The following is a 72,089-nucleotide window of genomic DNA, read 5'->3' on the forward strand; positions in this document are numbered from 1 at the left end:
TAGAATTTTGAGTCATTATTCTGGGCGCATAGTTGGTCATTTAAATCTGGAAACTCATTGATGTTGAATTTTGTGAATCAGTTATATGATTATACACACTTTCCCCATTTCTTTGTAATATTTGCCTTTTTATGTACCCTTAGAGCAAATATTTTAGAATACTTGGTGCGTTTGCTGTGATGATTAAGCATTTTGAAAATCATCTCTTCTTATCACTATTCTGCCATCCAACTTGTACTTTCCTTTTCAGTGAAGGAGTTTTATTCATAATAGATATGATAGGTTCAAATTTCTTGACTATTTCTCTAACTGGAGTACTTTCAGTTCAGTTCAGTCACTCAATCGTGTCCGACTCCTTGTGATGCCATGGACTGCAGCATGCCAGGCCTCCCGGTTCATCACCAACTCCTGGAGTTTACTCAAACTCATGTCTATTGACCTGTGATGCCATCCAACCATCTCATCCTCTGTCATCCCCTTCTCCTCCCGCCTTCAATCTTTCCCAGCATCAGGGTATTTTACAATGAGTCAGCTCTTTGCATCAGGTGGCCAAAGTATTGGAGTTTCAGCTTCAACATCAGTCCTTGCAATGAACACCCAGGACTGATCTCCTTTAGGATGGACTGGTTGGATCTTCTTGCAGTCCAAGGGACTCTCAAGAGTCTTCTCCAACACCACAGTTCAAAAGCATCAATTCTTCGGCGCTCAGCTTTCTTTATAGTCCAACTCTCACATCCATACATGACCACTGGAAAAACCATAGCCTTGACTAGACAGACCTTTGTTGGCAAAGTAATGTCTCTGCTTTTTAATATGCAGTATAGGTTGGTCATAATTTTTCTTCCAAGGAGTAAGCATCTTTTAATTTCATGTCTGCAGTCACCATCTGCAGTGATTTTGGAACCCAAGAAAATAAAGTTAGCCACTGTTTCCACTGTTCCCCCATCTATTTTGCATAAAGTAATGGGACCAGATGACATGATCTTAGATTTCTGAATGTTCAGCTTTAGGCAAACTTTTTCACTCTCCTCTTTCAGTTTCATCAAGAGGCTCTTTAGTTCTTCTTCGATTTCTGCCATAAGGGTGGTGTCATCTGCATATCTGAGGTTAGTGACATTTCTCCCGGCAATCTTGATTCCACCTTGTGCTTTATCCAGCCAAGTGTTTCTCATGATGTATTCTGCATATAAGTTAAATAAGCATGGTGACAATATACAGCCTTGTCATACTCCTTTCCCATTTTGGAATCTGTTTGTTGTTCCATGTCCAGTTCTAACTGTTCCTTCCTGACCTGCATACAGATTTCTCAGGAGGCAGGTCAAGTGTTCTGGTATTCCCATCTCTAAGAATTTTCAACAGTTTGTTGTGATCCACACAGTCAAAGGCTTTGGCATAGTCAATAAAGCAGAAATGGATGTTTTTCTGGAACTCTCTTGCTTTTTTGATGATCCAGCAGATTTTGGCAATTAGATCTCTGGTTCCTCTGCCTTTTCTAAAACCAGCTTGAACATCTGGAAGTTCACAGTTCACGTATTGTTGAAGCCAGACTTGGAGAATTTTAAGCATTACTTTACTAGCGTGTGAGTGAGTGAAGTCGCTCAGTCATGCCCGACTCTTTGCGACCCCATGGACTGTAGTCTACCAGGCTCCTCCCTCCATGGGATTCTCCAGACAAGAATACTGGAGTGGGTTGCCATGTGAGATGAGTGCAATTATGTGGTAATTTGAGCATTCTTTGGCATTGCCTTTCTTTGGGATTGGAATGAAAACTGACCTTTTCCAGTCTTGTGGCCACTGCTGAGTTTTCCAAATTTGCTGACATATTGAGTGCAGCACTTTCACAGCATCATCTTTCAGGATTTGAAATAGCTCAACTGGAATTCCATCACCTCGACTAGCTTTGTTCGTAGTGATGCTTCCTAAGGCTTACTTGACTTCACATTCCAGGATGCCTAGCTCTAGGTGAGTGATCACACCATCATGACATTTTGGGTCATGAAGATCTTTTGTGTATAGTTCTGTGTATTCTTGCCACCTCTTCTTAATATCTTCTGCTTCTGTTAGGTCCATACCATTTCTGTCCTTTACTGAGCCCATCTTTGCATGAAATGTTCCCTTGGTTTCTCTAATTTTCTTGAAGAGATCCCTGGTTTTTCCCATTCTATTATTTCCTCTATTTCTTTCCATTGATCACTGAGGGAGGCTTTCTTATCTCTCCTTGCTGTTCTTTGGAACTCTGCATTCAAATGGGTATATCTTTCCTTTTTCCCTTTGCCTTTTGCTTCTTTTCTATACATAACTTCTCTTCTATACATAACTTGTATAGAACATAACATGTATAGAAGCTTCTCTTCTATACATAACTATAATCATATTATATATGAAAGTTGTACATTTCAACCCTAGAGTTTCAAACATAAAACCTAGTTACCCTTTTACTGGGCTTCCCTTGTGGCTCAGCTGGTAAAGAATCTGCCCACAATGCAGGAGACCTGGGTTTGATCCCTGGGTTGGCAAGATCCCCTGGAGAAAGGAAAGGCTACCCACTCCAGTATTCTGGTGTGGAAAATTCCATGGACTGTATAGTCCATAGAGTTGCAAAGAGTCAGAAAGACTGAGCGACTTTCACCTTCACCCTTTTACTGTTGTGGTTCCCAGACCTTTCCAAAGGAACGTTTTCCCGCTTAATCATTTCAGCACCTTGCTGCCTTGGTCTGTATTTAGTCTATTTCTTTCTTTATCTCTTGGGTAACAGGCTCTATTTATTTTGCTCTTTTGACAGGTGATAGATAATCTAATTATGCACTTGAATTTCTTATGGATCACACAAAGATAAATTGTTTGTGTCTCATTATGTATCGATTCATGTACCATTTGCAAAGTAGTTGGCCCGGAGAAATAGTTACTGCTGTTACAGTTCATTTAAAAGAGTTTTCAGCAGTGTAAAGATGTTATCATTTCAGAACTGATAGTCTTTTAGAGAGATAGACTCACACATACACACACACACACACACTTGCCAGGCCTAACAATACTAAAAAAATGAATCATACTTAACATAGTTTCCTATAAAATATTTTTAGCTTTTCTTGTTAAGACGAACAAATCTCATTAATTCTCATAGTTCACAGTTTGACAGTTTAGAAAATAAAATCTGTTTCTTTATATCACTGAGTTTTGTTGACTTCATATAAAGTTCAATAGATTATATAATATGAAGTGTACAAATAGGATCTGTTAAGTGATTTTTCCACTGTTATAATTTACTTTGAAAACTTCTACTCTGATTGTAGAAGGCCTCTGAAATAATTTATTCAAAACCACATAAAAAGATTAACCGTTGATACCAATGGCTAATGGAGATTTGATTTATATTTTTACCAATATATTGTTTACAAAACAATGGCAGAATTTTAGTTTCAATTTTTATATCTTGAGGGAACAAAATGGCAATTCTATGTGTAATATTTTAAACAAAGGTCCAACGTTACTCGTTTGTGTGTCTTTTACTTTTTATAAATTTTCTCATGGACATTACCATATTATTAACATTTTTTTCTTTTTTCATGAGTAAGTGTTAATTTTATTAAAGACTTAGATGACATAGACGTACTCGAAGTGTATACAATATTTGTTATATTCATTTCCAGGTGGAGCTAGTGGTAAAGAACCCACTTGCCAGTGCAGGAGAAATAAGAGACATGGATTCGATCCCTGGCTCAGGAAGATGCCCTGGAGAAGGGCATGGCAACCCACTCCAGTATTCTTGCCTGGAGAATCCCATGGTCAGAGGAGCCTGGTGGGCTACAGTCCACAGGATTGCAAAGAATCGGACATGACTGAAGCAACTTGGCGCTCAGCACGCACTTGAGAAAAGCTTCACGTATCTGTCTCAGCCAACTTCCCAAACTTTTTAGTCAACATTGAGTTTCCTCTTCCCTGAAAAAAGAACTTCAAACCACCTTTCTAAATGTTTCTCAACTAGTTTAGTACTTGATTATATACTGTAAGTTTTAAGCTCCTAGTTGTTATTTGAAGGAGATGGCAACCCACTCCAGTATTCTTGCCTGGAGAATTCCATGGACAGAGAAGCCTGGCAACCTACAGTGCATGGGGTCACAAAGAGTTGGACATGATTAGTGGCTAACACATACAAGGTCCCTGAGAGAAATAATTGCCAACTCCATCCAGTATATTTTCTGTAAGAGGGTTAGAGTGGTCAAATAGCAAACATGAATACGGGGGCCAGGTAAGTTCCTTTGACACAGACACAGTTGTTTGGCATTTTAGATAGAACTGCTGTAAGGAAATGCATACATTTCCATTTCTCAAAAATGTTCTTGACTTCATTGTTTGCTTTTTCATTGCTTTGGGTATAAGAAATACTTCATGGTCTGGCTTACTGCTAAAATGAGAATAATACAACTGATTCTTGGCTTCGGTGAAAGGGCAACACTAGGGAGCAGTAGAGACTGTGGCTGTGTGGAGAATACCACTTGAGAGTGAAGCTCAGTATGCCAAATGGGCAAATTATTTAAGCAAAGAAAGAAATATAGAATTATTTGGGAGTTCTCCCGAGTTTTATATCTTCACAAATAATTAAAAAAATAAAGATAGTGCAGGCCAAGACTGTGTGGTCCATATAAAATAGGCGTACCATCAATTTGCCACCTCTGGTCTATAGTACATAACAATGAAAAGTGGTCATCAGCACTGTTTACACAATATGTTCATGATGTGGAACCAACTTTTCTTTTATAGTTAGAGGCTAAGCTTGCTCTTCAGCTATAAAGAGCTGGCTAAGCAGGTTTCATTCATCAGAGCATTGTTAATTGCTTAGTTCCTAAGTCATGTCTGGCTCCTGTGACCCCAGGGACTATAGCCCCCACCCTGCCAGTTTCTCTGTCCATGAGATTTCCTAAGCAACAGTGCTGGAGAGGATTGCCATTTCCTTCTCCGTAGAATCTTCCCGACCCAAGTATCTAATCTGCGTATCCTGCATTGGCAGACAGATTCTTTACCACAGCACTACCAGGAAGCCCCTTATCAGAGTATATGTTAAATTAGTTGTTATCAGTGCAGTGGGACTTTGAAATGACCATGTGATAATTACTTTAAGTTGATTATAACTTTACCTGTAGTTTCTTAATTTAAATATCTCAGCTACATGAGATGTGTATGTTGAAAAAAATGTGTGTTATTCTTAATGAAAGATGACTAACAATGATGTTTCCAGGTTTCAGTTCAGTTGCTCAGTCATGTCCAACTCTTTGCGATTTCCAGGTTTAGTCCATCAATAAGCTATCTATAGCATAGAGTAGAAGCTTAGGGATTGACCACAGGTTGAGTTGTCAAGAAGAGTGTTTTGTTCTACATTTACCATACTTTTTTTTATTGAGATATAGTTTATATATAATCAATTCACACATTTAGATGTTTAGGTCAATGTCTGTGTTACCACCAAGGCACTTAATATGTAGGACAGTTCCGTTTTCCCCAGAAAATTTCGTGGGTCCTTTCAAAGTCAATATTCTCCATTTCCACTCACTTCAGGAAATCACTGACCTGAATTCTCTCACTGTATATTAATTTTGCATTTTCTATATTTTCATATAATTGAAATCCTTGCCTTGTACTTAAAATAATTCTTCACTTGGCTTTGTGTCTGTGAAATATCCATGTTGTTGCTTTTATTAGTAGCTCATTCCTTTTATTGCAGATTGATATTCATTGTGCAGATCTACCAGAATATATTAATTTTTGTTCCATTAGCATTTTTCCAATTACTGGGTATGATAAACAAGATTGCTATGAATATTTGTGTAGAAGTTTTTGTATGAACATATATTTTAATTCATTATGAGTAGATGTAGGCATACCTTGGAGATACTGAAGGTTTGGTTCCAGAACACTGCAGCTAAGGAATATGACAATAAAGCAAGTCACATGAATTTTTTGGTTTCCTAGTGCATTATAGAAGTTACATTTACAATATAGTCTATTAATTATGCATCCAGTTCAGTCGCTCAGTCGTGTCTGACTCTTTGTGACCCCATGAACTGGAGCACACCAGGCCTCCCTGTCCATCACCAACTCCTGGAGTCCACCCAGACCCATGTCCATTGAGTCGGTGATGCCATCCAACCAGCTCATCCTCTGCCTTCCCCTTCTCCTGCCTTCAATCTTTCCCAGCATCAGGGTCTTTTCAAATGAGTCAGCTCTTCCCATCAGGTGGCCAAAGTATTGGAGTTTCAGCTTCAACATCAGTCCTTGCAATGAACACCCAGGACTGATCTCCTTTAGGAGGACTGGTTGGTTCCCCCTGCAGTCCAAGGGACTCTCAAGAATCTTCTCCAACACCACAGTTCAAAAGCATCAATTCTTCAGCACTCAGCTTTCTTTATAGTCCAACTCTCACATCCATACATGACCACTGGAAAAACCATAGCCTTGACTAGACAGACCTTTGTTGGCAAAGTAATGTCTCTGCTTTTTAATATGCTGTCTAGGAAGGTCATAACTTTCCTTGCAAGGAGTAAGCATCTTTTAATTTCATGTCTGCAGTCACCATCTGCATTGATCTTGGAGCCCCCCAAAATAAAGTCAACCACTGTTTCCCCATCTATTTGCCATGAAGTGATGGGACCGGATGCCATGATCCTAGTTTTCTGAGTGTTGAGCTTTAAGCCAACTTTTTCACTCTCCTCTTTCACTTTCATCAAGAGGCTCTTTAGTTCTTCTTCACTTTATGCCATAAGGGTGATGTCATCTGTATATCTGAGGTTACTGGTATTTCTCCTGGCAATCTTGATTCTAGCTTGTGTATGCTTCCTCCAGCCCAGCGTTTCTCATGATGTACTCTGCATATAAGTTAAATAAGCAGGGTGACAATGTACAGTCTTGATATACTCGTTTTCCTATCTGGAACTAGTCCAGTTCTAACTGTTCCTTCCTGACCTGCATACAGGTTTCTCAAGAGGCATGTCAGGTTGTCTGGTATGCCCATCTCTTTCAGAATTTTCCACAGTTGATTGTGATCCACACAGTCAAAGGCTTTGGCATGGTCAATAAAGCAGAAATAGATGTTTTTCTGGAACTCTCTTGCCTTTTTGATGATCCAGCAGATGTTGGCAATTTGATCTCTGGTTCCTCTGCCTTTTCTAAAACCAGCTTGAACATCTGGAAGTTCATGATTCACGTATTGCTGAAGCCTGGCTTGGAGAATTTTAAGCATTACTTTACTAGCCTATGAGATGAGTGCAATTGTGTGGTAGTTTGAGCATTCTTTGGCATTGCCTTTCTTTGGGATTGGAATGAAAACTGACCTTTTCCAGTCCTATTGTTACTGCTGAGTTTTCCAAATTCGCTGACATATTGAGTGCAGCACTTTCACAGCATAGTTTTTCAGGATTTGAAATAGCTCAACTGGAATTCCATCACCTCCACTAGCTTTGTTCATAGTGATGCTTCCTAAGGCTCACTTGACTTCACATTCCAGGATGTCTGGCTCTAGGTGAGTGTGAGTGATCACACCATCATGATTATCTCGGTCGTGAAGATCTTTTTTGGATAGTTCTTCTGTGTATTCTTGCCACCTCTTAATATCTTCTGCATCTGTTAGGCTCATACCATTTCTGTCCTTTATTGAGCCCATCTTTGCATGAAATGTTCCCTTGGTATCTCTCATTTTCTTGAAGAGATCTCTAGTCTTTCCCATTCTATTGTTTTCCTCTATTTCTTTGCATTGTTCGCTGAGGAAGGCTTTCTTATCTCTCCCGGATATTCTTTGGAACTCTGCATTCAAATGGGTATATCTTCCCTTTTCTCCTTTGCTTTTACAGCTATTTGTAAGGCCTCCTCAGACAGCCATTTTGCTTTTTGCATTTCTTTTTCTTGGTGATGTTCTTGATCCCTGTCTCCTATACAATGTCACGAATCTCTGTCCGTAGTTCATCAGGCACTCTGTCTGTAAGATCGAGTCCCTTAACTATGTTTCTCACTTCCACTGTATAGTCAAAAGGGATTTGATTTAGGTCATACCTGGATGGTCTAGTGGTTTTCCCCAGTTTCTTCAATTTAAGTCTGAATTTGGCAATAAGGAGTTCATGATCTGAGCCACAGTCAGCTCCCGGTCTTGTTTTTGCTGACTGTATAGAGTTTCTCCATCTTTGACTGCAAAGAATATAATCAATCTGATTTTGATGTTGACCATCTGGTGATGTCCATGTGTAGAGTCTTGTATTGTTGGAAGAGGGTGTTTGCTATGACCAGTGCATTCTCTTGGCAGAACTCTGTTAGCCTTTGCCCTGTTTCATTCTGTACTCTAAAGCCAAATTTACCTGTTACTCCAGGTGTTTCTTGACTTCCTACTTTTGCATTCCAGTCCCCTATAATGACATCTTTTTTGGGTATTAGGTCTAGAAGGTCTTGTAGGTCTTCATAGAACTGTTCAGCTTCAGCTTCTTCAGCGTCACTGGTCGGGGAATAGAATTGGCATATCTTAAAAAACAATGTAATTACCTTAACTAAAAAATGTCTTATTGCAAAAAAAAAAAAACACTCACCATCATCTGAACCTTCAGAGAATAATAATTGTTTTTCAAGTGAAAGGTCTTACTTTGATGTTTGCTGACTGATCCGATTGGTGGTTGTTGAAATTTGGGGTGGTTGTGGAAATTTCTTAAAATAAAATAGCAATAAGGTTTTCTGCATCAATTGGCTTTTCCTTTCACTCTGCTTTCTTCATATTGTGCAGTGTTGTTTGATAGTGTCTTACCCATAATAGAACTTCTTTCAAAACTGGAGTCTTCTCAAACCCTGTGACTCCTTTATCAACTAAGATTATGTAATGCTCCTAATCCTTATCATTTCAACAGTCTTCACAGCACTTTCACCAGGAGTAGATTCCATTTCAAGAAACCATTTTTACTCACCCACAAGAAGCAATTCCTCATTACTTTAAATTTTATATCAGTTCAGTTCAGTCGCTCAGTTGTGTCCGACTCTTGGTGACCCCATGAACCGCAGCACACCAGGCTTTCCTGTCCATCACTGACTCCCGGAGTCCACCCAAACCCATATCCATTGAGTCAGTGATGCCATTGAACCATTTCATCCTCTGTCTTCCCCTTCTCCTGCCCTCAATCTTTCCCAGCATCAGGGTCTTTTCAAGTGAGTCAGCTCTTTGCATCAGGTGGCCAAAGTATTGGAGTTTCAGCTTCAATATTAGTCCTTGCAATGAACACCCAGGACTGATCTCCTTTAGGATGGACTGGTTGGATCTCCTTGCAGTCCAAGGGACTCTCAAGAATCTTCTCCAACACCACAGTCAAAAAGCATCAATTCTTTTGCACTCAGCTTTCTTTATAGTCCAACTCTTATATCCATACATGACCACTGGAAAAACCATAGCCTTAACTAGATGGACCTTTGTTGACAAAGTAATGTCTCTGCTTTTTAATATGCTAAGATGGTCATAACTTTCCTTGCAAAGAATAAGTGTCTTTTAATTTCAAGGCTGCAATCACCATCTGCAGTGATTTTGGAAACCAAAAAAATAAAGTCAGTGATTGTTTCCACTGTTTCCCCATTTATTTGCCATGAGGTGATGGGACTGGATGCCATGATCTTAATTTTCTGAATGTTGAGCTTTAAGCCAACTTTTTCACTCTCCTCTTTCACTTTCATCAAGAGATTCTTTAGTTCTTCTTCACTTTCTGCCATAAGGGTGGTGTCATCTGCATATCTAATGTTATTGATATTTCTCCTGGCCATCTTGATTCCAGCTTGTGCTTCCTCCACCCCAGCGTTTCTCATGATATACTTTGCATATAAGAATCAGTAACATCTTCCAGCTCGATTTCTAAAGTTTTATTGGAATTTGCACCACATCTGCAATTACTTTCTTCAGTGAAATATTTGAGCCTCCAAAGGTCATCCATGAGGGTTGGCAACTTCCTCCAAATTCCTGTTGATGTTGATATTTTGACCTCTTTCCCTTAGTCATGAATTTTTTTAATTGCATGTAGAGTGTGAATCCTCTTCAGAACACTTTCATTTGGCTCCACCTAGATCCATAAGAGGAATTAGTATCTATAGCAGCTATAGCCTTAAGAAATGTATTTCTTAAATAATATGACTTGAATTTTGAAATAACTCCTTGATCCATGAGCTGCAGAAAGGATGCTGCTTTGGCAGGTGTGAAAACATTAATCCTGTTGTATATCTCCATCAGAGCTCTTGGGTGACCAGGTCTACTATCGATGAGCAGTAACATTTTCAAAGGAATCTTTTCTCTAAGCAGCAAGTCTCAACAGTGGGCTTAAAATATTCAGTGATATTCAGTGAACTGTGTTATAAAGAAATGTGCTGTCATCCAGTCTTTATTGTTCCATTCATAGAGCACAGGCAGAGTAGATTTAGCATAATTCTAAAGGGCCCTAGGATTTTGCAAACAGTGAATGAACATTGACTTCAAGTCTCCAGCAACAGGAGCTGCTACAAAAAGAGTAAGACTATGCTTTGAAGCCTGGCATTGACTTCTCCCTAACTTTGAAAGTCCTAGATGGCTTTTTCTTCCAGTATAAAGCTGTTTTGTCTACATTGAAAATCTGTTGTTTAGCAAGTGTGTGTGCTAAGTCATTTCAGTCATGTCTAACTCTTTGCGAAGCTATGGACTATAGCCTGCCAGGCTTCTCTGTCCAGGGGATTCTCCAGGCAGAAATACTGGAGTGGGTAGCCATTCCCTTCTCCAAGGGATCTTCCCAACCCAGGGATCAAACTGATGTCTCTTAAGTCTCCTAGATTGGCAGGCAGGTTCTTTACCACTAGTGCCACCTGGAAAGCCATTGTTTAGCATATTCACCTTCATTAATTATCTTAGCTACAACTTTTCGATAACTTGCTACAGCTTCTGCGTCAGGACTTGCTGCTTCACCTTGCACTTTGATGTTATCGAGGCAGCTTCTTTCCTAAAACCTCATGAACCAACTTCTGCTAGCCTCAGACTTTTCTTCTGCAGCTTCCTTACCTTTCTCAACATTCACAGAACTGAGGAGTGTTAGGGCCTTGTTCTGGAATAGGCTTTGGCTTAAGAGAATTACTGTGACTGCTTTGATCTTTTATTCAAACCACTAACACATTTTCCATATCAGCTTAAGACTGTTTTGCATTCTTATCATGTGTGTATTCATGTATTCATTGGAGGAACACTCTTAATGTCCTTCAAGAACTTTAACTTTGCTTTCACAACTTGGCTAACTGTGCAGGAGTCCTCACTTTTGGCCTGTCACAGCTTTTACTATGCCTTTACCCTAGGCTTAATCATTTCTAGCTTTTGGTTTAAAGTGAGAGACATGTGGCTCTTCCTTTAACCTGAACAGTTAGAGGCCATTGTATGGTTATTAATTAGCTCAATTTTAATGTTGTTATGTCTCAGGGAATAGGGAGGCCTGTGGAGAGGTAGAGAGAAGGGGTAATGGCTGGTTAATGGAGCAGTCAGAACACACAACATTTATCTATTAAGCTTGCTGTTTGATAAGAGCACAGTTTGTGGTGCCCTGAAACAATTACAAGAGTAGCATCAAAGAGCACTGATCACAGATCACCATAAAAATATAATAATAATGAAAATGTTTAACATATTGCCAGAATTATCAGTATGACACAAGACATGAGATGAGTAAATGCTGTTGGAAAATGTTGCTGATAATCTTGCTCAAAACATGGTTGTCATAAACCTTCAGTTTATTAAACACACACACACACACACACACACACACACAAACACAGTATCTGTAAAGCATGACAAAGTGAAACACAGTAAAATGAGGTATGCCTATATCCAGAAGTGAAATTGCTAGATGATACAAAGCGTTGTCTTAACCTTATAGTTGAGAAACTGTTAAATTGTTTCACATCCACAATATGAGAGTCAGTTTCTCTACATCTCTCTACCAACACTTGTCAGTATCATCAGTCTTTTTAATTCCTGCCATTCGAAAAGATATGAAGTCCTGTCTCTTTGTACTTTTACTTCAATTTTCTTGAAAGTAATGATGTTCAGCATCTTTTCATGTACTTATTTGCAACTTTTGTGTGTTTGTGACTTGAATGTTAAAATCCTTTGCCTTATTTTTATTAAGTTGCTTATTTCCTCATTGTTGATCTCTTGATATATACTCTATTTAAAGTGAAAGTGAAAGTTGCCCAGTCGTGTACCACTCTTTGCGACCCTGTGGACTATATGGAATTCCAGTCCATGGAATTCTCTAGGCTAGAATACTGGAGTGGGTAGCCTTTTCCTTCTCCAGGGGATCTTCCCAACCCAGGGATTGAACCCAGGTTTCCCGCATTGCAGGTGGGTTCTTTACCAGTTGAGCCACAACTCTATATAAGCCTTTGTTAAATACATATGTTGAAGATTTCCTCCCAGTCTGTAGCTTAGCTTGTCTTTCCATTTCCTGATGTTATATATTGGAGAAGAGAAAGTTTTAATTGGTTTGTTTGGAAGAAGAGACAGTTTTCATTGTTATGCATCTCTGAAAATACTGAGTCTTCCAATCCATGGACATGGTAAGTCTCTTCATTTTTTCAGACCTTTACTTTTGCTCCTCATTTGCTCCTCATTGTTTAATATTTATTAGTTTAATAGTTTCAGGTAGAGGTATGGAACATATTCTGGTGGGGTACATATAAGGAAAAATTCTGAGTGAGTACATATCTTGTCAGATGTGACACAGATACAAAAAGTAATGTGTAAAGATAAAGACGTAAAAGACCAACTAGTAGTTGGTAAAGAAGTTTATGGCAGGAGTGTGAGAACTGTTCCTTAAAATAATAATGAGGGCAAATAATCCTTTTCTCATTTTTGCCTTGTAGCTGAGTATAGTGAAAAGCTGAGTGGTAAGAATTTAGTAGTTGGCAAAGAAAACCACTATTTTCTGAAAAAATAGTCCTGAGCAAGAGGGTGGCACCCATAATCATAGGCATTAAACAACTAATAATTGTTGTTGGGGAAAGGCTGGGGAAAGAGCTTGAGAACTGCTAACAGTGATAGCATGAATAATTTAGATAAGCAAGGCAGGCAAGATAAATACCTTTTCTCCCTTTGGGTTTAATCCAGTTAAGACATTTAAAGCCTGTTTCTATCTTTTCCATATCATAAGGAGTTATTTTCACCTCACTTGATCCAAGGCAGATTTGGTGTAGCTTTTTCTGGTTTCCTTATCTCATGTTCTTGGTAATAACATGATTAGAAGAGACCACCAGTGTAAGTGCCAGTGTGATGTGTGACAGTTCCCAGATGAGGCAGGAACATGTTCTTCATGGTACTTGAAATGTTTTCATAGAGTGATTGTATAAAGCAGTGAGTTCCTTTGAGAATCTTTTTATATATTGTGTTCTTGCCCACTGAAGTTACTAGAAGTGGTATGGACCTAACAGAAGCAGAAGATATTAAGAAGAGGTGGCAAGAATGCACAGAAGCACTGTACAAAAAAGAACTTCATGACCCAGATAATCATGATGGTGTGATCACTCACCCAGAGCCAGACATCCTGGAATGTGAAGTCAAGTGGGCCTTAGGAAGCATCACTATGAACAAAGCTAGTGAGGTGATGGAATTCCAGTTGAGCTATTTCAAATCCTGAAAGATGATGCTGTGAAAGTGCTGCACTCAGTATGCCAGCAAATTTGGAAATCTCAGCAGTAACCACAGGACTGGAAAAGGTGAGTTTTCATTCCAATCCCAAAGAATGCTCCAACTACCACACAATTGCACTCATCTCACAGGCTAGTAAAGTAATGCTCAAAATTCTCCAAGCCAGGCTTCAGCAATACGTGAACTGTGAACTTCCAGATGTTCAAGCTAGTTTTAGAAAAGGCAGAGGAACCAGAGATCAAATTGCCAACATCCACTGGATCATCGAAAAAGCAAGAGAGTTCCAGAAAAACATCTATTTCTGCTTTATTGACTATGCCAAAGCCTTCGACTGTGTGGATCACAATCAACTGTGGAAAATTCTGAAAGAGATGGGCATACCAGACCACCTGACCTGCCTCTTGAGAAACCTGTATGCAGGTCAGGAAGCAACAGTTAGAACTGAACATGGAACAACAGACTGGTTCCAGATAGGAAAAGGAGTACGTCAAGGCTGTATATTGTCACCCTGCTTATTTCACTTATACGCAGAATACATCATGAGAAACGCTGGGCTGGAAGAAGCACAAGCTGGAATCAAGATTGCTGGGAGAAATATTAGTAACCTCAGATATGCAGATGACATCACCCTTATGGCTGAAAGTGAAGAACTAAAGAGCCTCTTGATGAAAGTGAAAGAGGAGAGTGAAAAAGTTGGCTTAAAGCTCAACATTCAGAAAACTAGGAACATGGCATCCGATCACATCACTTCATGGCAAATAGATGGGGAAACAGTGGCTGACTTTATTTTTTTGGTTTCCAAAATCACTGCAGATGGTGATTGCACCCTTGAAATTAAAAGACTCTTACTCCTTGGAAAGACAGTTATGACCAACCTAGACAGCATATTAAAAAGCAGAGACATTACTTTGTCAACAAAGGTCCGTCTAGTCAAAGCTATGGTTTTACCAGTGGTCATGTGTGGATGTGAGAGTTGGACTATAAAGAAAGCTGAGAGCTGAAGAATGGATGCTTTTGAACTGTGGTGTTGGAGAAGACTCTTGAGAGTCCCTTGGACTGCAGGAAATCCAGCCAGTCCATCCTAAAGGAGCTCAGTCCTGGGTGTTCATCGGTGGGACTGATGTTGAAGCTGAGACTCAAATACTTTGGCCAACTGATGCGAAGAGTTGACTCATTTGAAAAGACCCTGATGCTGGGAAAGACTGAGAGCAGGAGAAGGGGAAGACAGAGGATGAGATGGTTGGACGGCATCACCAACTCAATGAACATGGGTGTGGGTGGACTCCGGGAATTGGTGATGGACAGAGAGGCCTGGTGTGCTGCGGTTCATGGGGTTGCAAAGAGTCGGACATGACTGAGCGCCTACACTGAACTGAAATTACTAGGTAGATTTGCATCTTCCTTTTGTTCTTTTATTTCATGTTTTCTTTCTGTCTTGGCACTCTAGCTATCCATGTGCAATCAGAGATACAGTGCTGAATCACAGAGATGAAAAAGCAGTGTATTTTTTTTAAAATAAATGACCAAAATAAATGAGAAACATGATATAAACTTGTTTTAAATCACTGTAATTATTTAAAGTAGAAATATTTAAATGTATAATAAGTCACAGCTACAGTAAGACTATTTGAGACCATATTAAATTATAAAATATTAATAGCATGTTATAAGGAAGTATATGATTCCACTTTAGATTGTTTAGTTTAACATATACTTTAAATCAAGCTTGAAAGTTAAAACACAAAGGAAATCCTAATGTAGATAATAGTGAAACTTTAGATTAAATGCTTTACAGAACAACACACATGTGAACAACTGTGATATCTAAATACTGTAGAATTGCTTTTGGATTATCTCTAATACTGGGTTTCCCTTGTGGCTCATCTGGTAAAGAATCTGCCTGCAATGTGGAGACCTGGGTTTGATCCCCTGGAGAAGGGAATGGCTACCCACTCCAGTATTCTGGCCCGGAGAATTCCATGGACTGTATAGTCCATGGGGTCGCAAAGAATCTGACACGACTGAGCGACTTTCACTAATATATTACTAACAGCCCACTTCAATTTTCTCTTGTCTACTCATATTTCAGTTTAAAGGTTAATAACAGCAGGTATCCAAAGAGAGGAAAATACATGATTGAGTGTTAAAGAGAAAGTGTGAAAGAGTGTAGCAGCAGTCATCTGTGGCCCTACTCGTATATTCTGACCTCAAGTAGGAGGTTTCTCAGGAAGGAATTTTTTTTCCTCAGGATGTTTGTGACTACAGTGTATAGAACACCTTCTTGGCTTCTCCAGGGACCTTATCTTTGACTGGTTCTCATAGAAGATGTCAAGGTTAAGCAGGGTCTCAAGTAATTTTCTGAAAAATGTGTTCCCTTAAGACGTGCTAAGGCATGAACCTCACTTCTGCCCTCTCAGACACAGTCCAGTCTTTTCCCGACTGGTCCTTCCTCTTTAAGACTAATACTTAGACCATGAGCTTATTTCAGTACCTTTTATTTGAAAGACTCAGTCAAAGTGTTTCATAAGCTTACAAATGAAATTGTTTCTCATATGAAGTCTCACAATTCTTTGTCTCACAATATCTTTGATTCATTGTTCATTTGCAGGTCCTAAGATGCTCAGTTTCAAAATCCTAAACACTATGTAATATTTTTGCTTGTTTTCTTCCAAGGGGCAAAAAAAGGTAACAATTCTCTACTATAAAAAATTTCTTTACCCAAAGGGAAAAAAAAAATTTCTTTACATGGTGCTTTATTTTTATACCAACTCCCCAAATTTAGAATTTTAAGAAATATGCTCTGTATCAGAAAAAAACGCAGACATATGAAAGCTTGATTTAGAAAGAAGCTTCCCTTGTGGCCCAGCTGGTAAAGAATCTGCCTGCAATGTGGGAGACCTGGGTTCAATCCCTGGGTTGGGAAGACCCCCTGAAGGGAAAGGCTACCCACTCTAGTATTCTGGTCTGGAGAATTCCATGGACTGTATAGTCTATGGGGTCGCAAAGAATTGGACACGACTGAGCAGGTTGCACTTGATAACTGAGCAAATTAAAGCATCTTAATTCTGGATTAGACTTACAAAATGTTACTACTCAAAGGAACCTTAGAAATCTGAGGTCCAGATTTTGAAATGATTTTCCCAAGATCAACTATTAAATATTTGTGTTGGAAGAGTGATGATATTGCTTATTTCATTTTTGTTAAGGTTTATTTGGGGTCATACATGTCAAGTACTTGACTCAGTGTCTGGCATATATGTACATAACATTAATTGTTAGTATCCTGTTGTAGTTCAGTAAATCACATTATTACCAGAAAGTCAGCATATGACAGTAATACTCTTGTACCTATATGTGTGCTGCTGCAGCTATTTAGTCACTCAGTCGTGTCTGACTCCTTGCGACCCCATGGACTGTATATAGACCACCAGGCTCCTCTGTCCATGGGATTGCCCAGGAAAAATACTGGAGTGGGTTGCCATTTCCCTCTCCAGTATGTATACTGACTTCCCATTAGTAATAACTAGAAATAAGTCAGGTTCTTATATCAGGGTAATTATCTGCTATTGCAAACAGCTTCCATATCTCAGTGTTGTAACACAATGCAATTTTACTTCTCATTCACTGGATTGTCTAGTGTAGGTCTACAGTGCATTTTCATTCACAGAGTCATGGAGGGACTGGGCTATTTTCATATAGTGTCTCCACCATCATTTAGGGCCTTGGAATTCTGCACTGGGTCCTCTGCATATGGCTGACCATGGAAGGTCATACAGGAAGTTTTAGAGGTGTGGCCTGAAAATGGCATATCACTTTGCTCGCAGTCCATTGAAGAGAGAAATTAAAAGTCAAATTAACTTCTACAGGTTATAGCTTAGAAATTTCTAAGTTCATTAATTAAAAGTATCACTAAATTAATCCATATAAAATATTCATTATTACCCTTTAGGAAATTCATGCTTATGGGTACAATATTTGCATGGTATTCACAGTTCAATTGGAAAAATTAAAACTTGGAAAATTAAAAATGTATGCAATGTGTTTTCTTAAAACCTATCAATTTGCAAAGCTTAAGCATAGAGTTGCAGTTTTTGGAATGCAAACCCATGGGCAAACTGGAGAATGTAGGCCCAGGAGGAAAAGGAAATGGCATTTGATGATCATATGGCATTGACTCTGCAACAGCCAAGGTACAGAGTACAACACACTGACTCACATGGGAGAAAATAATCATATGCTTTCCAAAGCATTACGTCATTTGCACCTATGACATCACAGTGAAATTGGTATATGCTATCACATAAAGAAACTAGATATAAGTGATTTTGTCTAGATGCTATGATTTCTCTTTCATTTGGTTTAAATACTTCATGAAAAATTCTAAGTTTTTCGTACTTGGAAAATGAAAAATTTAATTACACTCATGTTTTTTAGATGCATCTTAAGAGACTTCATAAATCCGGTATTTTGTAGAATATTCCTAACTGCCTTTGTAGATACTAATTCTTTTTTGCTTCCTGAATTAAATTTCAGTTTGGTTAGCATAGTGTCACATTTATCAAAATCTTATTACCTAAATGAAAGCTTAAAATGACTTAATGATTTTAAAATTCTGCCCTTAATTAATTTTCAATGTCTTCCTGGAGGAACCTTCCAAAAATGGCAATACTATGTTTCATCTTTTCTAGTTGATGGATTTTAGGCATATTCATTGCATAATTTTTAAATTTTCTAAATTTTAATTAAATAAAAATTATACTTTGAATAGCATGCAAATTTGGTACTCACAAATATGAATTTCCTAAATGACAGTCATGAATATCTTTATGTGGATTATTTCAGTGATTCTTTTAATAAACTTGAAAACTTCTGCACAGAAACCTGTAGAATTAAATTTAAACTTTATCTCTTTTTCTTTTATTTAAAGGAACTTGATTCTATCATATATTTGTTTGCTGAGCTTTCATGAAAAACAGATATGAACTGGCTAACACTCCAGGCTGACAAAGTTAACTTCTAATTAGAAATTTAAGTACACTTTTTATATCAGTAGGTACATATTTGTACATTAGAAATAGCACTTATTTCTAAAGCTAATTAAAACTGTATATTGAAATCTTACTGGAAATTTTCATTTCATATTAAACTTTTGTTTCTTTCTCCAGCCACCTGATGGTCTTTCCACATATGTTGTTCTGAGTTCCACAGTTTGGGAATGTACTTTACAATTATGTTCCTTAAAATTTTGTTGAGGATTTTTTGCCATGTATGTGACTTCTGTGGTTTTATGTTTCCCTGTAGGGTTGGGACTGGGCTTCCCTCATAGCTCAGTTAGTAAAAAATCTGCCTGCAATGCAGGAGACCCCGGTTCAACTCCTGGGTTGGGAAGACTTGCTGGAGAAGGGATAGGCTACCCACTCCAGTATTCTTGGGCTTCCCTTGTGGCTCAGCTGGTAGAGAATCTGCCTGCAGTGCAGGAGACCTGGGATCAATCCCTGGGTTGGAAAGATCCCCTGGAGAAGGGAAAGGCTAGCCACTCCAGTATTCTGGCCTGGAGAATTCCATGGACTGTATAGTCCATGGGGTCGCAAAGAACTGGACATGACTGGGTGACCTTCACTTTTACAAAGGATTGGGAAGAGAAAATACCTATAACAGTTAGGGATTATGGAAACACCTATCTACTACTTCCTGATCCTTTCAAAATCTAGATCTGAAAGTACATCAAGCTTGAAGAGACATCCACCACTTTATACAAATGGGTAAAACAGAACTACCAGATGTTAAGGTTTTAAATAATGGTGGAGAGTTTCACAAAGAAGATAGTTGGCCTCTTCACATGTGGCAGACGGGTCTCCTAAGGTGAGGGAGGGTAAAAATGTCTTATAAATGAGAACTGCATCAGCAGTTTAAATCTACGAGAATTTACATGTTACAACTTTAATCCTAGTTCCCAAAATCTGAAAGAGGGACTTATTCGCCTCAGTTGGGATTGATTCAAGATTGGGTGCCACCAGAGAGGGTCTTGGGGAGGAGAGAAATGGTTTTGTAAGGAGGAAAGGCGAGAAGACCAGAGCAGATGTATAGACAGGAGTTTATAGAACAGCAGAAATAGCCTTGGTGTGGTATTCTAAGTCCTGAGTTCTAGCTTGTGGCAGAGGCCTTATCCCACTCCTCAACTTGTGTTCTCTGAGGTAACCACCATCCTTATGATTAATATACTCTCTACTTAAGCTCCTTTAAGATGTATACATATTATTTGCAGCAAAAATCCTATATAATCTAGTACCTATCTCATTGTCAAAATCTGTAGAATAACTTTTTGCAACAGGATCTGCTTGATAACAAGAGTCAATATTTTATTTTTGCAGAAAACTGTGGAGTCTACCAAAGCTCTCACTACATTGTCACTTTTATCCTCATAGTGTTTTGGGAAAAAATCTTGACTCCAGGTAAATTTGCTAAAATATTTGCATCTGAAGGAAGATCTGATAGTTCTGTTTTACCTATTTGTCACTGATAGAGGATATGACTTCCCTTTAAGCCAGTTGAAGTGTAAGTCATATTTTTCTGACTACTATTGAAAGAAATACATCCAGACATAAAGAATATATTCTAAGTATATTTGGAAACCAATATCTTTTATAATATATTGCTTGGTGTCTATTGTCGTTGTAAATCAAGAGGTTTGTGATCTCACACTTTGTGATACCACTATCTGGAATGAATTTATTGTTTTGAGCCTTACCCAGTCTTGATAATGTAGAAATTTCTTAGATCTCTCTACAGGATAAATTGTTTCCCCCAGAAAGTCAGTAGCAGAAAATACATTTTCATGGCCTCTGATGGAGATTGTAATTTGCAATTATAGAAAGGAAGGAATTTGTCCAGGCAGTCCACTTCCTCTTAAAACTCAATTATTTGTAGTCACATGCCTCAAACATGCATACATTGTAATGCTGTTTCCATGAACAGAATATAGATACTGGGGTTTGTGTTAGTCATCATCCGTCTTATAAGCATAGAGAAAAGGGAATAATTAGAATCATTGACATAGACAAAGTGGTGTTACTTGTGTTTTATTAAGAACTAAGTCTCAGAAAGTGTGATTTTAAAATTTTCATCATGATAAAATGATTATATCTTTAAATACAGTCAGGGGGTATAAAATCAGTTATTTTAATTCAAGAGGGGAGTATCAGCTGTATACTTCTCTGGGTTTTTGCTGGCAGTGATGATTCACATGTGTACTCTCTTCCATTATGTAAGACACTGCCTCACAGTGCAGTGAAAAATGACTTTATCTGAGAGTCTCAAACTCCAAACAGATTGCCTTCAAATGAATAGGCCTATACTGTAGTAATCTACTTTTCTTAACTCTCTTCATACTCCTAAGAAAATGAAGAGTATAAGTTATTAATTAAAAGTTCTGAGTAGCTAAGCTGTTGGTCTTATCTTTTCCTTGCTGTTTTTAATGAGTCTTACACTTATGACCCAAAGTCATTGGCAAATCATAATTAGGGAGGGAACTATGCACTTCATAGTTCTTACTCGTATTTTCCTATGATTCTCTTAGTTTCCTTTAGATTCTTATACACTAAAAGAAAGGATTTTCACACTTGTTTCAAAACTTTTATTATTCTACTGATTATTCTGTTATTTTAGTGGGGTATAATTTATTAATCATACTCCCATAGATTTTACAATTTTTTGTAATTTAAAATCCAATAAGATATTAACATTTGAAGTGAAACTGAATTAAATACAACTAACTTTTTAAGAAATGATCCTGACAGCTCCTCTACAAAGCTGATCTTGGGATAAAACTTAAAGGTTCAAATCGAATGGATTTTGGCATTTCTCAGCTGTTGCTTCCTGCGAAAAATTGCTGACAATTTGAGACTCTAAATGTTAACTACACCAAATGATGATAAATGTCCTGGGTGCTAGCATTTTTTCCTTCAATCTTTCTCCTCAAATATTAGATGTTTATATCTCCTCTTTGCTACTCTCACATGTTCTGAGCACACAGGTCAAGGATATAATGGATGTGTGTGTGTGTGTATGTATATATTTACAAAAACCCTCCAATTAAAAAAATTATTTTAATTGGGGGATAATTCCTTTACAATATTGTGATGGTTTTTGCCATACATCAACATGACTCAACCACAGGTATACCTATGTTCCCCCCAACCATCCTGAAACCCCCTCCCTCTGCCCTTCCCACCCTATCCCTCTGGGTTGTCCAGAGCACAGACTTTGAGCGCTGTGCTTCAGGCATCAAACTTGCACTGGTCACCTATTTTACATATGGTAATGTACACGTTTCAATGCTATTCTCTCAAATCATTCCACCTTGCCTTCTCCCACTGAGTCCAATAGTCTGTTCTTTACATCTGTGTCTCCTTTGCTGCCCTGAATGTGGGATTGTTGGTATCATCTTTCTAAATTCCATATATGTGTGTTAATATACAGTATTTGTCTTTCTCTTTTTGACTTACTTCACTCTGTATAGTAGGCTTTAGGTTCATCCACCTTGTTAGAACTGAGTCAAATGCGTTCCTTTTTATAGCTGAGTAATATTCCATTGTGTATATGTACCAGAATCTCCTTATCCATTCACCTGTTGATGGATATTTAAGTTGCTTCCATGTCCTAGCTGTTGTAAATAGTGCTGCAATGAACATTGGGGTACATGTGTCTCTTTCAATTCTGGTTTCCTCAGGGTATACATCCAGCAGTGGGATTGCTGGATCACATGGCAGTTCTATTCCCAGTTTTTTAAGGAATCTCCACACTGTTCTCCATAGTGGCTGTACGAGTTTGCATTCCCAGCAACAGTGTAACAGGGTTCCCTTTTCTCTACACCCTCTCAGTATTTATTGTTTGTAAACTTTTTGTTGATGCCTCATTGTGGTTTTGATGTGCATTTCTCTAATATTGAGTGATTCTGAGTATCAATTCATGTGTTTATTATCCATGTATATGTCTTTTTTGGAGAAATGTTTGTTTAGCTCTTTTGCCCACTTTTGATTGGGTTGTTCATTTTTTTGGTATTGAGCTGCATGAACTGCTTGTGTATTTTGGAGATTAATTCTTTGTCAGTTGTTTTGTTTGTTATTTTCTCCCATTCTGAGGGCTCTCTTTTCACTTTGCTTATAGTTTACTTCATTGTGCAAAATTCCTTCGCTGTGCTTTTAAGTTTAATTAGGTCCCATTTGTTTATTTTTGTTTTTATTTCCATTACTGTTAGGTGGGTCATAGAGATTCTTGCTGTGATTTATGTCAGAGTGTTCTGCCTATGTTTTCCTCTAGGAAACATCTTCCATTTAGGTTTCTAATCCATTTTGAGTTTATTTTTGTGTATGGTGTTAGAAAGTGTTCTAGTTTCGTTATTTTGCATGTAGTTGATCAGTTTTCCCAGCACCACTTGTTGAAGAGACTATCTTTTCTCCATTGTATATATTTGCCTCCTTTGTCAAAGATAAGGTGTCCAGAGGTATGTGGATTTATCTCTGGACTTTCTATTTTGTTTCATTGATCTACATTTCTGTCTTTGTGCCAGTACTATACTGTCTTGATTACTGTAGTTTGTAGTACAGTCTGAAGTCAGGCAGGTTGATTCCTCCAGTTCCATTCTTCTTTCTCAAGGTTGCTTTGGCTATTCAGGGTCTTTTGTGTTTCCTTACAAATTGTGAAATTATTTGTTCTAGTTCTTTGAAAAATACTGTTGGTAGTTTGATAGAGATGGCATTGAATCTATAGATTGCTTTGGTAGTACACTCATTTTCACTATACTGATTGTACCAATCCAAGAACATGGTATATTTCTCCATCTATCTGTGTCATCTTTGGTTTCTTTCATCAGTGTTTTATAGTTTTCTGTATATAAGTCTTTTGTTTCTTCAGGTAAATTTATTCCTAAGTATTTTATTCTTTTTGTTTCAATGGTGAATGGGATTATTTCCTTAATTTTCTAATTTTCCATTTGAATTTGATTTGAATTTGAATTTGAATTTTCATTTTTCATATGAGTGCAAGGGATTTCTGTGTGTTAATTTTATCTTCTGCAACTTTACTATATTCATCTAGTAGTTTTCTGGTGGCATCTTTAGGGTTTTCTTTCTTTTTTTTTTGGCTCTTATGCTTTTAATGAATGGAGGGAGGTACAAAATGCATCAAATGCAAAAGAATGTTTTACATACTCATTAGCATAGTGATTAATGTTAATTTAGGGATACAAAATGTGTTAAACCTCAATTACAAAGTTTCCTGCAACCTAAGATAATGGAAAAGCTCCTTAAGTTTTTACCAACCACCTTTAAAGTTCTAAATGGTGTCTGGAAGAACTGAAAAATAATAGGCTCCTTTCAGCTGTGGTTAAGAACTCCAGTGAAGCTATATGGCAATGACACTGAGACTGAAGTTTCCTCAAAACGGCTTTCTAGATTACCACATCACAAACTTTAAAGATATTTCCAATAACATAGGCAAGTTGAGTGGCTAAATAGTTTAAAAGTGGAAAGCAGCTAAGATGTCTCATCTTAGTGAATTTTAAAACATGGTATAAATACCATCTCTCTCCTACGGAGAAACTTTTTAAAGCATGGACATAACTTTAAGGATACTAAGGAAACATCGCTTCAATTAACACCCCAAGGCACAAGTGTTCAAAACTTCCCATTCACTAAAATGTCACTGCATTATACTTTTCAAGGTATAGGTATGCTACGCTTGCAGTGAGCGGATGGTTAATTTATGCCTAGTTAAAAGCACCAGGTGTCAAGTTCAGCTTCCATTTACACCGGATGCACCAATAACACTTAGGATAGTGAATAGTTCAGGTACTACATTTCCAACATACTTTGCTTTTTGATTAGTCGGCACTGGGGCTCTTCTGCCTGTAGTTCTTCAGAGTATTTTGAAAGAGGATAGAACTACCCTGAATATAGTCTTCAAGCAATATGGAGCCCTTTTGAAAGAGCTGTCTTTTTTCATGATAACATTTAGAGAAGGGAATAAAGACAGAACTGCAAAAGCTGAGTTTCTTTCAAAAGAAAAAAAATAATGTATAATCTGAACCTAAGCTGAAATGTTTTGTGACAAGTGTCAAAAATTGCCAAGACTTTCATTACATGTTTTGGTAAGGAAAAACCACTGTATTGGCAAGGTTAATTGTGTAAAATACAATAGTATCTTAATTAAACAGAAGAATTCACCATTAATGGAAGAAAACGCATGATAAGGGAAGCATCCAAAGACTGGCAATCAAAAGGTTGGGTAATTTTACTGCTTTAGAATACATCAATACACTTTGATTATCAAACTATTTCATTTTTTAAAACTGCAGTGTTTTAATGTACTTCTAATAACAACCCAATCTAAGGAGCCATGGAGACTTATGAAAAAGACCTACCCACTAAGATGCATTTCTAGTGTAGGGGTGAATTAATACTTCTGTAAGAAGGAACCGAATCACCTAAGCATCAACAAATAGCCATTTTCCTTTACACAGTAACTCATAATTTGATGACTAATTTCTCTTTAGTTCGAAATTGGGCAGGAAAGGAACTACATCAGACCCAAAAACAATGATTTCACAAGCCGCAGTCATTCAGCTCATGGATTTGTGATAATCTGTAGAAAATTTGCTTGACTAGTGCTTGATTCCTTCACATCTGTAGAGGGGTTCGATATGATCACTTTAAAAAAAAAAATCAACTTTATGCTGCATACAGGCAAAGAGATCACAGACTGTTGGGAGGCTGTAATGGTCTAGGGGAAAGTTGTGTTCCTCCTGTAGGGGTGAATTAAGCAATACTTCCTTGGCCTTCTTTCAGAGTAGCCACTTGTCTTCTCCTGAGGATAATGGGCTAAAATTTCCTGTCATCTTTCCTGGCAAGACCCAGTCAGCTGTGTTAAAGGGACACCAGGCAGTGGCCAAGGGGCTTGTAAGCTTTTGTTTGCCATCCCTGTCCTCTATAAGAGGCACTTCCTTGTTGGGACATCCTTCTTTGTGTGAGGGGGTCATGAGCCACTCTGACAAGGGACTGTTCCTGATGACTTGGAAGGAATCAGCAATTCTAGAAGCCATTGCTTTTGGTGCCTTAGTTTGTTCTGCTGCCTCTCTTCTAGATGGGGAGAGCCACATGTTCAGGGAATCTTTATGTTTCTCAGGTTCAGGTTTTGGTTCCACAGGCATACCATTTTTATCCTTTCCTTCTTTCTTCAGAAGCCATTTACACAGAGCTTCCTTCTCACAATTTTCATCACATATGCACTCTGCAAAACTTGTATAGGGCTCATTGGCTTTGCAGACCACTTCCACTTTATATGGGTCTTGGTGGTTCTGGACAAGTGAATCCTCAGTAGTCAGGCTGGGAGTGGACAAGGGTTTCTTGGCCTCCATGTGGTCGTTCAGGCATTTCAGATTGCCCAGGTTCTCAATCTCCACACCTTTGGGCTGGTTACCCTGACAATTGGTACAGGAATCAGACTTGACAAGCCAATCATTCACATTGTAGGACTCCGGGAACACCTGGAACAAGAGCTTAAACTTCTCACTGGAGGTTTCACAGCTGCTGTTCCCAGGCTTCTCAAGCTTATGGGATTCCTAGGGGAGTTACCAACCAACCAGAAAGATCCATCTCATCTTGATCAAGAGGCTCTAGATAGCTAACCTTTTCAATTTCAGTGGAGTAAGAACTGGTAGTGGTATAGCTGTTAAGACTTTTTGATAACTTGGTTTTTCAGAAACTTCTTGTTGCTGACTCTTGTGGAGTCAGTTTTCCAAACCCTTTAGGTTGCCCCAGACATTATTCAAGAAACTGCAGGCTCTAGCAGATGTCTGACTGTTCTCCAAGGTCTGCTTTTGGTTGAGCCAGTCCTGAAGATTGGTGCTAGGTAGGTAAGGAGCCTGGTGACCAATGGCAGGTTTGCTTCCAAGGAGCCATTCACTGAGAGGGAGAGCTGTGGTGCTGGATGCTGACTTCTGCTCTGGCAATGGGATATAGCCTCTCTTCTCTAAGAAGGACCCAATATTTGATGAACTAGCATGAGCCATCAGGTGCTCAGGAATTTGAATAGTCTTGAGAGACCCAAACGTGGTGATTGCCTGGCATGGGGAAGTTATATCGGCTTCAGAGTAGGGCACTTGAATCTTTAGGTTTGAGGGTCAGACTGCCCAGCCTGTCCAGGCATGTTGAGACTTGATTGGCTAGGTCTTTGTTTTGGGTGTGCTCCAGTTGATGAATAAGACAATTGAACTGGCCCAGTAACCAGTAGAGCTATTGGGTCTGCTGCTGGAGCATCTTCTCTTTAAGCTGATAGATGAGATCTACTTGTTCATACAACCACACCTCACAGCTTCGAAGGCATTCCAGGTGGTGACTTATTCAGCAGTGAATCTGGGCTTTGACCTCTTGCAGGTTATCTTTAATTTGCTGCTCAGCTGGGAGAACTCCAATTGCAAGCTCCAAGTCCTTCCATGCATCACAGCACCTCAAAAGGGGTTTTCTGTTAGTGGAGCAGCCACTCTGGTCCTGTGAGTGCTGGTCCTCTGGTCCTCTCTGGCTGTTCTCTGGTCCAGAGAGCAGCTACTCTGGTCTTCTTCACCTTGTTCCTCCTCTCAAGCTAGGCCCCCATGAGTGAGCTGCCCAGCAAGCAGGACGCTGCTTTATCCAGGCCCGGGTAAAAAAAGTCCCAGGGCTCACAGAGAGCGCCCTGCCCCACCAGCACATCTGGCAGTACCCTAGGGTTTTCTGTGTAGAGAATCATATCATCTAAAACAGGGAGAGTTTTGCATTTTTCTTTTCCAATCTGAATTCCTTTTAATTCTTATCTTATTGCTATGGCTAGCACTTCCAAACTATGCTGAATAGTAGTGCTGAAAGTGGGCACGCTTGTCTTGTCCCTGATTTTGGACGAAATATTTTCAATTTTTTTCCATTGAGGATAATGTTTGCTGGGGGTTTGTCATATATCAGTTCAGTTCAGTTGCTCAGTCATTTCTGATGCTTTGCGACCCCATGGACTACAAAATGTCAGGCCTCCCTGTCCATCACCATCTCCTGGAGTTTACCCAGACTCATGTCCATTGAGTTGGTGATGCCATCCAACCATCTCATCCTCTTGTCATCCCCTTCTCCTCCTACCTTCAATCTTTCCCAGCAACAGTGTCTTTTAAGATGAGTCATTTCTTTACATCAGGTGGCCAAAGTATTGGAGTTTCAGCTTTAACATCAGTCCTTGCAGTGAATATTCAGGACAGATTTCCTATAGGATGGACTGATTGGATCTCCTTGCCATCCAAGGGACTCTCAAGAGTCTTCTCCAACACCACAGTTCAAAAGCATCAATTCTTCAGCACTCAGCTTTCTTTATAGTCCAACTCTCACATACATACATGACTACTGGAAAAGCCATAGCCTTGACTAGATGGACCTTTGTTGGCAAAATAATGTCTCTGTTTTTAATATGCTGTCTAGTTTGGTCATAACTTTCCTTCCAAGGAGCAAGAGTCTTTTAATTTCATGGCTGCAGTCACCATCTGCAGTGATTTTGGAGCCCCAAAATTAAAGTCTGTCACTGTTTCCACAGTTTCCCCATCTATTTGCCATGAGGTGATGGGACCAGATGTCATGATCTTAGTTTTCTGAATGTTGAGCTTTAAGCCAACTTTTTCACTCTCTTCTTTCACTTTCATCAAGAGGCTCTTTAGTTCTTCTTCACTTTCTGCCATAAGGGTGGTGCCATCTGCATATCTGAGGTTATTGGTGTTTCTCCTGGCCATCTTTATTCCATCTTGTGCTTCATCCAGCCCAGGTTTTGCATGATGTACTGTGCATATAAGTTGAATAAGCAGGGTGACAATATACAGCCTTGACATACCCCTTTTCCTATTTGGAGCCAGTCTGTTGTTCCATGTCCAGTTCTAACTGTAGCTTCCTGACCTGCATACAGGTTTCTCAAGAGGCAGGTCAGGTGGTCTGGTAGTCCCATCTCTTTCGGAATTTTCCACAGTTGATTGTGATCCACAGAGTCTCGAAGGCTTTGGCATAGTCAATAAAGCAGAAGTAGATGTTTTTCTGGAACTCTCTTGCTTTTTTGATGATCCAGAAGATGTTAGCAATTTGATCTGTGGTTCCTCTGCCTTTTCTAAAAGCAGATTGAACATCTGGAAGTTCACAGTTCATGTATTGTTGAAGCCTGGCTTGGAGAATTTTGAGTGTTACTTTAATGTGTGAGATGAGTGCAATTGTGTGGTAGTTTGAGCATTCTTTGGCATTGCCTGTGTTTGGGATTGGAATGAAAACTCACCTTTTCTAGTCCTGTGGCCACTGCTGAGTTTTCCAAATTTGCTGGCGTATTGAGTTCAACACTGTAACAGCATCATCTTTTAGGATTTGAAATAGCTCAACTGGAATTCCATCACCTCGACTAGCTTTGTTCATAGTGATGCTTCCTAACGCCCACTTGACTTCACATTCCAGGATGTCTGGCTCTAGGTGAGTGATTGCACCATCATGATTATCTGGGTCGTGAAGATGTTCTTTGTATAGTTCTTCTGCTTCTGTTGGGTCCATACCATTTCTCTCCTTTATTGAGCCCATCTTTGCATGGGTTCCCTTGGTATCTCTCATTTTCTTGAAGAGATCTCTAGTCTTTCCCATTCTGTTTTTTTTTTTTTGTCTGTATTTCTGCACTGATCCCTGAGGAAGCCTGTCTTATCTCTCCTTGCTATTCTTTAACACTCTGCATTCAAATGGGTGTATCTTTCCTTTTCTCCTTTGCTTTTCACTTCTCTTCTTTTCACAGCTATTTGTAAGCACTCCTCAGACAGTCATTTTGCTTTTTTTTTGCATTTCTTATTCTTGGGGATGATCTTGATCCCTGCCTCCTGTACAATGTCATGAACCTCCGTCCATAGTTCATCAGGCACTCTGTCTATCAGATCTAGTCCCTCAAATATGTTTCTCACTTCCACTATCTAATTGTAAGGGATTTGATTTAGGTCATACCTGAATGGTCTAGTCATTTTCCCTACTTTCTTCAATTTAAGTCTGAATTTGGCAATAAGGAGTTCATTATCTGAGCCACAGTCAGCTCCCGGTCTTGTTTTTGCTGACTGTATAGAGCTTCTCCATCTTTGACTGCAAAGAATATAATCAATCTGATTTTGGTGTTGACCATCTGGTGATCTCCATGTGTAGAGTCTTCTCTTGCGTTGTTGGAAGAGAGTGTTTCCTATGACCAGTGTGTTCTCTTGGCAAAACTCTATTAGCCTTTGTCCTGGTTCATTCTGTACTCCAAGGACAAATTTGCTTGTTACTCCAGGTGTTTCTTGACTTCCTACTTTTGCATTCCAGTCCCTTATAATGAAAAGGATATCTTTTTTGGGTGTTAGTTCTAAAAGGTGTTGTAGGTCTTCATAGTACTGTTCAACTTCAGCTTCTCCAGCATTGCTGGTCGGGGCATAGACTTGGATTACCGTAATATTGAATGGTTTGCCTTGGAAATGAACAGAGATCATTTTGTTGTTTTTGAGATTGCATCCAAGTACTGTATTTTGGACTCTTGTTGACCATGATGGCTACTCCATTTCTTCTAAAGGATTCTTGCCCACATTAGTAGATATAATGGTCATCTGAGTTAAATTCACCCATTCCAGTCCATTTTAGTTTGCTGATTCCTAAAATGTTGACATTCACTCTTGCCATCTCCTGTTTGACCACTTCCAATTTGCCTTGATTCCTGGGCCTTATATTCCAGGTTCCTACATAACATTGCTCGTTACAGCATCGGACTTTGCTTCCATCACCAGTCACATCCACAACTGGGTGTTGTTTTTGCTTTAGGTCTGTCTCTTCACTCTTTCTGTAGTTATTTCTCCACTGGTCTCCAGTAGGATATTGGGCACCTACTGACCTGGGGAGTTCATCTTTCAGTGTCCTGTCTTTCTGCCTTTTCATACTGTTCATGGGGTTCTCAAGGCAAGAATACTGAAATGGTTTGCCATTCCCTTCTCTAGTGGATCACATTTTGTCAGAACTCTCCATCATGACCCATCTGTCTTGGGTGGCCCTACATGGCATGGTTCATAGTTTCATTGTGTTAGACAATGCCATGGTCCATGTGATTAGATTGGTTAGGTTTCTGTGATTGTGCTTTTCAGTCTGTCTGCCCTCTGATGGAGAAGGATAAGAGGCTTTTGGAAGCTTCCTGATGGGAGAGACACAGAGGAGGGAACTGGGTCTTTTTTTGATGGGCGGGGCTATGTTCAGTAAATCTTTAGTCCAATTTTCTGTTGATGAGTGGGACTGTGCCCCCTCCCTGCTATTTACCGTGGGCCAAACTATGGTGGAGGTAATGAAGATAAGGTGACCTCCTTCAAAGATCCCATGCATGTATTGCTACACGCAGTGCCCCCATCCCTGCAGCAGGCCACCACCAACACACACCTCTGCTGGAGACTCCTGGACACTCACAGGCAAGTCTGGGTCAGTCTCTTGTGGGGTCACTGCTCCTTTCTCCTGGGCCCTTGTGCACAACATTCTGTTTGTGCCCTCCAAGAGCCTATTTCCCAGTCCTGTGTATGTTCTGGCAGCTCTTTGGTGGGGTTTATTGTCATATATGGCTTTTTATTATGTTGAGGTATATTCCCTCTATGCCTACTTTCTGGAGAGTTTTTATCATAAATAGATGCTGAATTTCATCAAAGGCTTTCTCTGCAACTATTGAAGTAATCATATGGTTTTTATCATTTTTAAAAACTAGTGGTTTTCAGTTTGTTAATATGGTATATCACATTGATTTATTTGCAAATATTGAAGAATCCTTCCGTTCAGTTGCTCAGCTGTGTCCAACTCTTTGCAACCCCATGGACTGCAGCATGCCAGGCTTCTCTGTCCATCACCAACTCCCAGAGCTTGTTCAAATTCATGTCCATCGAGTCGGTGATGCCATCCAACCATCTCATTCTCTGTAGTCCCCTTCTCCTGCCTTCAATTTTTCCCATCATCAAGGTCTTTTCTAAGAAATCAGTTCTTTGCATCAGGCAGCCAAACTATTGGAGCTTCAGCTTCAGCATCAGTCCTTCCGATCAGTATTCAGGACTGATTTCCTTTAGGATTGACTGGTTTGATCCCCTTGCGGTCTGAGGGACTCTCAAGAGTCTTCTCCGATACCACAATTTAAAAGCATCATTTCTTTGGCACTCAGCTTTCTTTATGGTCTAGCGCTCACATCCGTTCATGACTACTGGAAAAAGCATAGCTTTGACTAGATGGACCTTTGTTGGCAAAGTAATGTTTTTGCTTTTTAATATGCTGTCTAGGTTGGTCATAGCTTTTCTACCAAGGAGCAGGTGTCTTTTAATTTCATGGCTGGAGTCACCATTTGCCATGATTTTGGAGCCAAGAAAATAGTCTGTCACTCATTCCATTTTTTTCCCCATCTATTTGCCATGAAATGATGGAACCAGATGCCATGATTTTCGTTTTTTGAATATTGAATTTTAAACCAGGTTTTTCACTCTCCTCTTTCACCTTCATCAAGAGCCTCTTCAATTCCTCTTTGCTTTCTGCCATTAGGGTGGTGTCATCTGCATATCTGAGGTTATTCATATTTCTCCTGGAAATCTTGATTCCAGCTTGTGCTTCATCCAGCCTGGCATTTTGCATAATGTACTTTGCATATAAGTTAAATAAGCAGAGTGACAATACACACCCTTACATCCCTGGAATAAAGCCCATTTGGTTATGATATGATCTTTTTAATATGTTGCTGGATTCTGTTTGCTAGAATTTTGTTGAGGATTTTTGCATCTATGTTCATCTGTAATATTGGCCTGTATTTTTCTTTTTTTGTGGCATCTTTGTCTGGTTTTGGTATAAGGGTGATGGAGGCCTCGTAGGAGTTTGGGAGTTATTTTCCCTCTGGAATTTTCTGGAAGAGTTTGAATATAATAAGTTTTAGCTCTTCTCTAAATTTTTGGTGGAATTCACCTATGAAGCCACCTGGTTTTGGGCTTTTGTTTGTGGGAAGATTTTTGATTACAGTTTTGATTTCTGAGCTTGTTATTGGTCTGTTCAAATTTTCTTTTTTTTCCTGGTTCAGTTTTGGAAAAAAACCTTTAGTTTTAAATTGTGCTGTTTTAGAGTGGTGCTTCCTGTTTTCTGCCAAGAAGTTTTTTTTTTATAAAATGCATAGTTGCAGAATTATTTGAATCAAACATCATCACCTTGATTTTTAATTGATAGTGGGATCTATTGTTTTAAAACTTGAGAGATAAAGTGGATGACATAAAAACAGATTTTCATGGGTAAATAAGACTGAGTAAAAGGGAAGACCAGGGGTAAATGAACCATGAATTCATATTGCAGGATTCCTGTCACCTATTATTTTATTTTTCCTTATGTGTGGGTATTTAAGCAAATCTTTTTCCATTGAAGACATCAGGTAAGGCTTGTAAAGGTATGATTTGGGTTTTTTATTATATGGGGCTTATAACAGTTTCTATTTATGTGACTGAACATAGGTAAACATTGAATTAGATGGTGATATTTTCGAAACAAGAAAGCTAAGTTAAACCTAGCTATTCAAGGAACAAATTACTCTTGACTGGATAATCAGTCAGAACAAATGTCAGACTGCAATGAATTGACACAAAATTTGTTATTCTCATATGAACATGTTTTATAGCAGAGTAATTTTTTTATTTTAATGCCTATCTATTTAAAATAGTTGCACATGATTAAATGCCATACAGACAAAACTAGATTGTTCATGTCATATGGCTGAATTAGATATCAATCAAGTTTGGCCATTGTTATTAATGTTAAAATTAAGAAACTGAACATTAGTCACCATATTCAGCAAAATGAAACACAGTATTCTCTCAAACTAGAAGTCACTTCCTATTCAGAGAAAATTCAGCCAAAATCTATTTTTATTTATTGGTATGCTGTTATGATTTTTGGATTGTAATGCCATTTCAGTTTTCGAAACATGAGCAAAGAATATGAATAATATAAAGAGAAGGAAATAACCATTGTGAATGAAAATCTAGGTAAATTATGCTTGTAATCATTGTCTTTCCTTATCCTACTCAGTAGAGTGTCAACTTCCTAAAGACAGAGTCTTGTTCTTCAGTCAGAATCAGTACAGCCCAGAGCAGTAGCTGGCAAGTATAGATGCTCAAAGAAGATTAGATAAATGAAAGTCTGTTTAGAAAACTGATAATTATTCTTCATTTTCCAAAGGTAATAAAGTAGCCTGTATATTGAATTCCTGAATGGTTTCAACCACCAACATATTCTAAACCTAAATGCTATATTTTGTATAGATTAAGAACTCTTATAAAACATCAAAATCTTCTAGTTAAAATAATTATTAATAACTAAGAATTGTTAAAAGTGATTAAAAGTGAGTTTTGACTTACTTGAGGGAAGGCAGAAAATTAAACCTGAACCTTACAAATTGTTAAATCATGATCAATGTGCTCATTTTTATTTCTGAGTGAAAAATGTATATTCAAGGCAATATAGTGACTATCTGTGTCTAATATGAATTAATCATCTGCAAACTGGCACCTTCCAGCTTTATTGTTTAGTTTCTAAACCACCAAAAGTATAATTTAATCTTCATTGATGTTTCAATTAAATATATAGATAGCCAGTGGGAATTTGCTGTATGTCTCAGGGAACTCAGACAGGGGCTCTGGATCAACCTAGAGGAGTGGGATGGGGAGGGAGATGGGAGGGAAGCTTTAGAGTGTGGGGATACATGTATACCTATGGCTGATTCATGTTGAGGTTTGACAGAAAACAGCAAAACTGTGCAAAACAATTATCCCTCAATTAAAAAATAAATTAATTAAAAAGAACAAAAAATTTTAATGAGTCAGAAATTATTACTGTCAGATTTATAATTAAAGTGTCTAAAAACACGTCTTTAATGTTTACTTCTAGTGAGCATTAGCTAGTGAATGAACTTAGGTCTGATGTATTTGTTCATTACTTTAAACTTCATGGAATAATATTCTGTACCTGGTCCTGAGTGAGTGTATATAAATGTATATAAAATAATGCCAGTTAATGAGATGGGCAATGCTGAGTTTTAAAAATTTGCATTGGTTATAAACTTTTAAATTGGCTTTCTATATAGAATCCAAGATAGGCTTGATATGGGTACAACACTGTAGTTTAAAAAAAGAAAACCCAAACAAAAAACCCTCTGGTTATCAGCTGGCAATATTTCTCCAAGGGCATAGCTAGAGCTGTCATGTAATGAGGGCTGGGAAGGTATAGACAGTCTGGAAATAAACTGGGAGGGAAAGATGTGGGGACCTTGAGTTTGGGTTCATCAAGAAGCAGTGAGAAACCAGATGACCACGTCTGAATGATTTAGGAAAAAGATCTGCTGACTGTCATCCTTGGCAGTCACTATGTGGATGACAATTTCTTTCTCTGTGTTAATCAGTGTTCTGCAGGATTGTTGCAGGGCCAGAGCTCACAGTCTGCTTTGATGGGTCATTGCAAACTTTATATTCCCTAAACCCCATGTTCATTAGTGCTCCTGTTTGGAATCAGAATTTGCCAGATTATTCCTTGTGTGAAAAGATGGGGCCATATTTGTTAAAACAATGTACACAGATTCATGAGAGCATTTATTGCCAGATGGTAGAGCTGTGACAGAAGGGCAGGTGCTTCTGTGCATAGAAAAGGAACTCCAGTGAAATCTCCTCGGAATTTTCTTCATGTTCACAGGATTAACTGAGACAACAGCAAGCTCATATACTGCTTTGTGGGGACTGATGGAAGAGCGAACAGATGCTCACATTCAAAGCTATCTGGCATAAGTTCTGACTCTGGGAGTCGGGACAGGCCAAGAAAGAAAGAGCCAGTGTTGTGCAAGCCACAGAGAGTATTCTGGTTTTCCTTCTAACAGTCCCAGGAGGAATATGTATTATTTGTATTTTTGTTTGTATATATTTAGAATTGATTTATTGTCTCACATTTCTCTATCAGTGGACACGTTTTGGCAACAATGGTGGCAGTGATGGGAGGTTGGAAGCGTCACATTTTTCTAAGGCAATTTAAATGCATTATCTCTCTTAATCTGCAGAAATGTATTTTTTTTGAGAAGATATTAATTTAAAATTTAATAGGTGAGCAAAATGAAGCCTGGAGAGGTAACACAAATTGCTGAAGTCAGAAGGTGATATAGGAATCAGGAAATCATTAATGGTCACAAACCAAACACTCCTCAGTACCACTAAGGAGTAATTCTACTTGGTTTCACTCTGGAATCTGAGCTCTGATCTTATGTGGTCAGAAAGGTTATAAAGTTCTGATTTGATATTTAGTTTTAGAGAATAACTGAGAACATTGGCTTGAGGGCCAGATGATTGTGTGTTAACATTTTTGCTTTTAGATTTTAGCTCTCTGACCTTGGGCAAATTGCTTAATCTTTTTAAGCCTCAGTTTCCTCATCTGTAAAGTACTTACCTATAGTATTGTTGTAAACATGAAAGAGTAGTGGATTAAGTGTTGATATACAAGATATACAAAGAGTGAGGCCGGTTGGCAGCTTCTGCTGTTCCAGTCTGTGTCTCTGAAAGATCACTGCAATGCCTCAGAAATATGGCACATTAATTTGGATGGGGAAACAATGGAAACAGCAAGAGACTATTTTTTTGGGATCCAAAATCACTGCAGGTGGTGACTGAAGCCATGAAATTAAAAGACACTTGCTCCTTGGAAGAAGCTGTGACAAACCTAGACAGCATATTAAAAAGCAGAGACATTACTTTGCCAACAAAGGTTCGTCTAGTTAAATCTTTGGTTTTTCCAGTAGTCATGGATGGATGTGAGAGTTAGACTATGAAGAAAGCTGAGTGCCAAAGAATTGATGCTTTTGAACTGTGAGCTCTGGGAGTTGGTGATGGACAGGGAGGCCTGGCGTGCTGTGATGCATGGGGTTGCAAAGAGTCAGACACGACTGAGAGACTGAACTGAACTGTTGGAGAAAACTCTTGAGTCTCTTGGACTGCAAGGAGATCCAACCAGTCCATCCTAAAGGAAATCAGTCTTGAATATTCACTGCAAGGACTGATGTTGAAGCTGAAACTCCAATACTTTGGCTCCCTGATGTGAAGAAACGACTCACTGGAAAAGACCCTGATGCTGGGAAAGATTGAAGGTGGGAGGAGAAGGGGTGACAGAGGATGAGATGGTTGGATGGCATCACTGACTCAATGGACATGAGTTTGAGCAAGCTCCAGGAGTTGGTGATGGACAGGGAAGCCTGGCGTGCTGTGGTCTATGGGGTTGCAAAGAGTCGGATGCGACTGAGCGACTTCACTTTCACTTTTCACTTTCATGCATCGGAGAAGGAAATGGCAGCCCATTCCAGTATTCTTGCGTAGAGAATCCCAGGGACAGTGGAGCCTGGTGGACTGCCATCTATGGGGTCACGCAGAGTCGAACACTACTGAAGTGACTTAACAACAGTAGCAGCTATTGTTTAACTACCCACATGCAAGGAAATTCAAATGGCTGCCTAAAAACAAACCATTAACTCAGTTTAATGATGAGCACTCAGCCCTACCCTCCCTCTGCAATGGAAAGGGGCTGGGAGGGAATGGGTGTATAATAGTTGCATGTTTAGTTTTATATAAAACTGCCTGACTGCTTTCCAGAGTGGCTGTGCCATTTTACCTTCCTGTCAGCAATGTGTGAGTGATTCAGCTTCCCCATGCCACCATTTGGTGTTGTCACTGTTTAAGTTTTGGCTATTCTGATAATGTAGTGATAACTCTGAGATTTTAATTTGCATTTTTCTAATGACAGAAGATGTTGAACGTATTTGTATGAAATTATTTGCTATCCATATATCCATTTTGCTGAGATACCTGCTCATATCCTTTGCCCAGTTTTTAATTGGGTTTTTTATGTGTGTGGTTGAATTTTTTTGTTTTGTGTATAAACACTCTGGATAGAAGTCCTTTGTTGGATAAATGGCTTACAAATACTTTTTATTAGTCTGTGCCTTTTAATTCTCTTCACAGGGTCTCTGCAGAGCAAACATTTTAAATTTTGATGAGGTGAAATTCATCATTTTCCTTTTATGGATCCTATGTATGTTGTCAAGATGAACTCTTTTTTTTTTCCATTTATTTTTATTAGTTGGAGGCTAATTACTTTACAATATTGTAGTGGTTTTTGCTATACATTGACATGAATCAGCCATGGATTTACATGTGTTCCCCATCCTGAACCCCCCTCCCACCTCACTCCCCATCCCATCCCTCTGGGTCATCCCAGTGCACCAGCCCCGAGCACTTGTCTCATGCATCCAACCTGGACTGGCGATCTGTTTCACACTTGATAATATACAAGTTTCGATGCTGTTCTCTCAGATCATCCCACCCTCGCCTTGTCCTATAGAGTCCAAAAGTCTGCTCTATACACCTGTGTCTCTTTTTCTGTCTTGCATATAGGGTTATTGTTACCATTTTTCTAAGTTCCATATATATGCGTTAGTATACTGTATTGGTGTTTATCTTTCTGGCTTCCTTCACTCTGTATAATGGGCTCCAGTTTCATCCATCTCATTAGAACTGATTCAAATGCATTCTTTTTAATGGCTGAGTAATATAAGCAACAGTTAGAACTGGACATGGAACAACAGACTGGTTCCAAACAGGAAAAGGAGTACGTCAAGGCTGTATATTGTCAGGCTGCTTATTTAACTTATATGCAGAGTACATCATGAGAAACGCTGGTCTGGAAGAAGCACAAGCTGGAATCAAGATTGCCAGGAGAAATATCAATAACCTCAGATATGCAGATGAGACCACCCTTATGGCAGAAAGTGAAGACTAACTAAAAAGCCTCTTGATGAAAGTGAAAGAGGAGAGTGAAAAAGTTGGTTTAAAGCTTAACATTCAGAAACTAAGATCATGGTATCTGGTCCCATCACCTCATGGCAAATAGATGGGGAGACAGTGGAAACAGTGTCAGACTTTATTTTTTTGGACTCCAAAATCCCTGCAGATGGTGACCGCAGCCATGAAATTAAAAGACACTTACTCCTTGGAAGGAAAGTTATGACCAACCTAGATAGCATATTAAAAAACAGAGACATTACTTTGCCAGCAAAGGTCCATCTGGTCAAGGCTATGGTTTTTCCAGTGGTCATGTATGGATGTGAGAGTTGGACTATAAAGAAAGCTGAGCGCCGAAGAATTGATGCTTTTGAACTGTGGTGTTGGAGAAGACTCTTGAGAGTCCCTTGGACTGCAAGGAGATCCAGCCAGTCCATCCTAAAGGAGATCAGTCCTGGGTGTTCATTGGAAGGACTGATGCTGAAGCTGAAACTTCAATACTTTGGCCACCTCATCCGAAGAGTTGACTCGTTGGAAAAGACCCTGATGCTGGGAGGGATTGGGGGCAGGAGGAGAAGGGGACAACAGAGGATGAGATGGCTGGATGGCATCACTGACTCGATGGGCATGAGTTTGAGCAAACTCCAGGAGTTTGTGATGGACAGGGAGGCCTGGTGTGCTGCAATTCATGGGGTCGCAAAGAGTTGGACATGACTGAGCAACTGAACTGAACTGAATATTCCTTTGTGTATATGTACCACAGCTTCCTTATCCATTCGTCTGCTGATGGGCATCTAGGTTGCTTCCATGTCCTGGCTATTATAAACAGTGCTGTGATGAACATTGGGGTGCACGTGTCTCTTTCAGATCTGGTTTTCTCGGTGTGTATGCCAAGGTTGGGATTGCTGGGTCATATGGCAGTTCTATTTCCAGTTTTTTAAGGAATCTCCACACTGTTCTCCATAGTGGCTGTACTAGTTTGCATTCCCACCAACAGTGTAAGAGGGTTCCCTTTTCTCCACCTCCACATCCTCTCCAGCATTTATTGCTTGTAGACTTTTGGATAGCAGTCATTCTGAGTGGCGTGTAATGGTACCTCACTGAGGTTTTGATTTGCATTTCTCTGATAATGAGTGATGTTGAGCATCTTTTCATGTGTTTGTTAGTCATCTGTATGTCTTCTTTGGAGAAATGTCTGTTTAGATCTTTGGCCCATTTTTTGATTGGGTCATTTATTTTTCTGGAATTGAGCTGCAGGAGTTGCTTGTATATTTTTGAGATTAATCCTTTGTCTGTTTCTTCATTAGCTATTATTTTCTCCCATTCTGAAGGCTGTCTTTTCACCTTGCTTATAGTTTCCTTTGTTGTGCAAAAGCTTTTAAGTTTAAGTAGGTCCCATTTGTTTATTTTTGCTTTTATTTCCAATATTCTGGGAGTTGGGTCATTGAGGATCATGCTGTGATTTATGTTGGAGAGAGTTTTGCTTATGTTCTCCTCTAGGAGTTTTATAGTTTCTGGTCTTACATTTAGATCTTTAATCCATTTTGAGTTTATTTTTGTGTATGGTGTTAGAAAGTGTTCTAGTTTCATTCTTTTACAAGTGGTTGACCAGAAGATGAACTCTTTACCTTTCTCTAGGCCCCCAAATTTTCCCTTTCAGTATTTCCCAAATGTTCCACTGTTTTCTGTTTTACATCTAAGTCCATAATCCATTTGAGTTAATTTTTATATGTGGTATGAGAGTCAGGCTGTGATTTATTTAATTCATTTATGCCTCTGGAAGTCTGATTTCTCCAGCACCAGTTTTTGAATAGGTTATCCTCTTTCTGTTGAATTGCTTTTGCTCTTTTTTCAAAGAGCCATTAAGCATATTTGTGTGGGTCTGTTTCTGGGTTCTGTATTCTGTTCTTTTGACCTATGTGTCTCTGCTGATGCCACACATTCTTGGTTACTGTCACTATATAGCAAAACTTAATATTAGTTAGAGTGTTACCTCCTACTCTTTTTTCCCTTCAAGATTGTTTTAGCTAAGCCTAGCTCATTTCCATTTAAATTTTAAAACTTACTCATCTAGATTATTTGGCAAATGAATTTTGATGAAATTGCATTAAAGCTGAGCAGTTTGGAGAGAATTGGCAACTTTATATTGAGTTATGGACCTAATATATCTCACTGTTTATTTTGGTCTACTTTGATATTTTTTCATCAGCTTTTTGTGTACTATACACGTTTTGTTTGGTTTAAACATAAGCATTTTATTTTTTGGGGTCAATAGAAAGTGAAAGTTGCTCAGTCATGTCCTACTCTTTGCGACCCCATGGACTATACAGGCCATGGGATTCTCCAGGCCAGAATACTAGAGTGGGTAGCCTTTCCCTTTTCCAGGGGATTTTCCCAACCCAGGGATCGAACCCAGGTCTCCCTCATTGCAGGCAGGTTCTTTACTATCTGAGCCACCAGGGAAGCCCAGGAATACTGAAGTGGGTAGCCTATCCCTTCTCCAGTGGATCTTTCCAACCCAGGGATTGAATCGGGGTCTCCTGCATTGCAGGTGGGTTCTTTCCCAGCCGAGCTACCAGGGAAGACTATTTTGGATCAATAGTAGATGGTTCAGTTCAGTTCAGTCGCTCAGTCATGTCCGACTCTTTGCAACCCCATGGACTGCAGCATAGTAGATGGTATTGTGTTCTTAATTTTCAGTTTCCACATGTTCATTTTTAATATATAGAAAAGCAATTGATTTTAATTGATTTTATTTTTGAAATTTTTATTGGAGTATAGTTGATTTACAATGTTGTGTTATTTTCAGATATATAGCAAAGTGAATCAGATACATGTATATGTATATCCACTTTTTTAAGACTTTTTCTCCTGTATTGAGGAGAAAATATATTTTCTACTATATTTCTCAATATAGAGTATTGAGTAGAGTTCCCTCTATTTACAGTAGGTTCTTATTAGTTATCTCTTTTATACATAGTAGGGTGTATATGTCAATCCCAGTCTCCCAGTGATCCCTCCTCTCCTTATCCCCTGGTAATCATAGGTTTGTTTTCTACATTTGTGACTCTACTTCTGTTTTGCAAATAAGTTCATTTGTGCCCTTTTTTGGATTCCACATACAAGTGATGTGATATTTGTCTTTCTGTGTCTAACTTAGCAATTCATTCTTTTTTGTGTGTATGTTTCTTGTATCTTCAACTTGCTGAACTCACTTATTAGTCCTAGAGGTCTTTTTGTAGATTACTTGAGATTGTCTGCATAGACAATCATGTTGTCTGCAAATACAGTTGCATTTCTTCTTTCCAATGTGTCTTTTATTTCTTGCTTCATTGCACTGGCTAAAATTTCTAGTACCATGTTGAAAAGAGTGATGATGTATGCATTTGTTACTGTGAGAAAACCAGTTTCTTTGTGTAGCAAAAAAATAATAGTGAACAAGACCCAAGTTATTAGCTTAGCTATCATCATCCTTATGTATTTCTTGTCTGTAATTTTATTTTTTATTGTAATTAAAAAATTAAAAAAATTTTTGGCTGCTCCAGACAGCATGTGGAATCCTAGTTCCATGATGAGGCATCGAACCCATGCCCCCTGCATTGTAAGCATGGAGTCTTAACCACCAAACTAGAAGCAAAGTCCCTTGTTTCTGTGATTTTAAAAATGACTAATAATTTAAAAGGTATTTTATCATCAAGTTGTTGTTACATCATGTTTTGGACAGCACGAATCCCTGCTTACTTTGTTTTGGACTCATTCGTAGTAGGTTATTTGTATGTTTTAATAATACTGTATTATGAACTCATTTTTAAGTTCCCAAAATGTTCTCCCCTTGAAGAGAGTAAATATGGCAAGTTTTAGGGAAACAGTTTTCTGGAATGGTTTTGAATTTGCTTTTTTCAGGTGCTGTAGATGTGTTTCTTTCTTTTCCCCATTTTCAAAATAACTTTGTGACTTGATATTTTTTTGGTACCTCTTGTGCATAGTAAAATCGAACTCCAAATCAGTGGAATGCAGTTCTCACAGGAGAATTGTTTTTTCCTTTCATATCTAAGACAGACCCAACCTGTCTTAGTCTGGGTTTCTCCTGAAGGAGACCCCAAGGTAAGGATTCAAATGCAAGTAGTTTATTTGGGCCGTTATCCCAGATAACAGCAGTAGGAGACTTGCCAAAGTGAGACAAAGAGGGAAAGAAAACCAACAAAGATTGACAATTGTAAATGAGACAGTACTTTTGTTTTCAGTTCCCACATTCTCACTTTTAGCATGTAGGATGAGGATACCACTGTGGTTAACTAGAGAACAATTCTGCAAGAGATAATGTAGCACCTACCTCAGAGTTACCTCTGCAAAGGAGGGAAAATGGTGAGATGTTTACATACCCACATGTCGGCTGTCACTGGTTAGAAGACTTCTGAGAGACGTTCTCTCCAGCAGTTCATTTGCCTTGTCTACATGCACAAAGCAAAAAAACCCCACAAAGTTTCCTCAGGTGATTACCTTTTATTGGATACTTAGGTACTTGCTGTCCACATTGAGAGACAAGGACAGGGTGCTGAAGACCTCTATCAAAACTCTTCTGTCATTTCCCTGGCTGAGTGAGCTGATTAAATGGAGAGTTTGCACTGGACTCACAGCCCTTTCAGGGTCCAGCTATGTACAGAGTGCTGAGTTCTAGTCCCTTCCTCATGTAGACCTGTGGCCTGTTCTGTTCTGTGGGGATGTTAAACCCTAAACCTCTAGCCATTGCCAGCTCCAGTATTTCCCCTGGGAGCTGCACTGCTGGCAAATGTGTGCGCTGCCGTGGTTTTCAGCATTCTCCTTGCTTTTAGCACTTCTTTTTTGCTGACAGGTTCATCATTTTGCTGGAATTTGAGGACATCTGACTCTTTTAAATAGCTATATAGTATAATAAGCGATGAACTCACATTTATTCAAACTATTTACTTGGCTGTGGACATTTATTTTATTGTTTCTAGGTTTTTGTTGTTTGTTTTTTTTGCACTGTAAACAGGTAGCTGATACAAGCTCCCCTTTACATGGATCTTTTGTTGTAGCGCTTTTATGTATGGGATAATGCCCCAGAAGTGATATAACATTTCAGATATTTTAATAGATTAATTATTTACTGCATTCCAGGAAAGCTACAACGATTTATATTTCTACCAGCAATGCATTCTGCTGGTAAGATTGATCAGTCTTATAAACATCGATCAGAAATTAAAATCTTTTCCTTGGAATGTTAATACTTTAATTCCCTAGCTCCTCAAAGAAAATAATTTGCCCTTCACTTAAACAGAAAAACTGTATAGTAACAATAAAACCAAACCACAAGGATTGAACAATAAATCTGCAATCTTTGTGGCTGGCAAACCCTGAAAGTTGAGACTATACGAACTATCATTTATACCTGGACCAGAGAAAAAGAAATAATAAATCCTCACTTCCAAGTAAAACTAACTCCATCTAAGGAAAATTATTACTTCTTAGCTCCTTGGATAATGAGGGGTCATTCAGGTGCTTGATATGAGTCCTTAGGGGGCTATAACCTGAGATAATGGCTGCCTGGAGACATCAGTATAGTAATTAGAACATGGTCATGAAATCAGATGAAATAACTACTTCCTTGGAATTTAAAAAACATTGCCTTTTAAAATGTGTAGTCTCAAAGTTATCTTGGGGATGCTTGAATTCAAAGGTTTCTGGCTCTGTTTACTAGACAGGCTTCTCTAAAGTCAACTTGGTTTATCTCTGTTAAAATGAGTGTCTTATTTCTGACACATTCCAGCTGATAAAGATCTCCCAAGCTCTGTGTGGCCCTGGCTTCTGCATTTGCAATATTTTTATGTGAACTGAGAAACTTCTAGAAGAAAAAGATCAACACTGAATGCAATACTATTTCATTCCATTAAAATACAATTCTCATAAAATTAATTCTACCTATAAAGATGAAAACACTGAATTTTTTTTTTAAAATTTATTTTCGGAGCACGGGCTTTAAGCATACAGGCTTCAGTAGCTGTGGCACATAGGCTTGGTTACTCTGTAGTATGTGAATTCTTCCCACACCAGGGATTGAACCCATGTCCCCTGCATTGGCAGGTGGATTCTTAGCCACTTTGTGACCAGGGAAGTCCTGATTGAAATTTAACTACTACGTTATCACTATTCAAATCTTAAATTCAGAATTTATAATTTTAAAATCAGTAGTTACACTGAGATTTATTTTTGTATTATTTTGGGTAAAATCTCAACAATATAAAGACTATAAAGGAAGAATTAAAAACTACCGGATAGTAATTTTTAAGCACTACAAGGACAATATTTAATATAACTTATGCCCCAGTGAAAAACACTAACATAATTGTATATCTTTTTCTACATAATACTTGGTAAGTCTTTTTCTAGTTTTTGTGAGCACATGAAAGTCTCAGAAAAAGGTTTTTTCAAAATATAAATTCCATTTTATTAGCTGAAAATAACTTCATTAATCAGTTCTACTTATTTCTATTTGTTTACTCATTGTGAAATTGTTAGAAATGAGTTTTGGCTTTCAGAATAATATATTATGTATGTCCAGAAAGTTAAAAATAATTGTCGTCGTCTTTTTTTTTTTGGTGCAGGGGAGAAAAGGAGTTTTAGTTAGGAGAGGCTATCTTAAGTCTTCAAATGGTGTAACTTCTCTTGAAGAGGCTATGTGATTCACCTGTTTATTTATCTGATTGATTGTGGGAGACAGGTGCTCTGAAGAAAGGTTAATGATGCCTTAAGAATGTATGAGAGACCTTGATTTAATTTCAAAGGGTAGTCTAAGAGTGTTCCCTTGAGGAAACAGTGTTTGAGCCAAGATCTGAAGGACAGTGGGGTATAGAGGTTTGCAGAGAGGGTGGGGCACGTGGGTAGGGCACAGGGGTGAAGTGTGTTACAGGTGAAAGAACGTCATGGGGAAAGAGACCGCTGGGACTGACCTAAGACGGGGGTGGGGAGTAACTGAGAGAAGGTGGCAGGTGTGTGGAGTCCAGAGGTAAAGGGGTACAAAGTGAGACCCATGAGCAGTGGCTGAGGCCAAGGCAAGGCAGACTCACTGTCTTCATTGCTTCTGGTGTTGGCATCTTTAAATCACATTCATACCTGTTTTCTTATTTTGTTTTCACTTTACCCCTGTGATGTAGGTGGGCAGAATGCCTACAATTGACAGAGGGAAGGAATCTGAGATTCAGGTGATATTCTGAGGCCTCACTGTCAGTTAATGAAGTTGTTGAAAACAACTGTAGATAATCTGAGTTCTGGTCCCAGAGATTTCCTCCCAGGCCGTAGTGATATAGGTGGCTCAGATGGTGAAGAATCTGCCTGCAATACAGGAGACCTAGGTTCAGTCCCTGGGTCAGGAGGAGCCCCTGGAGAAGGGAATGGCTACCTACTCCAGTGTTTTTGCCTGGAGAATCCCATGGGCAGAGGAGTGTGATGGATTACAGTCCATGGGATTGCAAAGAGTCGAACACGACTGAGAACTAACACTTTAACTTCCACAGTGAATATTGAATTTGCTTTCAGTGATTATTCCTTCTTTCCTTGTTTAGGATATGATAGTTTATTTTGCATCTAAAACACTTAGCAAATATGTGAAGTTGGAATAGTTTTGAACTGTCAGAGGATTTAAAATTCTGGTCTTTTTTTGGTCTGGTGCTTCTGGCTTAATGTTAAAATCATTAAGAGAGGATATTGTACCATGTTGCATGTTTATATATTCAAAATGCTTTGCGAAATCAGTTTTTATAGTACTCCATTTAAAGTTGTGATGCTATTTTTAATACAATTGTTAAAACTCATCAATGTAAATATCAGGAACTTTGTTTCTTATATTCTTTATGGCAGAATCATTCCCTTTATATTGATTTATGCAAATATATCAGTGACATTGTCTTCGATGTGTACTGCAAATTTGTAGAAATGCAAAATGTTTTCAAGAACTCATAGAAAAACATCAGAAAACAGTCTACAAAAGGATTCAACAAAACCAATTTGTGTTGATCCTGTAATCTCATTTTGCAGATAAAACTTTCTACGAATCTAGTTCCCTGAAATAATTTCATATTAGATTGTCAATTCCACCTTAACATAGGCATTATTTTTTGTTGTTGTTCATTTGCTAAGTCATGTCTGACTCTTTGGGACCCCATGGACTGCAGCAGGCCAGGCTTTCCTGTCTTTCACTATCTTCCGGCATTTGCTCCATCTCATGTCCATTGAGTCGGTGATGCTGTCCAACTATCTCATCCTCTGTTGTCCCCTTCTCCTCCTGTAGTCTTTCCCAGCATCGGGGTCTCTTCTAATGAGTTGGCTATTCCCATCCGGTGGCCAAAGTATTGGAATTATCTTTATGTGGCTTGTTTAGAGGAATTTTTTTACTCCCTTAATAGCAACTAGCTATTCTGTTCAACATTGTTGAAAAATTGTGTCTTATTATATAACACAAGTACAATTGTGCCTATATTGAATTTACAATCTCTTTTTCAAAATTTAATTAAATAATTTTTGACCACACCGTCTTCATTGCTGAGCGCAGGCTTTCTCTCTGCTTACAATGTGTTTCTCTGTGTTTACAATGAATTTTTTCAGTAACACATTTTGTAAACATTGTATGAAAAAATAATCTGACATATTTTGTTTTATAATGATTTCAAAATCATATCAATTTCTCCTTTATTACAGGTGCTGTATAAATATTTTGTATTCTCTTTTACTTTTGAATTGTACATTTGTTCTACCACTACTGAATGGCCCTTTAATTTGATTTCTTAAACTCTGATATATAGCTCCACCACTTCTCCCAAGTGAACTCTGCCAATATTCTATAAATGTAGCTCTGTTGCTCCCAACCTCTTGGAATATCTGTCATTATCTATACTCTAGTTACAAATGAGTCTGTAACAAGCCTTAAGCCCAAGGAAATAAATGACTGTACACCATAAAAAAGGATCTAAGAGGATAAAAGAAAATCCTAACAGGTGAAGACAAGAATGCAGGCCCCTGAATATTTAAAGTTCCTTTGTTCCTTAAGGAAGCTGACAAGGATAGTGGGCTGCAATTGTTTCAGTATTAGCAGAGAAATTTAGGTGATATAAAGATAATTAAAACTTAAAGCAGCTGAAAGGAAAGTTGCAATCACATATCCTTTCGTAGAACTGAAGAAACGTGTTATGGGGAAAAAAGAAAGAAAAGACCAGCGTTAAATGCTGGTTTCTAAAAAGACCAATATGGAACAGTATTTAGTGAATGACCGCAGCCCTCTCCAGGATCTTATTAGTTTAGTTCAGTCACTCAGTTGTGTCCGACTCTTTGTGACCCCATGAACTGCAGCACGCCAGGCCTCCCTGTCTATCACCGACTCCCGGAGTTTACCCAAACCCATGTCCATCGAGCCGGTGATGCCATCCAACCATCTCATCCTCTGTCATCCCCTTCACCTCCTGCCCTCAATCTTTCCCAGCATCAGCATCTTTTCAAATGAGTCAGCTCTTCGCATCAGGTGGCCAAAGTGTTGGAGTTTCAGCTTCAACATCAGTCCTTCCAATGAACACCCACGACTGATCTCCTTTAGGATGGACTGGTTGGATCTCCTTGCAGTCCAAGGGACTCTCAAGAGCCTTCTCCAACACCACAGTTCAAAAGCATCAATTCTTCGGCTCTCAGCTTTCTTTATAGTCCAACTCTCACATACATACATGACCACTAGAAAAACCATAGCCTTGACCAGATGGACCTTTGCTGGCAAAGTAATGTCTCTGCTTTTTAGTATGCTATCTAGGTTGGTCATAACTTTCCTTCCAAGGAGTAAGTGTCTTTTAATTTCATGGCTGCAGTCACCATCTGCAGTGATTTTGGAGCCCAGAAAAATAAAGTCAGCCACTGTTTCCCCATCTATTTGCCATGAAGTGATGGGACTGGATGCCATGATCTTAGTTTTCTGAATGTTGAGCTTTAAGCCAACTTTTTCACTCTCCTCTTTCACTTTCATCAAGACGCTCTTTAGTTCTTCTTCACTTTCTGCCATAAGGGTGGTGTTATCTGCAGGGTCTTATAGCATTGCCTATAACCTGAAAAACTTGTATTCAGTATTTGTATTTGTCTAACATTGCATCTCCTTGTTTTATGATGTCATTCTCAAAAGAGATAAGAGAACCCAGCATTTCCTATAAGATGTTCATGTATGTCATCTGGATATGAAAAATACTTCAACTATTCTAGAGAGGCTGTCATGAGACCATGTAGAAATGAGGTGGCATTCTTCTTTATTCCAGATTACAGAAATCAAATATTACCCATTTAGCATATCTGTCCACCTAGATATTGAATCCTGTCACAGTGCACAAGTTGTAACCAAAATAAAGGCAATATTTTCCTTTAGGGCTCTCATCCAATATCCTTATCTTCTGACCAAAAAAAAAAAAAAAATCTGCAGAGAAGAAATAACTTTGTTGTATGATACTGTGGTTTAAAAATTGTGTTTATCAGGAAATTCAACACACTTAAGGTATGTAATTATTATATTGTGAAACTGGAAAGCAATTCAGAGAAAGACAGGTATGAACCCATGGTCAAGATGCTAAGGGCAAAGTAGAATGAATTTATGGTTGTTGAGGGGAAGTTTGGAGGGAAGGGATAGTTAGGGAGTTTGGAACTGACATGTACACACTGCCATATTTAAAATGGATAAGCAACAGGAACCTGCTATATAGCACAGGGAATTCTGCTCAGTGTTATGTGGCAGCCTGGATGGGAGGGGAGTTTAGGGGAGAATGGATACATGTATATGTATGGCTGAGTCCCTTCACCGTTCACCTGAAACTATCACCACATTGTTAATCAGCTATAAACCTCAATCCAAACTAAAGAGTTTTTTTTTGTTGTTGTTGTTTTTTAAATGCTAAGGACAAAGTAAATTCAGGAATCATAGATAACTACAGAACCATAATAGCAAGTTTTTAATCATCAATAATGAGTGCTATTGATGTTCTTTCTTCAGATGTGTAATTGAATGCCTATGTGTTATTCTTAGGGCTCAAGAATACAGAATGAACAAAGAATTGGGCTTAGAAAATGTCTCTGAGTATACACTCAAGGAAAGTAGTGTTACAGGTGGTTCTCTGGACATAGTGCCTGAGACAGAGATTTCTTTGCTAGCGCTATAAAGCAGTGCTTTCAAAAGAAACCTGAAAAGGAGTGAGGAAGCCAGAGAGAGAAGCTAGGCAGGTGTCTTCAGGTGAAATCTAACCTCAGTCTGATCCTATGGAAAGTTCTCAGCTGTAAAGAGAGTTGGGCTTTTGTACCTCTCAAGCCAGTCTCTGGCCACTGGATGTAACGGAGGGTGGTCACAACCTTACATGTGTTTTCAGGCAAGACAGCCTTCATTTTCCAAAGGTACTCCTTCAGAGAAGGTGGCAAGAGAAAGCTGTTAGTGGCGACAGAAGTATTAACTGAGTAAAAGGAATTCTAAGAACCTGCATGGCACTGACAATGCTTGCTATTGTAAGTGACAAAGGATGGAAAAGACATTGTGGATGCATGTAAGGAAGTTGATTGTTTTGGATTTGAGAAAAGACATGGGAAATACACTTCATCTCATTAGTGCTAAGGATCCCAAGGGTGAGTGAGGAGTTGAGTCTAATAATGCATCTACCAGAGTACCCCCTCACCAGTGCATGCACCAGTGCATGTCTTTGGACATGCTTGCCGGGAAAGGGGGTATACCGGCTGATCTATAAGGTCATTTTCAACACTTGGGTTTTATCATCTTGCAGAGACGTAGTCCTATGTGTTCCTGCATACCATTTAGCAAAATTTTTATATGGCAACATTTCTAGGATATTCAGTGTCCTAGAACTAATATTTAAGTATTCTAGTGAAATGAAATTCTAGTGAAATGAAAATGCTGTGTCACTGCTAGTTATTGTGAATTTTTGTGGGATCTTGAGTCAACAAATTGTCCTATAACTTTGCTGGTCTCCAGTGGGAGGTAAATACTTTTAGGAACAAGCTGAGAACCATACACAGAGAGGGTATTATTAAATACAGTGGATATTGAATGAGTTTCTCAGGGTGAGTTAACTTCTTTTTGCTGTCACCAGGTACCTGTAGAAGCTATGGAATCTCTATCTTGTGCCAACATTTTTATTTAGAAAGGAAATAACAATTTCTGATTTCTCCTATAGTATGGTTACGTTTTGGACTGGTAGCTTCCCAAGTGGAGGTGGTTGTTTTGAAATCAGCAGCTTGTGACTTTTTAATTTGGTAAGGGACCCATTCTGGTCTTGTGAGGAGTAGCAGCCCTTCAGTGGTTCAGCACTGTAATTTCTGTTGAAAAATCATCCAGAATGCATTTTATTTTCAGTGGTTGAACCCTGACAGATCAACTTTTAAATTGAAATTTAGTGATTCCTAGATGTAGAATGTAGAGGTGGTTTAGTTCTTCTAACTCATAGAGTCGAGAAACATTTTTCTTCTCTTTGACAGCTAAACATGTATATATTTACATGTATATATTAGGTTTTAGACTTCAGGTAAAAATGTTTTATTAAAAAGTTTACTGGCTAAAGTGTGATTTGGACAATTTCCCACATTATGCAAAAGCCGAAAATGATTTGCTAAGTGACTTGCTCACTTAAAATATTTATGGTTTTATCTGAATTTAAAAATAAAACTCACATGGAAGAGTCTTTGGAAAGCTAGTTGCACTTTAAGTCTGTTTTTGATGCTCTAGCCAGCCCCCTTCTTGCCCTTACAAACCCCTTTACTTTGGAAAGATAAACTATAAATTATCCTGCTCCTGAAATGCATAATAAGCATAAGCAACAAGTGTAAAAAGTGACTTTTCACACAAGTGTACAATTATCTTTTGCTGGCTGCTTTATCAGTGACTTGGTAAATTTAAATTCTGCATAGATTCTTAATGTTTAGATTTTTTTTCTTCATGAAAATTAACTCCTATGCTAAGGTTTTTCCCTCCCCTATAGTAGTATGCAATATCACTGCCTCTATGATTAATTCAGAAAAAGACATGTAACTTGCTAGTGAATTATTTATTTCCACTGGGTCACCCATAACATTATAGTCTCAGTAATACGATGAAAATAATTCCAGAGAGAATACTTTTAATATGTTATAAATTTCAGTGTTGCTTTACACTGGATAATTTGATTTCCAAACAGAGCAAAGCTTTAAGCAAAAGCTTTTTGTTTTTAATGATGTAGGGCAATGGGTAGGGGGAACATTCTTCAGCTTTCTTGATTAAAGTTAAGGAATTATTTGCAGTCTTGAAATGTGACATGTACTGCATGTCCTTAGAGAATGCCACATAAAATTACAATAACAAAAATGTGTCAGTGTGTTTGGTGCAATATTGCCAGTGACTTGATTTCATTTCAGTAGCGTAAGGTTTCTTATCTCTTGGGGCAATGATATGCCTATTTTTATACTGCAAATCTTCAAAACTTGACTTTCTTCCTGCTTCTGAAGGGTTGTCAACAGTCATTCACCCAACTAAGAAACCACAGAGTTGCCACTGTTCTCTGATAAATGGAAACAACTTGCCCAAGGGCAAAAGTATTGTTACATAGTTAATATTATCTTGAAAATAAACATGGTGATTGAAGAGCCAAGCCATAGACCAAATCTCTAGGGGTTACTGATTTAATGATTGATGTTGTGTATCACACAGGTGGCTCAGTTCCAGTGTTTGAAGATAGCTCATGAAAATGCACTGAATGGCTTGGTTATTTTATGATCAAAGTCAGGGCAATTAATAAATAGCAATTTTTTCACATTATTTATCATATTTATTTGCATATCAATTTAATGTTGGCTGGTAAAGGACTTAGAAAAGAGACTATTCTTATTCTCTTTGGCTCCCTTAATAGGATTGATTTGTATTGACAGTGACTTAGTGAAAAAATGAACTTTAAATATTAAGTATTACTTGCTTGATAGTATTGAGGGTAATACTTATACTGGAGGAAATGCTATTTTAATTAAGTAGAGTATTTTATACTTTTACAAGTGCATTTGTTTTTCTTTCTTTGCTCTCTATAATACTTCTGAGATAGGCAAGGTATTATTGCCTCAATAGAGATGATAAGAAAACTGAAATTTAGAAAGATTTATTAGACATTATGAAGTCTTGTGACAGAAAAATGGGAAGGAGAAATAATGTCAATGTATAAAGTTTTAAAGACTACATCTCTATCTGCCACTTATTAATGTTTAACTTACTGAATTTCACTCTGATACAGAAATTTAGATTGACTGAGAAAAACAAGGTAATACATATTAAAAATTATGATATTTTATATGTACAGGTAACCTCATTATTTGATAGGCATGTGTTAGGGATATTTATATGCATGAGTGATTACCAGAGTTAAAATATGGGAAATATGATAATTCTATGGTTATCTTTTAAAATATACTCATGTTCTGAGATCATGTATACCTGGAGCATGCCTTAGTCAGCTCTGGCTGCCTTAAAGAATATCATTGTCTGGGTGACTTAAACAACATGCCTTTATTTCTTGTAGTTCCAGAGGCTGGGAAATCCAAGATCAAGATGCTTACAGATTCAGTATCCGGGGTTGGGGTGGGGAGCCCTCTTCATGTTTGTAGATGGCAGCCTCCTTGTTGCATCTGCAAATGACAGAAGGAGAGAGGGTTCTGGCCTCCTCTTCTTTTTATAAGAGCATCAATTCATCATGTGGGCCCCATCTCGTGACCTTATCCAAACCTAATAATCTCTCAAAAGCACTCCTCCTCCAAATACCATCACATTAGGGATTATGGCTGCGACACATGCATTTTGGGGGGATTAGAGCTTCAAGTCAAGCATTTAGTTCATGGCAGGGTATATTTCAGCCATTGTGTCATTGTTGCTGAATGGAGCACATTCTTAGGTTCAGGTAACTGAGAACCAAATAAATGTTGGGCATCAGGGATATGCATCAACCAGTGAATCCTTATGGCTTCCACACCTGGCAGGTCAGCAGGAACAGGTGATTCTACAGGCCAGATAAATCTGGGAATACACATATGGCTGATTATCGGTGCTTAGGTAATACTGTTACTGCAACATTTCAGTTAGAATGTGGTTTAAATGAGAAGACCCCCTACAGACTTCTCAAAGAAGGATCAGTAGTTAAAATATCTGTAGTGGTTCAAGAATACTTCTTGAGTTTGAGTGGCCTTAGGTTTCCAACATTGAGCCTTTTTGCTCTTTGAAAACTTTGGTTCTGATTCATCCTCTGGCTCTTAATATTTTTATTCAGCTTTGATTGGACATGCCATTCTACCAGCTCAGGCCCCAGAACCAAGCCCCAGGTCTCTTTGACTTGACTGGACTATTCTCAGCTTCATCATGGATGGGATTAATGATTTCAGGGGCATCCTCAAGTTGTATAGGCATGGGATGGTACACACTTTCAGGTCTAGGACTTGGAACTTTCATTTGCCCACTCATGGAAAGTGGTGTCAGCCAGCGATGCAGGTATAACACATATGTTAATGGCAAGGGGCAGCAGTTCAACACAGTCATTGACATCAGGTTTGGCCATTACAGTGGAATAAAGATATATCAATATGGGCTTGGAGCATGAATAAGAGGACTGATTTAGAGAAGCCTCTCAGCAGATCATCAAGCCTTAGTCAATCCTTAGGATAAGAACAGATAGGAGGGTACCAGGGTTCAAGTCCTAAGGCCATTAGTATATAGAGGTATGCCAAAAAAGAGGAAATGATAGAAGTTAATTGAAAAGCTTTGTTTTGAACTCTAGACTGGAAATGAACATGGTCTGCAGTCTACTGCACATACCAGTCTGTCTGTACTATTGGCATCTCAAGCTTAACATGTCATGTACCTGAGCATGTCGGCTTCCCTTGTGGCTCAGCTTGTAAAGAATCCGCCTGCAATGTGGGAGACCTGGGTTCGATCCCTGGGTTGGGAAGACCCCCTGGAGAAGGGAAAGGCTACCCACTCCAGTATTCTGGCCTAGAGAATTCCATGGACTGCATACTCTATGGGGTTGCATAGTCAGACACTACTGAGCAGCTTTCACTTTCACCTGAGCATGCCACTCTCATTCCTGAGGTCCTCTGCTGCAGGGGAAAAGCAGAAGCTTCTGTCCAAGTGCCAGAATTATGGGTGAAGCAGCCTTCTTAGATTTTTATACCAGCAATGACAAGCCCGCTTCATGTTTACTCATCTCTGATGAACTTCCTTTCCCCATAGTGAACCCAGAGAAGGCTGCTCTAATGATGACTTACCTAGTGCTTACCATGTGTCAGGAACTGTTCTAAGGGATTTACACATGGGACCTCATTTGATCGCCTACAACAATTTTAGGAAGCAGTGATTTTTTTTTTTAATTGTCATTCCCATTTTGTAGATGAGGAAAGGAAGACACAGGAAGGTTAAGTAACTGGCCTGAGGTCAGCCAGAATTACAGCCCAGGTACTCCATCTCCATAGTCTACTATGCTATTCACCACTATACCATGCTGCTGCTGCTAAGTCACTTCAGTCGTGTCTGACTCTGTGCGACCCCATAGACAGCAGCTCAGCGGGCTCCTCCATCCCTGGGATTCTGCAGGCAAGAACACTGGAGTGGGTTGCCATTTCCTTCTCCCATGCATGCATGCATGCTAAGTTGTTTCAGTTGTGTCTGACTGTATGCGAGCCTATGGACAGCAGCCCACCAGGCTCCTCTGGCTACAGGATTCTCCAGGCAAGAATACTGGAGTGGGTTGCCATTTCCTTCTCCACCACTATACCACATTGCATCCTAGTTTTATTATACTGTTAAGATGTTAATAGCTATTGCCTATTAGCCTAAAAGGGTTTTGTGGGGAAGTAAATTTAGAAGTGTTGACTTTATTATACAGATTTGTGGACTGTTAATCCATGATCAGAGTTGGGTGAATTTGGTGGAGTATCACCAGGAGCCAGGCTTCTGCAAAACACATTTCAAAAAAAATTGATACTGGTTATTAAAGAGCCAGCTTTTGTATCCTGGTATATTCTTGCCAGAGAGAAGTTTCTTAGTAGGCTGAAATGTTACTCTTTTGGGCAGAAAGTAGTCATTAAATTTAACCAATTGCTTATGCTAATGATTCAGTAAGATTCTGTGGGAATCAGAGCTAGAATTGCATTCACTCAACTAGAAATTCTCTCATTTCCAACATTATCTGTGAAGATTACTTCCATCTTTCAAGAACCAACTTGAAGGCTTTCTGTCCTTAAAGCATTCCTCCATCTGAAGTCTTCACTTGTTCACATTGGAAATATAATGATTTTAGTTTAGCAGTTCACATTAAAGGCTTGTCATGTGCTACCTGACAGAGTAGTAATTTTTGTACGTTTTTCAACTCCTCTATTATATCGTAAGCTCTGCAGATCAGAAACCATGTTTATGCCTCACAGTAAATTCCCGCGTTTGTGACAGTTGAAGGTCCGTATTTTGTTCTGTGAATGAAAAAAAAGTTTTTCATGATTGGAAAATTACTTTACATGATCATTTACTTTATTTCAGGTACAAATATAATTTTATTATACTTTATTATTATTAATGATAAAGTTAAGAAATAAAGATCTCTGAGTCCATCAATCACATGCATCAAACTGTTGGCCATTTTCTCTGATGGTGCTTGCCATTTTTGCCTATTTCACATGCATGTATAATTTTTTGTAGATTTGGTAACTATAGAGATTTGATTTTTCATACTTTTAGGTTTAATTTTTTAGAGCAGTTTAAGTTCACATCAAAGTTTAGAGGAAAATGCAGAGATTTCTCACAGACTCCCTGCTCTGACACATGCATAGCCTTTTTCATTATCAGCCTCACTCATTAGAGAGGTACATTTGTTACCATTGAGAAACCTGCATTGGCACATCATAATCATATTTATTAAGCTGTGTGGGGTTTCATTCAAGAAATGTTCCATAACTAAGTCTTCCCCTAATATTAGACACCCAAGTTGTGCTCTTTTTCCTATTTGACACAAAAATTAAATCTATGTGATTATAACATATACTTAAAAGATTGGAACATTTATGATGTGGGGGCAGTGTGGTCAATGCTATATTAAATTATGGGAGCTCTTTTTCTAAAACTCTTTTTTGTTTAACTGGATAAAAATATGGTAAAGAATGTTAACAGAAGAAATTCCATAATGGTAAAACATGCTGACTGAAATATGAAAAAAAATCATTTTGTAAGTGATTATTATTTTTTCTGCTCAAAGTTTGAATAAAAAAATGGAAAGTTTTTAAAATAAAATTTTGTTTTATGTAGAGACCTACAGATTGAGAAAAGGTCATGGGATCTAACTGAGAGGAGCAATAAGTGAAAGGGCTGAAAATATACTGTACCCAGCCAGCAGTCAATAAATTGTTGAATAGAATAGGATGTAGACACACACACAGACGCACAGAGTGTGAACTCAGAAGCAGAGAAAATAGCTGCTCTAACAGACTGATTTTGCCTGTGGTACAGTACAGGAGACCTTCCTAGGAGAACAGCCTTGTGTTTAAAACCTAAATTGGCTCTTTCTACCCGCGAGAGCAGACAGAGAAAGGAAGGGCTCTTGGAAGCTGATGTGGCTCTGGCAATTCCGGAAGAGACTGGACTCACCTCATCCACTCTCTATTGGTTTTTCTTCCTTCTTTCTCTTGGCTTCTTCTCCTTTGTCTCTTTCCCTTCTTTCCCCTCTTTCTTTCTATTATTCTCTATTTAGGGCTTCTAGGACCTGAAGATGCAACAAAAAATAAAATGACATATAACTCGGCTTGTAGGGATTTTACATTCTGGTAAAGGGAGTCATAAAATAGACAAATGCATATACAAACAAATGAAATATTTCAGATCTTGGTAATGAAAATGGAGTAGATGATCATCTCATAGTGATTGATGGAGGCTATGTGTGTGTCATCTTTGAAGTAAGGAATCTGGAAGAGGTACTTTGAAGAACTAAAGATGAGTTAAGACCTGCAGAGTATTGGTTAATAAGACATTAATTTCCTTGCAGAGGGAATACCAAATACAAAGACTCAGGAAGACTGATGGTTTGTGAAGCCCAGTGTGGCAGGAACGTAGTGAATCATGCTTTTGTGCTTAGTTGTGTCCAACTGTAGGTGATGCCATGCACTGGAGCCCACCAGGCTTCTCTGTCCATGGAATTTTTAAGGCAAGAATACTGGAGTGGGTTCCCATTTTCTTCCTCCAGGGGATCTTCCTGATCCAGGGATCGAACCCTCATCTCCTGTGTGTCTCCTGCATTGCAGGTGGCTTCTTTATCCACTGAGCCATGGAGGAAGCCAACCATGCTTAGAAGCAAGTCAATAGCAGCTTGTTTTCTGGGGTGTGAAAAAAATAGAGATGTCTAGGGGAACTAGAGACTGGATCACACCACAGCTTCACAACAAGGCTCCATGGGAAGGTTTTTTTTTTTTTTTTTTTAAGAACTTAAAGTGATTAATTGAAGCATCAGAGAAAAACATGGCTTTTTTCGTTCTTTAAGTGTGTATCTTGGAGACTTCTTCCCATCGGTCAAAAAGTATATTCTCAAGCTCAATTAGATTACATGTTAACAGACAGTTTATAGAAGTTTGATGCCTACAGTGTTATATTTGTCATGCCAGAATGAACAGACAGAATAATGCTTGTAAAACTTAATTGTTCACTAGAAAATAATTCCTTGCTGGCACAGTTGATATACAATTTAACAAGTTAACTGAGGGATAACTCAGGCTTACATTTTAGAAAATCAATTTACCATCCAATTTAAGGCAAAAAAAAAAAAAAAACTCAGGGTCTGATGATGGAATGGGAATAATATGAACAAATGAGATTATGAAGCTGCCTTATTTTCAGATATTTGGCAAAGAAAACCCAAAGAGAATATTTTCATTGTTGGTGCTCTTATAAAATTCTCAATTATGTGGATTAAAATGTATCATATTTTATATAAATGTTTGATCTAATTTATGAAAGAACATTAGATCTTCCAGTTCCCTCATATTTTTTAAGAAAAACAGGCTGGTGTTCATGGAAAACAAGCATACATAGAATTACTATCCCACTGAAAAACCTTTCAGTTAAATTTCATATAATTTTAAGATTTGAGATATAGTTTGAGTTGACTATAAACCATATGTAATTTGAAACACACATTTGTGTACTTAACTTTTCATGTATCACATTATTTGGAACTACTTGATGAGATGGAAATGTTCTTGAAGGTAGAGAGCACATTATCTGTTTCTTTTTTATGAAGTTCTGTAGAGTCTAGGCCCAAGATAATATGACAAAGTTAATAAGCCATCATGATTTTTGCTGAGTTTTATGTTGGTTTTGGTTGGGACACTGGGATGAATTAGGTAAGGATTGGAAAAATGGCCATGGAGCCTGGTCCTTAGCCTATTTTTGTAAATAAAGTTTTTCTGGTATACAACTATAGCTTTTTGTTATTTTCTGTAGGTACTTTGCTGCTACAACAACAAAGTTGAGTATATGTGACAGAAACTGTATGGTCCTCAAAATTTTAAATACTGAAAAATGCTTATTTTGCAGTATGAGGCCCAAACTATTTCCTTATTTGGTATCCCTGTTAAATAACTATGATATCTTCTCATTTTCCTTTAAAGTACTTTAGTACTTCAGACAAAATTACACATTAAAGTTACACACTGTAAAAAAAAAAAAGTACCTATATCTCCAACTAGGTTTAAAAACTTAATTTTTGCATTTGCTTTTATTTTGGAATAAGATATAAAAATATAACTACATTACATTCCTACATGATGGTTGCCTCCATGCCAGTTATTGGGTGATGCATCTGTTCATCTCTAAAATTAACTATCACATTTATTGTACATTCAAGGCCTCAGTTAGAATATTAAAATGTGTTTGAGCTTTTACTATGTGATGCTTACTGTTAAGCATTTTTCTCAGTATGATTTTATCTATTATACACAATAACTTTATGATGTGTATAGTTTCATTATCCCCATTTTACAGATGAAGAAACTGAGGTACATAGATGTTACATAACCTGTCCAAGGTCACACAGTTAAAAATTTGTGGAGAAAGGAGTTTTTATAGATTTGAAAGAGATGAAGATGGCAGTTGAATGACAGTTGACGGCATGTATAAAATTATTATATGTATTTTCTATTTTGTTTATTTAATTACATAACAAACACATGGTAACAAGCTCTGTTCCAAGTGTGTTATAAACATCAAGCCATCTAAACCTCTAAACAACCTTATGAGGCATCCTTATGATAAAGTATTATCATAGTCAATATTTTGACAGTGAGAAATTGAGGCAGAGAGATGAAGAGGTTTCCTGAGGGTTATCCAACAAGTCAGTGTCAGAGCTGGGATTTAAATCTAGGAATATTTATTTTAGCCTCCTTGCTTATGATCCTTTGATTTTTTCCCAATAATTACACAAGTGTGTATGTCTAAATATTTTTAAAAATGAACAGTTGCTGACTTATAGGGCAGTAGCAATTCAAGACTGAGATAGAATTTTTAGCATAATTATATAAGTAGAAATCCCAAGAAAATCACCTAAATCCAGTGGTATTAATAAAAAACCCTTGCTTTGTATTCCTCAACACACCAGAATATGAAATGCCATCTGCTTGATTTAGAGAGGCAAACTTAAGTGATAAAATCTTGTGAAAACAAGAACTGGTCGTGTGAGTGGCCAAACCTGATAATAGTGTGAAACCTATAAACATAACTCGCATGTTGAAAGAGTTCAAAACTTTTTAAAGCATTAATTTGTGTGTGTGTGTCTGTGTGTGTGTGTGTGTGTGTAAAATAAGCTTTCCTTTTCTCCCTTCTTGTTCAATCTAAAACTGGTTTTGAAAGGGGCATCTGTTATTAATAGCTACCTAAACTTTTACAGAAATCTGAAACATTCCTTAAGAGGTATGAATCTTTTCCTTGTCTTCTTTATTTGAATTTGGATGTGTCAAATATAATAAATGGAATTTTAAACCTTACCAGAAAAATCACCCATGGATTCTGCAGAAGATGGATTGATTTCGACCCTAGAGTCATGTATTTCAGACTCCCCTATCTGAGCGTAGCGGTGCCTCTTCTGGCTCTGTGCGCCTCATTGGTTATTACATTTGGAAGAGCACCACTCTGGGATTCAGAAATGCTTCCTGGGAGCAAACCAATTGAAGCAGAATGATATATATTTATGTTTCCTAATTGGTTATACTTTTACAGTGGGGCTTGAGGTTTTTCCAGGAAGGTGCTGGTATTGGCCATATTCAAACCATATCCATAATCAGGTCAAAGTTCATGTCATATGAAGATAACTCAGGGGAAATAATGGAAGGAAATATTGGATATATTCTATCCTGGACAGCCTTCTCAGCGTGGTGCCATTCATAACTTCTGACTTTCTGAGAGCCAGAACTTAAATCAGTTTTAAATGGTTGGCCTCACTTAAAATTGGGTTTGAAGGAGATAATTGACTCAGTCTCTGGCTCAGACCAGCTTGAAAAGAATTTCATTTGCTAACATTGCGCTGCTAGCTGTTGGCAGCAGTGTCTCCTGGATAGGCTGAGCCAACATCCTGATCAGATGTCAGAGCTTGAATTTCTGAAATGCTGAACCTTTCTTTGTTCCTGGAAGATGAGGATGTTATTTCAATTTTTCAGGAGAAGTTGATCAATGTTAGGTCTCCAACCAAAATGAACAATGAATGAGTGACTGTGCTTACAATAATCAGATACTCATCATCCTTTGTGTTTTTTATGCCTGCTGATTTTTTTTATGCTCTCTGATAATGGTAAGTAATTAGGAGAAAATTATGGGACGTTTTAAGTTAAAAGTGCTTAAAATACTAAAATTAGGTTTATTTTTATTTTTATGTCAATAATACATAATCATTTGATAAATGGTAAAATTCAAATCACTATGTCAAATAACCATATTAGCGCCATAACCCTGTAGAGTTAGTGCTAACGAAACCCAAAACTCAGGGGAGAATAAAAGGAGGAAAGAAGAGTAATCAGTAAATGAATTGTTGCTTTGTAAAGTTATAAAAATATCTTTAAAATGCAGGACTTCAGTACAACTGATCTGTTCAAGGATTATTCTTCCTTTAAGTAATGACATATAATTTTTGCTCCCTAGTGGAACATTTGTTTATTATGCAACCCAAGAGAGTATTTGTGCCTGGGGGACTGATCGAGAGGCTGGTACCAATATGCTTAAATTTTATTCAGAACCACATCAGTGCAGCAAACCTAGAGTATTCAGAAAGTTTGATAATTCCTAGTAATAATTCATAGCATTTTAGTCACCACACCAACAACAAACATTTCATGCATATTGATTAAGAAGTGATTTGTGATACAACTTTTCCCAACATTTATATACTGGATCAAGTGAGCCTGAATGCCAGATCACTAAATTACCCTGGGCTTTCTTTTTCCCTTTCTGTATACATGTTCATTCGGAGGAGAAAGACATTTACTACTGACTAGCTTCTTAATAGCTGTGTGAAATTTGATAACTTGCAGAATTATAAAATCTTCTGGATAAAAGGAATCTTATCTTGCCCAGTCTACTATTAATAATAGGATCCTAACTCTCCTCTTCAGCATGGGCATGAAGTAGTTGTCCAGATTCTGTGCAACTCCTTCCAATGATGGGGAACTCAAGACCACCCAAGGGAACTTGGCCACTTTCAGGCACCTCTAATAGTATATTCTCCACAGAGTTCTTTTGTTTTCAGTTATGTAAATCTAACTGGATAAAATGACTATTGCCTTTTTTTTTTTTATCTCACGAAAGGATACAATGAGATAATGCTTATAGGAAAGGTAGTGTATTGAGTGACTTGAGATCTAACTGAAGGTACCATTCTTATTACTCTAGCATGCTGATCTGAATGATTATACACAGTTGTTTAGTCTCCCTGGGAAAGGATTATATTTCCCTATCCTAATTAAATTAGTCTTGTCCATGTGACTTCTCTGATCAAAAAAAATAGAATTAGAAGGCCCATGAGTCACATCTACATAAAAAGTTTACACCCTAGCACATGGCCCAAAGCCCAGTTCCCTTTGTCATAACCATGAATGTTCCAGAAGAAGGCTGCTTCAATAGCCTGGATCCTAGAGGGAGGATGACCTAGGGCAGAGCCACAGTCCATCCACGGGGGTGCTGCCTGAGTCAGAAATAAAATGTATTTTGTTGTAAACCACTGAGATATTGGAATTGTTTGTAATCACAGTCCATTCTAGGTTTTACCAATTGGTGTATTCTTTCTTCCACTCTGAGTTCAGGCCTGAATTACAGGTTACATTCTTGTGGACTTCTTTCTATTATAGGGGCTGTGCTGACATTACGGAGCCTTCTATATTATAGCAGCCACTGTAGAAGGCAGGGACATGCTTTTTCTTAGGCAGACCAGATAAAAATCGAAAACATTATGGAGTGCAATTGGGTACTTGAAGCCTTGTGACTTCAGGTACTTCTTCCATGACAACTTCCAAGTTATCAATTGACATCTTTGTAAATTGGGAGCTGTGAGTATTTTTCTATAACTCAATGCTCCTTTACCTTTTCCCCATTATTTCTCCTTAGCCTTTTCACAATTTTTTCCTAGTTATCCACCCTCTCCATGAAATGTCAGTACCATAGATAAACTGTATATCTGTTTGTGTTCTCTAGTGGAACATTTGTTTTGCAGTGGAACTTTTGTTCATTTATCATATAACCCAAATTATTTGTATATTTGTGCATTGTAATTTAGAAGACTGAGGTTTTTTTGTTTGCCTTCTTTGAGACTGAATACTCTAGCTAAAGAATGACAAGTTAGGAAAGGCCAGTTTCTGAACCTTCAGGCTGCTGTGGAATATCACAGGATTGGTCCCAAGGCTTCCCAGGTGACGCTAGTGGTAAAGAAGCTGCTTGCCAATGCAGGAGAATTAAGAGACACAGGTTTGATCCCTGGGTTGGGAAGATTCCCTGGAGGAAGAAATGGCAACCTACTCCAGTATTCTTGCCTGGAAAATCCCATGGACAGAAGAGCTTGGTGGGCTGTGGTCCATGAGGTTACAAAGAGTTGGACACAACTGAAGCGACTTAGCACACATACAGAATCGAGTAAGCAGAGATTTTTTTCTGGGTGAGGAAAAAGCTTTCCTCACTATAAATTAGAAGTTTTTGAGAGCTGAAATGCAAATATTTTGTTTAAAAAAAGAGAGAGAAGGAAGTTGTAAATCATCACAATTTTTTAGTGTCAAAGGTGAATGAGTAGAAGACATCATAGACTGTAGTACAAAGAAGCAGAATAGAGCATGATGAAATCTATGTAGAAAGCATTTAGTAAGCTTTTACTGTGCACCTTGCCTTTGCATGATTTCATCTTAATTCTTTTGGCAAGTTTCTGAAGTACTGTTACAAAATTAATTTTATAGATGAGGAAACTTTGACTTTGGTTATGAATGTGCCAAGGCTATGAAATAGGGAGAGGATGATCAGGATGTTTAAGGATCAAGCATGTTTAAGACTTCAACTCCATGCTCCTTGCTAGACATGACACTGTGCTTCATGGTCGAAAAGATGTGTGTCTGGGAATGAGCTCATTGCTGGCGAGATAAGTAAGTCATAGAAGGATTAGTGTTGTTATCTTAAGGTGTGTCTTTTTAGGGGATTCTGTTCCACTGTTTTCTGAGTAACTAAATAGTGACCGTATATCTGGAATGTCAAAGATACATGTACCATGATTGAGGGATGAGTCTTGTTAGAAATCATATGCACTATATTCCCATTATGCTATTTATGTTTGCTTTATAGTGTGTATGATTTCTGTGGTTGAAACGAGTCTCATAAATTTCTCCCCACCCATTTTATTAGGGAGAGAGCAGAACTGGGTCAGTACTCCTTTCACCAAGCTATTTTAGCTGCTCTTATGTGATTTTCCCATTCTGGGCTGACCTTCATACTTATGTCATCCCAGTGTCCTCAGTATAACAATTTTAGGGCCAGTTATAATTTTAGTCTTTTTTGTTTATTTGTATCTTCCTAATCAATTCTTGGCATATAGAAGGAATTTGAATATTTGTTGACTGAAGAGATTAATGACTAATCTATAGAGGACTACTCAAATTCCAGGGGTGTTGTTAACATGGGATTCACTGCCTTCTTATAATACAAATAATAATGTTAACAACACATTGGTGAGTGGCCACTTTTCTTTTTTTGACCAGTGCAGTAGGGTCAAAAACTTTCAGTTCAGTCACTCAGTCATGTCCGACTCTTTGCTACCCCATGGACTGCAGCACACCAGGCTTCCCTGTTCATCACCAACTCCCAGAGCCTACTCAAACTCATGTCCGTCAAGTTGGTGATGCTATTCAACCATCTCCTCCTCTGTCATCCCCTTCTTCTCCTGCCTCATAAACTATTTTCAGGCTCTGCCTTAAAGTAACAAGCTGAACACATGCATTTGAAATCCCAGTGGAATATTAGTAAAGAATTGGTGTTTTAGTTGCTAAGTTGTGTCCATTTCTTGCAACCCCATGGTAGCCTGCCAGGCTCCTCTGTCCATACCTTCTCTAGGGGATCTTCCTGACCCAGGAATTGAACCCAGGTCTTCTGCGCTGCAGGCAGATTCTTTACCAACAGAACTACCATAGAAGCCCAGTAAAGAATTACAAAAGATGATAAAACTTTTAATCATAAAGTATCAATAGTTGAAAGAGAGGTTAACAGAACTTCTGTAAGACAAAAAGGTTGTGAAGGCAGAAAGAAGAGTACTGCAGAGAAATGATTTTCCCAGGGAACCAGTGATGTGGTGGAGCCAGGTCTCAATGACCTGGAATTGTGATCATCTTTTCCTAGCTGTGAATTCACAGATACCATGTGAGTAGCTTGAAATTGGCCATACTGGGCACACAGATCTGGGCTTTTTTCCTTCTCATTAGCTACTGTACATTTACCAGTACATCATTGTAAAGAACCCCATAGAAAATTCACGATTTGATAATCTGGTCCAAATGGTAAGAATGAGTGAAAGTCACTCAGTCGTGTCCAATGCTTTGTGACTCCGTGAACTATACAGCCCATGGAATTCTCCAGGCCAGAATACTGAAGTGGGAAGCATTTCCCTTTTCCAGGGTGTCTTCCCAACCCAGGGATCGAACCCAGGTCTCCCACATTGTAGGTGGATTCTTTACCAGCTGAGCCACCAGGGAAGTCCAAGAATACCGGAGTGGTAGCCTATCCCTTCTCCAGGGGATCTTCCCAACCCAGGAATTGAACCAGGGTCTCCTGAATTGTAGGCAGATTCTCTACCAGCTGAGATACCAGGTAAGAATGAGGGTGTGCTCAAAAAAGAGTAGAATTATTAAAGGTTTAGACTAGCTGTGACAAACCTTTTACCTTATTTCTGTCTGTAGTTCACATTTGTGTCAGTGCCAAACCCTGGGGGGTTTTCTCTAAAGCAGTGGTTTTCAAACCCTGGTCTGCCTCATGATCACCTGGAGCCTTGTTCAAGCACAGATCTCTGTGCCTTGCTCTCAGTTTCTGATTTCGTAGTTCTGGAGGAGATAGCAAGAATTTACAGCTCTAACAAGTTCTAGGTGCTGCTGCTGCCGCTGCTATTCTGAGGAGCATACATTGAGAACCAGTGTCCTAAAGAAATTAAAGGAGAACCTCAGGGCGGGTGTTGTCATTGTGAAGTGAAGTGCTGCTCGTTTGATCCATGTGGTTGTGCGGTGGAGTCTGTCCGCTGACTTCTTGCTCTGCGTCCTAAAGTTAGCCTCCCAGGCAACAAACCCTTTCCATTAGAGACAGCTCAAGTTGCTTTGCCATTCAGTTAATACGCCTGTTGAGGAAACAAAACCAGTTATTCTATAGCTTCTTAGAATCAACCTTATTTTTCCTGTAGTTAATGAATCATTGTATAGACATGTCAATATAACTTCTGTTTATTATCATCTTCAACTTTATGATTGACTTTTCATCAAAGCATAGATAATGTAATTAAGCTTACAAAATATTAAAGTTGATATCCAAATATAGAGTTTTTTTGTGTATAACACTCAACTTTACCAAGGCAAGCAGTAGAAGAACTGAAAAATTTAATATCTCTCAAAAATAAAAAAGGTTAAGAACAGGTATCCTAAAGAAATAAATCCTATTTTTTTTTAATAGTAGGGAATAGGTAGAGGGGTGAAAGTCAATAAAGAAATAAAAGGAGAGATAAGGATATTACTTAGTGCTCTGAAGGTAACAATCAGAAGTAAAGACAAATAGTTAAAGGTAATAAACTGATGACTGAATAGTTGGCTTGGCAACTAAGGAGAACATTGGTGCTTCTCATTGCAAAACTTGTGCCATCTTATAACTCAAATGGGCATGTGAATGTATTGTCTTTAAAAATGTCATTTACATTAAGATGACTTCTTGGTATGGACCATCATGAGCATTTATAGTTTATAGCTTAGTTGGAAATGGACAATGGATACAAAGACTTTTTCAGATTGAAGTGTAGTTTATTTACAGTGTTATAGTTTCAGAGAAATTAAGTTATATATTATTTTTCAGTTTCTTTCTCATTATAGGTTATTATAAGATATTGAATATAGTTCCATGTGGCACAATAAATCATTGTTGCTTATATATTATATATATATAGTAGGGGGTATCAGTTAATTCCAAACTCCTAGCTTATCTTTTCCCTGCCTCTTTCCCCTTTGGTAGCCATGTTTGTTTTCTATTGTCTCCAAGTCTGTTTCTGTTTTGTAAATAAGTTCAATTGTATCATTGTTTAGATTTCACATTAAGTGATATCATATTTGTTTTTCTGTCTGACTTAACTTCACTTAATATGATAATCTCTAGATCGATTGATGTTGCTGCAAATGGTGTTATTTCATTCTTTTTTATTTCTGAGTAATATCCCATTATATGTGTGTGTGTGTATGTATGTATGTACACCACATCTTTATCTGTTCATCATTTGATGGAAGTTTAGGTTGCTTCTGTGTCTTGGCTATTGTAAATAGTGCTGCTACAAATATTAGGGTAAATTTATCTTTTAGAATTTGAGTTTTCATCTTTTCCAGATATATGCCCAGGAGTGGAATTGCTGGATCATATGATACCTCTATTCTTAGTTTTTTGAGGTGACTCCATACTGTTTTCCATAGTGATTGAACCAAATTACATTACCACCAGTGGTGTTGGAGGGTTTCCTTTTCTCCACATCCTCTCCAGCATTTATTATTTATACATTTTCTGATGATGGCCATTATGAGTGGTGTGAGTGGTGCCTCATTGTAGTTTTGATTTGCATTTCTCTAATAATTAGCAATATTGAGCATCTTTTCATGTCCTTGTTGGCCAGTCATGTGCTTGTTGGCCATTTGTATATCATCTTTAGAGAAATGTATGTTTATATCTTCTGCTTATTTTTTGATTGAGCTATTTCATTTTTTGATATTAAGCAGTAGGCGTTATTTGTGTATCTTGGAAATTAATCCCTTGTCAGTTGCATCATTTGCAAATAGTTTCTCCCATTCTGTAGGCTGTCTTTGGATTTCATAGTTTCTTTTGCTGTGCCAAAAGTTTTCAATTTAATTAGGTCCTATTTGTTTATTTTTGCTTTTATTTCCGTAACTCTAGGAGATGGATTCAAAAAATGTAAATTGTCACAATTTATATCAAAGAATGTTCTGCCAGTGTTTTCCTCTAGGAGTTCTATAGTTTCTGGTCTTACATGTAGATCTTTAATCCATTTTTGAGTTTATTTTTGCACATGATGTCGTGTGTGTGTGTGCTCAGTCGTGTTCAACTCTTTGGACTTTTTGTGACCCCATGGACTGTAGCATGCCAGGCTCCTCTGTCCATGAAAATTTTCAGACAAGAATACTGGAGTGGGTTGCATTTCCTACTCCAGGGGATCTTCCTGACCCAGGGATCGAACCTGCATCTCCTGTGTCTCCTGCATTGGCAGGCGGATTCTTTACCTGAGAAGCACATATGATGTATATAGAATGTATTAATTTTATTCTTGACATGTAGCTGTCTGATTTTCCCAGCACCACTTATTGAAGAGACTGTCTCTTCTCCTTGCCATTTTTGTTCGCGTGCGCAGTCACTTCCAACTCTTTGTGACCCCATGGACTAGGGCCCACCAGGCTCCTCTGTCCATGGAATTATTCTCTCCTGGCAAGAGTACTGGAGAGGGTTGCCATTTCCTACTCTGGAGGAATCTTCCTGACCAGGGATCAAACCCACGCCTCCTGTGTCTCTGGCACTGCAGGCAGATTCGTTACCCACTGAGCGATGACTGTGTCTTGGTTTAATTGACCTCAGTACATAGGTTTACTTCTGGGCTCTGTATTTTATTCCATTGATCTATGTGTCTGTTTTTGTGCCAGTATCATACTGTTTGGATTACTGTAGTTTGAAGTTTCAACTGATCGAAACTATGGAGTGTGAGTCCTCCAACTCTGTTTTTCTTAAGGTTATTTTGGCTATTTGGGGTCACACCTTTACAGAATTCGTTGATGAGCTCTAGTGGTTTATAGTGGCATCATTAGGATTTTCTATATATAGTATAATGTCATCTGCAAACAGTGACACAGTTCTACTTCTTCCTTTCCAATTTGGATTCCCTTTTATTTGTTTTTATTCTCTGAGTCCTGTGGATAGGACTTCCAAAACTGTTGAATAAAAGAGGTGAGAGTGAGTATCTTTCTCTTGTTCCTGATATTAGAGGGGAATGCTTTCAGGTCTTCACCATTGGATATGATGTTATCTGTGGGTTTGTCATGTATGGTCTTTTTATTTTGAGATATGTTCCATCCATGCCTACTTTCTGGAGAGTTTTTATCCTAAATGGATGTTGATAAAATTGAAAAAATTTCATCAAAGCATTTTCTTCACCTATTAAAATTATAGTATGATTTGTATTCTTTAATTTGCTAATGTAGTCTATTACATTGATTAATTTGTCAACATTGAAAAATCCTTGCATCCCTGGGATAAATCCCACTTGATCATGGTGTGTGATCCTTTAATGTATTATTAGATTTGGTTTGCTGTTATTTTGCAGAGGATTTCTTCATCTCTGCTCATCAGTGATTTTGTCTGTAATTTATTTCTTTGTGATATCTTTGTCTGGTTTTGGTGTCAGGGTGATGGTGGCCTCATAGAATGAGTTTGGGAGTATTCCTCCTTCTTCAACTTTTTAGAATAGTTTCAGAATCATAGGTATTGTCTTTCCACTCAGTGTTAGGTAGAATTCACCCGTGAAGTCACCTGGCCCTGGACTTTTGTTGAAAGTTTTAAAATTACTGATTCAATTTAAATACTGGTAATTCATCTGTCCATATATTCTATTTATTCCTAGCTCAGCACAAGATTTTTTCTGCCACCAAGGAATGGTGGCAGAAAATATGCTATTTTTTGTGAGGAAAACACCGATTGCTCTCTTGAACTGAAATTATTATCAGTTGACTGATAATTGACTGAAAACTTTATTTTTCACCCAGCTCTTTGGGTATCTCTGGAGATTGCAAGTAATAATAGAAGCAATCATTATCCTTTTAATTTGCTTGTATATCAGTGGCTTAATACAGAAAACCAGATTGTGAATGGAAAGCTGTTTAAAAACAGAACTTCACACATTGTCAGCTTTGAGGGGCATGTGTCAATAACCTGCTGCCCTGTAAACTGCCTTATGATTTGTGGAAAATATTATTTTTTGGTATGACAATTTCCAAGTTGTAAAGAGAAGGATTCATTTAATGTCTTTCAAAGACTATAATGGTGTCTCTAGCTTTTAATTTTTCTTAGGATTGGGCAGATGGTATTTTTTTCTTAGAACTTGGGGGGATTAAAAACTATGAAAATGAAATTCCACATGAAATTTCATCAAACTGTCTTTCAGTCAGGTGAATACATTCGTTTATTTTGTCCTTTAATAACAGTTAATGATTAAAGAAAAATCACATAGCTTTCATTTCATAGGTGCAGAATTCTCACATATATGTGGTTTGATGTCCTTCTTTTGTTCAAAATGTATTTATTCATCAACTTATGAGCTGATATTATCAGGAGTCAGTCATGTCACAGTATCTTTAGCTTTCAGTACTCTGATGTAATCATAATCATTGCTTTTTTGCCTTCTGGGTGGATGTTATTTAACATGTAAGATCATTTACAATGAAGATAATGAAGAAAATTTTCTTTTTCAATTGGAACAGCCTGACAGGCCAGGTGCTGAAAGTGGGTACTTTACTTTTCTCTATTATTTAAGATAGAATATAGAGCAGTACATAGGAAACCTGAAGTATATTATTAGTAACTGTCCCTGTAACTAACACAGTAATTTTTTTCAATGAGTTTCTTGGTACGAGGTGGGAAGCTCCATACATTTTACTATTTTGTCAATAGCAGGAGGCTTGAATAGAACTTTTCTTGTGTAAGAGATTCTGGAGGAACTTGGAGAAACTGCATTGAATTTCCTGTGTAATATAATAACTGGAACATTCCTTGAGTTATTATTAATCCTTTTTTGATGGGTTCTTTCACAACATTTGTTTTTTTTCTAATTTTTGATAGCAATAAATGTTTATATACAGATCTCAAAGTCATTGATTCCATTACAGTTGACTTTATTGAAGTAATTTCTATATCAGCTCTCACAAAATACTCCCAATTTCATGTTTCTTATTGAATGAAGAGTAATGTTCTCTTTCATATCTCCAGAAATGCTTCTTCCAAATTTGAGTATCCCCAAGAAGATCTAGTAAAGTTGAGGGTGTAGAAGATTTTTGGTATAGAGTTGTTTGGTAAGATAGCAACAGAAAAGTAGAATTAATTACTTTTCAAACTAGATTTGTATGTGGCCTTGTACAAGCCAGTTAACTCCTGTCTATTTCTCAATTTTTATATTTGTGAAAGACTTATTTAGATGATTTCCAAAGGCTCCTTTGACTCTCAAGATCTAGAACTTGTCAAGAAATTAGATCATTGTATTAGTGAGGATAATTTTCTGAAATATATAGATTTTGTTTATTAGTAGAGACTAGAAATGAGCCTGATTCGCCCTCTCATTTGTCAGTTCGCAGGGGGCAAGCTTGGTTATTTTCATTTATCACTAGCTCTTTCCAGCATTTATTGAAACTTCTCTTCACAGTCAGTGCCTTGATTAATGTTATTTAGTGTACATTCAGACCCTCAGGATGGCTTCAGTAACCTGTGAAATCATTGTGTTGTGTATTTCCTATAGCACTAAGGGACACACAAGGCCACCAGGAAGAAAGAGCATATTCTCTAGTCCCTTCTATTGTTGGGGTCCAGCCCCAGCAGGATCCAGGGGAACCCTCAGGATGAACGGCGTCGGCAAATGAGAGACAGTGAGACAAAGTTTGGAGACTGAGTCTGAAGTTTATTTCTGCACGGCCCCTTTATACCCTTTACAACATCTTTTTGGGGGAAGT

At 38.2% G+C, this 72,089-nt stretch overlaps 1 pseudogene; it reads right to left on the minus strand.

Moving 5' to 3' along the window:
* Positions 1-25,335: 25,335 nt before the first annotated feature.
* Positions 25,336-54,132, minus strand: LOC122708533 (annotated as a pseudogene).
* Positions 54,133-72,089: the final 17,957 nt, after the last annotated feature.

Source organism: Cervus elaphus, chromosome 15, assembly GCF_910594005.1.
Source record: "Cervus elaphus chromosome 15, mCerEla1.1, whole genome shotgun sequence".
In the NCBI taxonomy this organism is placed as follows: domain Eukaryota; kingdom Metazoa; phylum Chordata; class Mammalia; order Artiodactyla; family Cervidae; genus Cervus; species Cervus elaphus.